Here is a 72,089-nt window from a genome sequence, read left to right as displayed (position 1 = left end):
TATTTATTTATTTAATTTATATATTATATATGTATTTAATATTTTGTATTTATTTAAAAATCTATGTATTAATTCTATTTTTTCAATTATATGTATTTATTGATAATATTTATTATATCGTCACTATCTTATAAATCTTTAAAATTATTAAATTTTACATTATTTCATGCAAATGCACTATTTACTTTATTTATACGTTAAATAAATTTTCACTGATTTTCAATTCACTTTTATCAGAGAGCAAATAACAACCTTACTCGACCAAATCTGAATACTGAATGCCATAATTTTCTTAACAATTATTTCTAATCACGCTTAAGACGCAAATCTATACCCTTAAGAGGTATGACTTCATTTCGTTCTGTTTAATATTTATAATTATATATACCGATAACATTTCAGAAAGCAGAAATTAGCAAAACAATCGTTTAGTAAATGAGAAAACTTGATTTGATTTGCTCATTTGTTTATAAAACAGAAATTATAGCAATTAATCTCAAGACATGAGTCAAGGTATGAAATAAAATAAAATTAAAACATATAATTAGAAAAATAATCAAATAATTTTTGCAGAAATAGAATAAAATTATGTGGCCAAACTAAAACACCTGGTGTAGGCAAAATAAATTGTAACGATTGTAACTGATGTTATATTGAGGAAATGTTGAAAAAATTAATTTTTTGGTGTTAATTAAATTCTCTAATTTTTCAAAACAATATATATAAAAATATAAAAAATTTAACATATCAACAATAATAATAAACAATAAACAGAGCAGTGGCGAGCATAGCTCACTTGGTACCGTGTTCGATTCACACGGCAGGGATCTTTGGATCGAATCCTGTCATTGACTTAGAATCTATGAAAAAAAATATGTGTAGTTACTTTGAAATTAAATGAAATTTGTATTTGTTAAGTAGAAATTAAATAAAATTAAGAAATATAGGAATTACAGAATTCGAAAAGCTGAATTGGATAAGGTGTTAGAAGAACAAATATCAGAATTTGCTGAGTTTAAAAAGAAGAATGAAGAAAAAAAAATGGAATGAAGATAGAAGTTGAATAGAATTACACTATCTTTTTTCTCGAAAATATTTATGGATTTAAGAGAAAATTAAGCAAAATATAAATTTTTACATCAGAGGGAATATAAATATTTTTATATTCACTGATTATTTATTTAACAACAGCCTCTGGACAAAATAAAAACAAAAACAACTAATGTATCAGATATAATAAATAAAATAATAATAAATTAATTGCAGTATGAAAAATGTACAACTATTTTATAAATTATAAACAATTTTATACATTATAAATAAGATAATAAACTGAAATTTTGAAAGTTTAAATGAATAAAATGAATTTTATCTAGATTTTTTTTTTAATTTAGTAGATTTATCTATTATTGGACATTACCCATAAACATTTGTATGTATCATGCTTTGCAGTGGGTAAACCAACCATATCATTTGCAGTTTTCATAAATTTGGATTTATTTTTACAAAATCCATACTGGAAAACAATGCAGAAATTTTTCGAATATTTATATAAAGTAAATTTCAGAGGACGAAGATTTATTGCTTTTTATTAGAGCACAACCCAAACAAATATATGAAGTAAAAATTACAATATTTATATAAAATAGATTTTATAGAAAATTTTGTAAATTTTATATATTTTACAGTAAAAATCTTGGTACGGAACCCAAAAAAAATTACACAAAATGTGTACACATTATTAAATTCTCTATAAAATATCTGATAATTCGGTGTACATAAATTCAATAAACATTTTTGACGGCCAAATGACATTTTTTTAACTCATTTTTATTGAGAGTCCATAACCGCTGGACCTGCCTTTCCAAAAATTTAATTAGTTCTTCATCTCGTCAATACAAGTAAAATGTTTTTTGAATTATTAAAATCAGACACTCCGTTCTCTTAAGAACTGAGTTACCGTTTTTGGCACTTTTTGGCCAATCTTCGAAACGGCTAGACCTGCCTTCGCCAAAAACTAATCAGCACGTCTCCTTATCAATACGAATCGAATGTTTTTTTTGAATTATTCAAAACGGTTGATCGGTGTTCCCGAAATCGTCGACAAAAATTTGTATCCGCACACACACACACATCCATTTTTTCTGAGGTATGCCAAAATGTTCAGAAACCTTCAAAACGTGAAGATATGCAAAAATGTTCATTTTCGATTTTTTGCGATTACTATAACTTACACTACGGGAAGTTAATAAGAATGACAACATTTATATACAATAGAATTTATAAAATATATTATAGAAAAGGGATTCATTGATTTTAACAAGAGCATACCTCAACCAAAGTATAAACAAATAAATAAAATTAAAATAACAACGATTTGGAAAATATTGAAAGAAAATAGTATGAAAACAAATAAAGAAAAAAAAAACGTTTTGGGAAAGAGCGAAGAAAAAATAGTATGAAAACGTACACAAAATTAAATTTACACTGTAAATATGATTTTTGTGATGTTTTTACCAAAATTAAATGAAATTTAGTTAATTTAATTACCAAGAATGTTTCAAATATATACTTTTCAAGAAATTGTTATTGCAAGATAGATATACGAAATTATAAGTGCCCCCATGTATAAAATTAGTGAATAAAAAAAATCTTTTCAAAAAAAACACAAATTCATCAATGTATGTTTTTTCATAAGTTTAAGCAAAAAATTAATATATAAATTTTGTATTAAATTCCTTGTATTCGCCTGTAACATCTAGAATTTTTATAAAAATCCACACCCAAAACACTTGTAACGAAATATTCGAGAAAAATTAAATGTTTTCAAAAAGGTTATTATAAATATTGTAACATTGTCTAAAAAAGTGAACAAAATAGTATAAAAACGTACACTAAATAAAATTCACTTTATAATGATTTTTCTGAAGTTTTTTCCAAAATTAAAAACAATGTTTTAAATGATTACTTCTTAAGGAATTGTATTGTTATTGTTACAAAATCATAAATGTCCACTCGTATAATATTAGTGAATAAGTTTTTCAAAAAAAAAAAAATCACAAATTCATCGCAATGTGTACATTAATAAAAGGTGAACTACTGGATTTTCCTTTTAAAATTCTATGTTATTTGTCAAATTAATTACTCAATGTCTTTCTATTTAGACAGATAGTAATTTATGAGAAAATAAAAAAATGTATTGTTATAGTTAAAAAATCATAAATGTCCACTTGTATAATATTAGTGAATAAATAATTCCTTCCAAAAAAAAAAAATTATAAATTACAGATTCATCAATGTGTACATTAATAAAAGGTGAACCACTGCGTTTTCCTTTTAATATTCTAATTCTATGTTATTTGTCAATTATTTAATTACTCAATGTTTTTCTATTGAGACAGATTGTAATTTATAAGAAAATTTCTTTCAAAACTTTAAAAAAAACAAAAAACTACTTAATATATATAAATTTTGTATTAAATTCCTGTATTCACCTGTTACATCTAGCAGAACTTTTTAAAAAAAAATCCACACCTAAAAACACTTGTACAGAACAACACTAAGAACTTCTATTCTCAAATTCTCTTCGTTCACAAATTATTTATTTAAACAAACACACTCAGGTTCAAAAAGTGTTAAAAAATACTCTGTTTTTCCAACACGTGTATTTTATATATTTTCTCTCATCGACATCCAGTCAGTGACTGACTGACTTGACTGACTGTGAAGTCACTGAATGTTATTTATGAAACATTAAAAAAAAACTCATACATAGATATATGTATATATATATATATATATACATATATATATATATGTATATATATATATATATATATATATATATATATATATTTATATTTATATATACATCGGTCAAAAGTAAAGTTGCGGAACACGAATGTGTTTCTGAACACTACGACGACTACAAACTACTTAAAGTCAAGGTGATAGAAATAGATAGTTATTGTGAAATTGATAAATAAAATATAAAAGTTGTTCTGTGACGTATGGTAAAAAGAGGATAGAATCGTATTTTTGGGTTTGCCGAGTAAGGTAATGATTTAATTGAAATAACTAATAAGTAAAGTGCTCTAAATCATATATATATAAAAATTGAGCTCTCGATAAAATGATTCGGTAAGCCCCAAAAACGGCTAAACCGATTTGGCCAGTCTTAGTCTTGAAAAATTCGTGCTAATCAGTAGGTCGTCGGAAAGGTGAGATATTATTCCAAAATCGCGTAGAAACTTTACATTTTTAATTTGAACATTTTTGTAGAAGCGTAATTTGAATGAAACAATGAACGATGGCTAATACGTCAAATGTCAAACGTTTTAGACAGATGAAGTTCAATTACGTTCAATAGGATGTTTTACGTGAATATTATTTAATTATGATTAAATTGTAGTAAGTAGTTTTGTTTGTAGTTTTATTTATATACAAAAACGTTTTGACGTAAACAAATTAACGGTTTAAAATATATTTTAAATATATAAAGCGTTGTTATACAGTTATGAAATTATAGTATGTTATTTCTTAATATCTGTACTGAATTACAAAAATATAAAATCAAATATGTTTCTAACAAAAGAAACTAAAAAATTGCAATGCACACTTGCATACTCTATTTTCATTAGTTGCAAATCGACGGTTGGATATGATATGAAAAGTACCTTTGAAAAATGTTTTAAAAATATACTATATTATACTAGAGCTATAAAATTTTAGTATGTTATTACCTAATATATGTACTCAATTATAAAAATATAAAATCACATATGTTTCTAACAAAAAAAGCTATAAATGTGCAATTTTGTAAACAAATGCACTCTTGCAATAGTTGCAAGTCCACGGTTTGATGAGTATTTTGAAAAATATTTAAAAATATAAAACGTTATACTAGAGTTACAAAATTTTAGTATGCTATTTTTTAATATGTGTACTAAATTATACAAATATAAAATCACACATGTTTCTTACAAAAACAGCTATAAATTTGCAATTCAGTAAAATCATGTAATAGAGCCGCAAGTGTTGTAACAAACTCAACAATATCAACTTTTTTGAAATGATAATATGAAAATGCACTTTTTGGCGTTGTAGCACTCTTTTTTTGCAAATCATTTTTCTCAAACACGGTGCTCTGAAAGATCTCATTTGTATAATTATATACTCATTGGGATTTATATAACATTTTCTAGGTTATATTATTTTTTATTTGTGTTATTTAAAGTCAGAACATAAATTTGGTATCGATCAAAGGGTCATTTTGTCGAATAACATTTTCCCAGTTATAATTTCCCAGAATTTGTCGGAAGGAAATTATTAGATTAAATCCACCAATAATAATTAATTTCCGTAACAATGTTGTAACATTTGGTCTATTCGTATCCAATTTTTTGTCAGTAATTTCGACAATGTTACAACAAGTTCGTTACGTGTTTTTTTCGTCACTTCTTCAAAGTTCATAAATCGGAACAGTATTTCCATTCCACCGGGTCAGTCAGGCGTAACTGTTTGAAGATTGTGATTTATGCCTTGGATAAAATAATATCTCATACACTATTTAGTAAATAGTCAGTCAGTTCGTTTAGTAATTAGTCAATCAGTTAACAAGTTGTTTGATATGCGTTCTAGTACTGTAAACGAATATCAAACTACTGTGCCAGAATGTTTACGGTCCATTAGTGATGTTGATCTAGATGCAAAAGTTGTATTGAAAATAGTTAGTGGGTTGCCTATGTTAAAATTTTATTGCACAAGTTTAGTACAAACATATTCGACAATAATAATTTATTTCCACTAGCCGTTCCGAAGAGACAGTTGAAATTTCCAATATTTCTATTGAGTTTTAATAAGTTACAATATTTTTTTTGCTGGTGATTTATGTTGATGAAAGTGAGCAAGAAAAAAAACACCCTTATTTAAAAAAAAATAACTTGAAACCTGTGTAAAATTACATGATAATTCTCACAAAGTCGAAAAGTATCATTTCTTTTGTTGATACTGTTTTTGTCCAATTGAATAAAATAAGATTCTGCAAATCGTCCTTGTGATGTGTTCGGCTCGTGATATAACACTGTAGTGACGCCGAAATTGAAGTTATGAGTTTTATTAAATATTGTGTCAATTTTTAGAAAAACATTTCTATTTTCTAGTGACTAACCAACTTAACTTTCCAGTAAGTTATGAGTACAGATTTCCACTTATCTGTGTATTTATCCTAAAGTAAATTGCAGAAATAATGATTCAGCTAAATATATCTAAGATTCAGCTAAATATACATGTTGAATACAGACATAAGTGAAATTTTTTGTCAATTTTTCAAATACTATTTACATTTCATTAGCAATTAATCTTGTAAAAACTTTGATAATTATTGGAATATTATGCTTATAAATTCTGACATTGTTCTGTCAATCTAGCCTAAAATTTCATCCACAAAAAATGATTTTCGTTAAGAGAATAGAACAAAAATTTATTCTGTTATCAAATTTTTTCTACTTTATATCATTGTTTGAAATTACATGGTAATTTTCACAAAGTCGAAAAGTATCATTTCTTTTGTTGATACTGTTTTTGTCTAATTGAATAAAATAAGATTCTGCAAATCGTCCTTGTGATGTGTTCGACTCGTGATCTAACACTGTAGTAACGCCGAAATTGAAGTTATGAGTTTTATTAAATTGTTTGTCAATTTTTAGAAAATATTTCTGTTTTCTAGAGACTAACTTAACGTTCCAGTAAGTTATAAGTATAGACTCTACATTTTTTGTGTACTTATCCTGAAGTATATTGTAGAAATAATCATTCGGCTAAATATAACTAAGATTCAGCTAAATGTACAAGTTGAATACAGATGTAAGTTAGGATTTATGTCAATTTTTCGAATACTATTTACATTTCATTAGCAACTAGTCTGGTGAAAACAGTGATAATTATTAGAATATTATGCTTATAAATTGTGACATTGTTCTGTCGATTTAGCCCAAAATTTAATCCACAAAAAATGATTTTAGTTAAGAGAATAGAACAAAAATTTTATTCTGTTATCAAATTTTTTCTACTTTATATCATTTTTTTTGTTGATACTGTTTTTGTCTAATTGAATAAAACAAGATTCTGATAAGTATAGATTCTACATTTTTTTGTGTATTTATCCTATAGTCATTGTAGAAAAAATAACTTAGCTAAATGTATAAATAATTATTTATACATTTTGATATTACATTTTAATAAGTATTTATCCTATAGTCATTGTAGAAAAAATGATTTAGCTAAATGTATAAATAATTATTTATACATTTAGCTAAATCATATTTTCTACTATGACTATAGGATAAATACACAAAAAATGTAGAATCTATACTCCTAACTTACTGGAAAGCTAAGTTAGTCCCTAGAAAACAGAAATATTTTTCTAAAAATTGACAAACCATTCAATAAAACTCATAACTTCATTTTCGACGTAGCTACAGCGTCATATCACAAGTCTAACACATCACAAGGACGACTTGCAGAATCTTATTTTATTCAATTAGACAAAGACAGTATCAACAAAAGAAATGATACTTTTCAACTTTGTGAGAATTATCATGTAATTTTACACAGGTTGCAAGTTATTTTTTTTTTATAATAGTACACAAGTTGAATACAAATTTCAGTGAAGATTTCATCACATTTTCAAAAATTTAGGAAAAATTGTGATGATTGTTAGAATGTAAGGTGTATAAATTGTCATCAATTCTGGTCAATCTAGGCCACATTTAATTGGCAAAAAATGTTTCTCTAAATAATATATATTGTAGCAATTTTCAGTTTCAAATATTAATCTGTTATTAATTTTTTTCTACTTTATTTCGTCATCTGCCACGTCTCGGAGCATTTTGTTCCCGGTCCATTACTCCAGTGAGTTATGTGTACTCAAAAGTTGTTTCTCTCGGTCGGTCTATTGACTATGTCTTGTGTATGCACGTAGTAATAATAAATGATAAATAGTTGTCTAATCATGACATAACTGTACCGCGTTCAAAACAACTTTATCCATTTGGAAGACGACGACATACCTTGACTGGGAAAGACTTATGAGTTGTTACTTGAATCGCTACTGAATAGATACAGTAAAATTCCTGAGCACTATTTAGTAGAGTAATATTAGTAAAGAGGAATCTTCATTATATCATTGTTATTAGAGGGCTAAACATAGGTTTTGCTACTTCTCTCCCGAATTAATTTTACATTTGTAATTTCATCCTGATGTACCTCGTGGCTCCATTAATCACGTGAGGTTTTTAGGTAAAAGGGTAGTTTGACAAAAAAAAAAGAAGGTGTATATTAGGATGTATTTTTTACCTAATTTAAAAAAAATCTAAATATTTTCCCATATACTTTTTTTTCGTAACTAAAAATATACGTAATTATAGGGGAGAGTGGTGGTGGTTTCGTAACTAAAAATATACGTTATTAGGGGAGAGTGGTAATTTTGAATTCCACCACGTATGACCAAGAGAGAGGGGGATTTCAAAAATCCTTAAAAAATCAATCACGTGATTAATAGACGCTTTCTTGCAAGTTTGATGTATTATTTTGTGATTTGATGAAATTAATCTCATTTTTCTTGCTCAGCTACCAGAATGTCTATGGTGTCTAAATATTTAATGTTACCGATGACCAAAATTTATGAAGAATTTTTGAATGCGTTCAGTAATTGTATAATAAACTCAAATGAAACGTCGATGTTGTCTTAGCCATGTATTATTAACAACTATTATATATTTTACATTATAAAATAAAATTAAAACACATAAATAAAATTAAAAGCTCAAAAAGCCCCTCTACCATATTTTGGTTATTTGTAAACGCACACCGTTAGATGGCGACAAAATTAATTATATTTTATCCAGTAATTGTCTAAGAGTGTTACGTAATTGTGATGAATTTATAAAAGTGCCTTAAAAATTTTCTTGACAATTCAGGCTCAACGTGGTAAAATAGATTTTAAGATGATCTTGTAAACAAGAACCTTCTGGAGAATAACTACTAATACAGGTGACAGCATTCTTTCCCATTACAATATATAGAAAATAAAAATATTTGACTTCAAATGTTATCAGCATCTATCTTTATGCAAAAAACAGGTCTGGATGCCACTGTAAGCATATTATGTCTAAATTAACTTGTTACTTTTGGTACTAGTAATAAGATTCAGAATTGTTTCGTAAATTAGGAACTCTTTGGACATTATTTACAAGAATAATTAACTGCATTTTGTAATGCACCAGTTTCATTTTTACATATTATTTAGACCTTTCACCCAGTACCCAATTAGTTTTCCTCATATTGAGCACAATTTTTTGTGTATTTTTTATTTTGGCGAAATATTTCCGATTTGCCATCTGGTTTTTCCAGATGCTAAACAACTGCACCATGTACACCCAGTTTTAGCAGAAATTGAAACATAAAATTAGAAGAAATAAAACAAATTTTTACGCCTGGATATACGACTTCTATACCAACAGTCTTTCAATACACTTATCTACGCTTTGGAACAAATTTAACCAAGAATCTTATTATATTATTCAATTCATGTCAAAACTCGAAATTTGTATAATACATACATATATACATACATACATATATATATATATATATATATATATATATTATAATATATATATATATATATAAATTATAATATATATATATATATATATATATATATATATATATATATATATATATAATTAGATTTAAAAATAATAACAAGAAAAGCATATTTTCTGTGCAAATAATTCGCTCTTTTTTAGGCTCAACATTATATTTTTATTCGTGATATATTTATTTCTCAGAAATTTCCTTTTTATAAATATTTAAATTATTTCAAATTGTTTAGACTGATGCTAATTTATTTATATCGTTTTCCTCATCAGCTTCTTAATATAAACACTTCAACTTTCAATAAAAGGATGTTTATATTGATCAAACATTGAAAAGAAAAACATATATATAAATCTTAAATGAGTATTTCGATTTAAATTATATATATATATATATATATATATATTCTACTAAGGAAATAAATTTTCTTCCCCTCCTGCACAAAATTAAAACTTTACACTTCTATGTCTTCTAAATTTGTTTTATTATTTTATTATTTTATTCAATTGCATTTATACAACTTGTATTATTCTCTCGGCTTTTTCTTAATCGATTTATACACCTTAAATGGCAATCGTGAATGCAATAACAATAGACTTTTGTTCTACGCTGACGTTTTGCATAGGAAACACTATGTAAGGAAATAAAATAAACAAAACGAAATTGGATAAAGGTAATTTAATGTTATAAAATATTTTTTTATATCATAGTCGAATTTTTTTCCGTCTTGCCGCCCACAAAAAAATGTGTATTTATAATAAATTCAATGCTTACAAATCCGTAAATCCATCGCATTGAACCATATCTACTTAATATGATGGTGGGCATGGTGCACCGTTAGATTTCTGAAGATATTATGAAAATTAAATAAACCCAACGTAGATAGAAGATATATATATATATATATATATATATATATATATATATATATTCCATAATACGTATATGAATAATAGATCGAGAGCCAGCGACGCAATGAGGTAGGATTAATTCCCAAATCTAGTACTTCAGTCAATGGAGCGTTTTGGATCTGAATTTTTTTACTGTGCTCCAATTTACATGAAATTTTGGAATTAGGTTTATCTTACCTTCAAGTTCAAAAGTGAAAACAATTCGGGTTCTGCCACCATCCCCCGAGGAGATGACATCCCTTCTCAATTGTGTAATTTCATTTTTCCAAAATAACGTCGGAAATCGATAGAAGAACTAATTATAAGAAATCAATGTCTTTTAATTTTTTTCAAAAAAACTAATACTTTTCAAGTTACTGGGCACTAAAAATTCATATATTTTTGACATTTTTCTTCGTTTTTTTTGCAAATATCTCCTAAGATATACATTTTAACGAAAATCATGTAATGAACAAAATCATGTCAATAAAAATCTTAATAAATCGGTGTTTTATAAAATGTTCTAGGAATAATAACCACAAAATTTTGTATTATTATATTGATCACAATAATACAAAATTATTATTATGATTATATATTAAAATTCAGAGGTTATACCCTTTTTTCTTCTCCGTTTACTGCACTAAAGGAATAACTGCATCCAATGACAAGAGTACATTAAAAACGTATTTTGGATTATTTTACTAAAAATAAATTGCATCATTACAAAATTTCCCAGTTTAGAGACTAACGAAGAAGTTTATCCACGAAGTTTAACAGATCAAAAAAAAAATATTAATTTATACTATACTATAATAATCTTCTAGGATGTTCCATCAATCTTAAGATAGATCATTGAGAAATTTGTTTTTAGTTCTTAAGATGTAGAGTACATTTGGATGATAAAATAAAATGACAAAGAATTATCCAAATTCTTGGAAAATTGAGCCCAAATTTTAATCCAGAACTCACATGTGGTCTTGACTATATATGCCAAAAATAAAGAAAACATCAAATAACCCTGTTCAAATATTAGGTTGTCAAATATCTCCCTTCCGCCTTTTTGTATGTAACCAAGAGCAAAAAAGCGGAAGGGAGATATTTGACAACCTAATATTTTAGGAATGAAACTCGGCCATAAATTGCATAAACCATAAACTAAAAATAAAGGGCATCATTGCAAAATTTTCCTGTTTAGAAAGTTTAGGATGACTCAATTATACTACACTTTTTATAGTAAAGCCATATACAATATTGGTAAATGTACATAGGAAGTGAAAAAATCTTGTATATTTCTATGGATTTATAAAAAAAATCAATATGGAGTACATAAGGAGTTCATGGCTAAGTCTAAGCAAGGGGTCCACGACACAAAATAGTTTGGGAACCTATGGTGTATACCAAGTAGGTGTCAGGCTTTAGAAAATTTTAAACACCATTAAATAAAGTCAATTTCTATCTATTATATTATGTGTCATCAAATATCCCTGTGCTCAGATATTTTAGGAATGAAACTTGGCCATTGGACTATTTTCTGTCGTTGGCAGTCTATTTAAAAAAAATACTAACCAGTGGTTCTAACGTCATTTTGAGTACAAAATCTATATACAATTAAAGCAAATGAATGTGAATTCTTGCAATATATCAAAAATTTCTTTGCTAAAAATAAAGAATTGAGCTGGACTTAGCTGACTAGACTATTATATTATGGTTGACTAGCCATCTATTAAGATATTCTTTAAATCTGACCATTTAAGTACAAAGATGGACAAGGATAAAATACAAAATTAAATATAGTCAAGAACCGAGTCAAGTTCGATGAAGTATCATTGGAGTATTCTGGATAAAAGCCAAATCTACTCCATGAGCCTCATGTGACAATAAATTCAAAAAATGCTAACTAAAGAGCAAAATTCAATAATTCCATGAAAAACTTCTATGGCCAGAAATGCAACTCGATTTTTGGAATATTGTCCAGTCGTTGGATTGCTATCTAAAAAGGTAGTTTAGTTAGTCTGTACATTTTATGGCAAAATCTCCTCCAGAATCTGTTAATAGATGTAAATAATGAGAGTCAAGGTTGTAAATTCCCTTGTTTCAGAAATATAAAAAAAACTAGCTGAGTTTTAGACATATATCTAATAAGATCTGATTTTCCGGTAAATTTGAGCACAAAATCTTCTCCAAAATAATCTGGAAATAAGCACCGGTAATACAAATGAAGGATGACAATAAATATCACTTCGGATTTTAAAATATGAACACTAATTTTACTCTGTACATTTGAGTAAAAAGAAATCTTCTTTAAAAAAATGATTAAAATAAAAAAACAAATGAGGATCAAGAATAAAACAGGCAAGAGCCACATAACATATTTGTTGATTTCGAAATACAATTCGACTTTCTAATTATTTTCTGTACATTAAAGTATTAAAGATTTACCTAAGGATTTGATTTTGGAATTCCAGTACAATTCCAAAATTGAAATGGCTAACAGATGGTTATCGTAGGCCCAAAAAAATTTAAGAATAGATTTATAAATAAGGACCTTGTCGAGTAGAAGGTCAACAATTTTGATTTGAAGACCCGACACAAGCAAGAAGATGAATGTCTAGAAAAAAATTCTGGATCATTAGATTTTTTTCTTAGAATAGGTGTAAATTAGGTCCTTGTAAGAGATCAACACTTTTGATTTATAAAAAAACATGAAATATAGCTAAATACAAAACAATAATGCAATTTTCGGAGTATTTTCGGTCGTTGGCTCCCAATCTACAAATAAATTCTATCCTCTCTCAGTATGTTTGAGTAGAAATGAGTCACATACGACCCGACAATAAATAAAAATGATGATATCGACTCGTTTTTGTGTGAATCACTACGTACATACAAATCGATTGCTTATTTTAATTTCAAAGCTTGCAAAATATAATTGAATACTACATGCTAATTGCTCATTAAATAAAATGCCTAAGAAAAAATAGTATAAAACAAATAAAAATAAAGGTTTCCTTAAATTTTATCAAGTTTTACCCTGCCAAACCCAAAGTTTAATATTTAAAATAATTATTTTAAATACTATCTCTTAACATTTCTCTTCCAAAACATACGTCAAAATTCTAGATAAAACACATGATTAATAACGTTATATGTACGTGCAAAAATTTCTAATCGCTCCGAATAAAATAACATTCGATGTTTATTATTATTTAAGCAAACGAACACACCGGCTAATTCTTATCAAGTTTTTTGCCACATTCCTTCTGATAGGAAAACACAGCCGGCGACAAATATTAAAGTCTATTCGCGTTTTTTTGCAATATGTGCAAAATATAAAAAAATATAAATAGTTAATAGAAATATGAAATAAATGTCGTTAAAATTATAAATAGCAAAAATATGCGTTGATGTAATTTTGTTTGAAAAATAAAACGTTTGAGGCGTACTAAAATTGCATGAGTCAATGTTTTGAGTATATTTTTAAAGTGCAAGTTGCGTGTGTTGTTTATTATTGAAATATAACTTTTAATCAGTTTGTAGAAAATTTAAAAATGACTTACAGCAACTCAAAATACTTAGAAATTGATGAAACATGATAAAATGGAATAAATGACTCTGTTGTGCATTTATTTACTATATGTCTTGTAACTTTTGAACCGTTTGACTGATGCTGATGCAATGTTTAGCAAATTTATTTAAAATTGAATAATATATACAACTGTCAAACCCAACCTTAAAATAATACAAATGTCACGCCTATTTGATTTATAAGTGCAACTGTGGAGCAGATCATATTTCACAATGCGTAATGGTATGCCCGAAAAGCTACCATCTACGACACTAAACACGTAACCGGTACAGCTAGTACAGCTATAACAATTTTAATACTATTTTAAGCCCATTTTATTCATAAGAGCAACCTTATTACCACAACATCAAGGTAACCCACAAGATAACATTTTGAACAAAATAAGTGTGTCCTTTACAAAATTAATTATTTTCGATTTGTGCATTTATTTACTGTATCTCTTGTTTGACTAGTGTAAATGCAATCTTCAGCAAATTTATTTTAAATTGTATAATCTACAATATTGTGAACTGTCAAATCCAACCTTAAAATAATACAAAATGTCACGCCTATTTGATTTATAAGAGCAACTGTGGAGCAGCTCAAATTTTACAATGCGTAATGTTATGCCCGAAAAGCTGCCACCTACGACACTAAACACGTAACCGGTACAGCTAGTACAGTTATAACAATTTCAGTTAGATTTCTTTTGCCATATGTGCAAAACTTGTTAAAAATAATAGTAAAAAAATCTTGTTAAAATTATAAATAGCAGTTGTTGTAATTTTGTATAAAAAATAAAACGTGTGAGACGTACTAAAATTGCATGAGTCAATGTTTTGAGTTTATTTTTAAAGTGCAAGGTGCGTTTGTTGTTTATTATTAATTCATAACTTTTAATCAGATTGTAGAAAATTTAATAATGACTTACAGCAACTCAGTGTACTTGGAAAATAATGAAACATGATACAATGAAATAAATGACTCATATGTGCATTTATTTACTTTTCTACTTGTAACTTTTGAACCGTTTGACTAATGCTAATGCAATGTTCAGCAAATTTGTTCAAAATTGCATAAACAACAATGTTGTCAACTGTCAAACCCAACCTTAAAATTATACAAACGTCACGCCTCTTTGATTTATAAGAGCAACTGTGGGACAGCACATATTTTACAGTGCGTATTGTTATGCCCGAAAAGCTGCCATCTACGACATTAAACGCGTAACCGGTACAGCTAGTACACTTATAATAATTTTAGTTCTATTTTTATTTATTCTAAAGAGCAACATTATCACCACAGTGTTGCCATATAAAAATAACGTAACCCAATATTTAATTACCAAGTGTGTCCTTTACATAAATATTTATTTTCCCACTGACCTCATAGTAACAGTTTGGTCGTTCAAAGGGTCTCCCATCGAAATGACTCTGACGAAATTATCTGGGAACATGCCAGTCCTTCCTGCAAGGGTTCCTTCCCACCATCCGCCTGGGGAACACTTTATCGAGTGCAAAATGTCGCCTTTTCTCAAATTCAACTCATCCGGTTCGACGGCGTTGTAATTGTATTCAACGACTGCAGTTACTAAAAAATAAAAAATAAATTATTAATATAAATCTAATTTATCAAATTAATTGTTTCGATTGTAATTCGATATGTATTGATACAAAATTACCAAAATTATAAAAAATATTGGAAGAATTTTGAATTATAACTAACGTTGAATGAAAGTTTGGGTAAAGTGAATTTTAGGTTATCATCAAAAATGTTTTGGCGCTACAGTTACATTTCTTTTCAAATGCTCTCTTTATTTTTACACTTAATATTTTATTTTTTATTAACTTCCCATAAGGTAGTTATAGTAATGGGCCGAAAATCAAAAATGAAAATTTTTGAATTTCTCGACGTTTTGAAGGTTTCTGAACATTTTGGCATACCTCAGAAAAAATGGATGTGTGTGTGTGTGTTTTGTATGTCCGCATTTTTCCATCCACGTTTTTGGGCGCACGGATCAACCGATTTAAATGATTCATTTACTATTCAATTCCTATTGATAGGGAGATGTGCTGATTAGTTTTTGACAAAGGCAGGTCCGGCCGTTACGGAGATACGTAACAAAGAGTGCAGAAAATACAAATCCAGTTTTTGAGAGAACGGAGCATCGGATTTAAATGATCTATAAACATGCAATTTGTAATGATTGGGAAAAGAACTCTACTGACAAACAAAATATTGCTTAAAACGTTTTGAGAGAAAAAGGGACTCCACTGACGAGCAAATTGAAATATTAGGACAAAAAGAACTCTACTGACGAGCAAATGAAAATTTGTAAGAAAAAAGGGACTCTACTGACGAGCAAATTGAAAATATTGTAAGAAAACGAAACTTTACTGACAAGCATAATGAAAATATTAAAAAAAAAGGACTCTACTGACGAGAAAATAAAAATATTGGGAAAAAAAGGGACTCTACTGACAAATAAAAATATTAGGAGAAAAGGATCCTACTGACGAGCAAATGAAAATATTAGGAAAAAGGGACTCTACTGACGAGCAAATTAAAATATTAGGACAAAATGGACTCTACTGACGAGCAACCTGAAGATTTGTAAAATGACAAATGAGTTTTAAAAAACTTTAAGAGAAAAGAAACTCTACTGACTAACGAATGAAATTTGGACCCGGAAAAAATTAGCAAAGACATATCCCGCCATTTCGAAGATACATAGCTAAATGTGCAAAAAATGTTTTTGAGTGAACTGAGCATCCGATTTGAATGATTCAAAAAACGTTCTGCTTGTATTGACAAAACAATTGCTTTTGAGGATAAAAAATTATTACATCTTTTTTTATTCTCCATAAAATATTTTTGTAATTTTGGATTAAAAATTCAAAAAATTCAAAAAATCACCCAGACTAAGCACAGTCCAAGCGCCACTCTGGTACAAATGTTCACCCAAGTGCGTTTATACGCACTTTTCCAATTTCGTGAAAAATGTGAAAATGCCGCCAAGCTAAGCACAGTATAAGTGAAAATGTCGCACAAAATTATTTGCAAATGAGTTTAGACTGTGACTATACGAGAGCACTTTTTCAATTTTGAGCAAATTGAAACTATTTTTATTTTTGAAATTGAATGCTAAATTAAATGACAATTGTTAATGTTCTGGAGATAAATTGATTTATTTATAATTTACATTTTATTTGCTCAGATATAACAAGATAGCAAAAATAATGAAAGTAACAGTAATAATATATTTGAGAACGTTTAAAATTTCTCGAATATTTCATTACGTAACGGGAAGTTACAGCAATTTGCCTTAAGGCACGATGCCATGCACCACTAGTTTTTCAAGAAGTTTCACTTAACTGTGATGTTTTATTATTCTGTTCTATTTTAACTTAAATTATTTTTGAATATGAGATAATGATTTTTGTAATTAGTAATACAATAAATCTATTATTTTCTTTCAAGATTTTCTCTCCTTTCATGTCATCAGTTCCAAAAATTTCACTCCCACAACGCGCACTTGTTTCGCGAAAATACTTATAATTATCTTAAGATTTAATTTTTTTAAACTTTTCTGCATCAACTAACCAACAACCAAGTGTGTAGAAGTATAGTAACAAACTATTTACTATTTATGAATAATTATTTCGATACAATGAAAACACGATTACGGTGCGTAAGTCGTGAGAAAAAATCGGAGGAGGAATTTCTTTCACGAACAAACTGACTCGGCAGCAAAACCGACACAAATCGGCGGCAAAAGTTGCATTTGCAATTGTTTTGCTTACAATAAACCGAGGGAAATAACAATAAATATCTTATATATAAAATTCTTCTGTAACGGGGTATAAAAGGTTAATCCTCCTAAACGATTATTCGGATTTTCATAAATCTTCCTGAAGTTTGTTAAGGAAATTTTCTAGGAATTTTTGGTTCATAGAAATATAGTTAGATTGTAGAAATGAATGGAAAAAATTGCAAAAAACCCGCTTATCATTGTTTGACTTTGAAAATATTTGAGGCATTGTTTGACATTAAACACAAACGAAGCCTATCATTTGCTAAACATTTCTATACACTTATAGGCTAAGACAATATTAAACTAGCTGTAAGTGGAATTCTATCTTAAGGCAATTAAGGCATCGTGCCTTAAGGCAAATTGCTGGAACTTCCCGTACCAAAAATTATTTTTTTAAAAACGATTAACATTTTTGAAAAAATTTTACTTCGAAAAAATTAGAGAGAAACTATAAATTTGACAAAAAATTACTTTTTTTGAAAAAAAATTTTTTTTTGAAAACAAAATTTTTTTGAAAAAAAAAATGTTTTTTTCATTTTGACATACTTTGGAAATTCTGAACTGTTTTTCAAAGCAATCGTACTGCTTTATCTGCATAGAGACAAAATGTCAAAGCGCGCAACTGCCGCGCCGCCGTCTAACGGATAAGCATTGGTACGGAACCCATACAAATGTAAAAAAAAATTATACTTATTGTTAAAATCTTTATAAAATATCTGATAATTTGATGTGCATATGTCTAATGATCATTTTTGACCGCCAAATGGCATTTTTTTTTACTTTTATCATTAGATCTCCGAAACCGCTAGACCTGCCTTCATGAAAATTTGATCAAATCTTCATCTTGTCAATACAAGTAAAATGTTTTTTGAATTATTCAAATCGGTTGATCCGTGTTCCCGAAATCGTCGACGAAAATTTGTATCCGCACATACATACACACACGCACATACATACATACACACACACATACACACACACACACACACACACACACACATACATCCATTTTTTCTAAGGTATGCCAAAATGTTCAGAAACCTCTGAAACGTAAAGATATATAAAAATTTTCATTTTCGATTTTTTTGCGATTACTATAACTTGCCCTACGGGAAGTTAAATATAATATATTTATGATTACAAATAAGAAAAATGTAATGCCTACATTATTATTGCCGAAAAGCAGCTGAGATGTGCCAAAAATTAAAATAATATAAGATTTACAGTCAACATGCGTCTGTCAGTGATCGCACATCAAACTTAGCCTATAATTCACTTCGACTGATTTTTATTTTTTAACTAATGCAGTCGTGTTTTGCCTTACTTTACTACAATACAAACAAAATCTACTTATTCAAAAAATTATTTAGAAGTTTCATTCTGTCAAAAATTCATATGTTTGGCATTGGATACGAAATATTCACTCAAGTCAATGGAGCGTTTTGTGTCTGATTTTTTTGACTGTGCTCCAATTTGTATGAATTTTTGGAATTAGGTTCATCTTACTCTCAAGTTTAAAAGTGAAAATAATTTAGGCTCCTTTGACATCAAATTACTGACTACTGAAAATTTGTTTCTTTTTGGCGCTTTTCATCGTTTTTTGCAAATATCTCCAAAAATATACATTTTAAGAAAAATCATGCCATGAACAAAATTATAACAATTAAAATCTTAATAAATCGGTGTTTTATAATGATAGATAAGAAAAAGCAAAGTCGATTTTTATTTCGTTCGAAATTTAATTGCAATAAAGACTGCAATTTCCAACATGTATATCTTATGCTATAAATCACAAAGACAAACGATGAATTTTTGTATGATAAATTAGAAAAATCGATGTATTAGTCGTGAATAAACAAAAAAATCATTCATTTATAGATCTACATCTACAGGTATGACTAAAAAATTGTATAACCCTTGGCATTAAAATAAATTGAGCTATTGAAAATAAATTTGTTCAATCATTTCATTTAAATCAGTTGTACATTTAAGATCACCTATGTAGGATGTATGTACATTTCGGTACAGGCTGTAGTGTAAAAAACATAATAAATTTTAACTAATTCATAAATATCAGTATAGGTTATTAAAAAAAAGGAACTTTTGAATTGTAGTCATGGGTACAGGACAAAATATGTCGGGTCATCTAGTATAGTTATAAATCTATTCAATTAATGAAATTTTAAACTGATATAAATAATATTGCAGTAGAAATATCTACTGTACTGTAATTCATAATTGACGCGAGTTGAGTTCAAGCAAAGTTATCTATATAAGTTCGAAGAATACAACTTGTAGGAATTGTTTATTTTGTAATTTGTACGAATTGTTTATTTGTAGGTTCATTTGATACCTATGATACGTTTCGGCTAACATGCTAGCCATCATTCAGCAAAAATAAATAGTTTAAAAACCAAAATTTTTCTGTAATGGGGTATGAAAGGTTAATCCTTCTAAACGATTATTCGGATTTTCATAAATCTTCCTGAAGTTTGTTAAGGAAATTTTTTAGGATTTTTTGATTCATAGAAATATAGTTAGATTGTAGCAATAAATGGAAAACTAAATAGTACGAAGACGTGCACTCGGGTAATATAAACATAAAATGTTTAATATAAAAGAAACTACACCTACAGAAATTAACTAGATCCAATTAATAGATACCGAAAAACCGGTACACCGGTACAATTTGCGCCGGTATAAAAACCGGTATTTACCTAAAAATACCGGTTTTTCGGTAATAAAACGCAAGCACTAGTTGATACATGTTACACTTGAATTTAAATTTCTCTAATTAAAACAGATGTCTCTTTAGGTCGTTCTTTTGTATAAACAAGTGGCAAAATATTATCTCGACTCTTCATAAATCTGAATATTTATTGCTTTCCAAGAACTTAATTAAGTTTGAGTTTTTAGTTCGGAACCATTTTAACTTTAAATCTCGTAATAGCTTAAAACAGATATCTCTTTAGTCGTTCTTTTGTATAAATAAGTGTAAAAATATTATTGTACTATAAATAGTGCAGTGGGATTTTTTTTTTTAATTACTATATTTGTTACAACTGCTAAATAATTAACGTTTAGTAACAGTAATGAACAATTATATAAATTTAATAAAAAGAGCACAAAATAAAGAATAGAATTTTGCATAAAATGATATACGTAAATTGTTGATTTAATATAAAATAAAAGCAAATAATAATAATAATAAAATTAATAAGTAGTGTAATTAATAAGTGGGATAATATGAGATATTTGTTAGACAAAAAATATTGTATTGTAAGTATTGGAGTGAAATGGATGAATCACTCTATCATTGGGTTTTTACTACTGATATCTACATTATATATAAAGATCAGAAATGCAGCAAAATTTGGAATTTATATATTGCATATGGAAAAAATAAAATATTACATTTATGAATTTAAATATAAATAATTGAAAAAAGTAGAAGATATAAAATAGGGTAATTTTTTATAAGAGAGACTCCAAAATTGGTCCAAAATTTATTTAATTTATTTTTGCTTATTAAAACTGTAGAATAAAAAAATATATACAGCAAAATATATATATAACAAAATTAAAGTGAGATAAATTAGTAAGGAAAAATCTTCAAAATTAATGATAATATAAATAGAACTAAATGTGCAATTATAATTGTAATTATTGCAAAGGCAGGTCCAGCCGTTACGGAGATACGGAGTAAAGAGTACAGAAAATACAAATCGAGTTTTTGAGAGAACGGAGTGTCGAATTTGAATTATCTAAAAAACATTCAATTAGTAGTGATTGGGAGAAGAGGTGATTAGTTTTTGGCAAAGGCAGGTTCCACCATTTCAAAGATACAGAGCTAAATGTGCAAAAAATGGCAGTTTTTGAGTGAACTAAGCGTCCGATTTGAATTATCTAAAAAAAACTTTCTGCTTGTATTGACAAAACAATTGTTTTTGAAGATAAAAAATTATTACATCTTTTTTTATTTTTTAAAAAATATATTTATAATTTTGGATTAAAAATTCAAAAACTCACCCAGGCTAATCACAGTCTGAGCGCCACTCTGATACAAATGTTTACCCAAGTGCGTTTAGACTGTTTATGTAGTCACTTTTCCAATTTTGTGAAAAACTATTGAAAAACGTGAAAATGCCGCCAAGATAAGCACAGTATAGGTGAAAATGTCGCACAGAATTATTTGCAAATGCGTTTAGACTGTGACTATACGGGAGCACTTTTTCAATTTTGTGTAAGTAAGGCAACTATTTTTTATGAAATTAACGATTGTTAATGTTCTGGAGTTAAATTGATTTATTTATGATTTACATTTGATTTGCTCAGATATAACAGGATAGCAAAAATATTGAAAGTTACAGTATTTGTAATAATATATTTGAAAACGTTTACAATTTGTCGAGTATTTCTTTACGGTACGGGAAGTTCAAGCAATTTGCCTTAAGGCACGATGCCATACACGACTAGTTTATATATTTGCTCGTAAGTATCAATAAATAAAATAACAACTGATATAAAAAAAGTAAAAGTATAACTAGAATTGTAATTAAAAAATTAATAAGAATTTAATCGTTATGAACAAATATTAATTTAAAATTAATTGTTCTATTAAAGAATTTTTATTTTGTGAGTTACAATACATTCAGATATATTTTTATCATTTAAGTTTAAATGAATTGAACAAATCTGCTAGATAAATTGAATTTTAAATTGATAATTCACATAACTAATGGTGATAAGCAAATATATCGAATTTATCTATTATTTTTATCTGTTCATTGAATATATTCATATTCATATTTATAAATATTTGTTCAAATGGCAAATTATTGCCAAAAATACTCAAGACGAGAAGAATGTGCAGAATAAATTTACTTATTTACAAAAACTGGATTCGAAGTAGATTTTAAAAAGTTGTACATGAAATATGGATGAAGTAGAAAATATTGATGGGTTTTAAGCGAAAGTAAAATTATTAATAAAACAGATGAATCTTGCATAAAATCAACTCATTAATAAATTCATTAATATATATATATATATATATATATATATATATATATATATAATAAGATTCATAATAATAGTCTAGATTGAACTTGGTTTGGACAAGGATTATGAGGATAAGACATTTATACTGTAAGTAAAAGTTATTGTATATCCTATAACTTTAAACCGTTTGTCTGATTTAAACAAAATATTTGGCAAATTTATAGTAAATTTAATAATTCATAATATTGTCTAACATTATAATGCCCTACAGCAACTCGGTATACCTTGAAATTCAACTAAATCGCCAAAAGCTCAATTATGAATAAATAAAATTACAGCTCAATCAACGGTGCATTGATATCTTGTAACTCTTGTAACTTTTAAACAATTTGTCTGATGTAAGTGAAATATTCGACAAATTTATGAAAAATTACATGAATAATAATATTGTCTAACATTATAATTTCCTACAACAACTCGGTATACTTTAAAATTCAATTAAACCGCCAAAAATTCAATTGCAATTATATAGAATTACAGCTCAATCTGCCGTGCATTGATTTGTTGCAACTCTTGTAACTTTTAAACTATTTGTCTGATTAAAACAAAATATTCGACAAATTTGTAGAAAATTAAATAATTTATAATATTGTCTAACATTATAATGCCCTTCAGCAACTCGATATACTTTAAAATTCAATAAGTTCAATTATAATTAAATAGAATTAGAGCTCAATCAATCATGCATTGATATTTTGTAACTCTTGTAACTTGTAAACAATTTGTCTGATTTAAATGAAATATTCGACAAATTTATAGGAAATTAAATAATTTATAATATTGTCTAACATTATAAAACCCTACAGCAGCTCGGTATACTTAAAAATTCAATTAAACCGCCAAAAGCTCAATTATAATTAAATAGTTTTACAGCTCAATCAATCGTGCATTGATTTGTTGTAACTCTTGTAACTTTTAAACGATTTGTCTGATTTAAATGAAATATTCGACAAATTTAAAGAAAATTGATTAATTTTAATATTGTCTAACATTATAATGACCTACAGCAACTCGGTATACTTTAAAATGCAATTAAACCGCCAAAAGCTCAATTATATTATATAAAATTACAGCTCAATCCTTAATGTTGTAACTCTTGTAACTTTTAAACAATTTGTCTGATTTGAATGAAATATTCGACAAATTTATAGTAAATTAAGTAATTTATAATATTGTCTAACATTATAAAGCCATACAACAACTCGGTATACTTTAAAATTCAATTGAACCGCCAAAAGCTCAATTGCAATTATATAGAATTACAGCTCAATCAATCGTCGACTAATTTGTTGTAACCCTTGTAACTTTTAAACGATATGTCTGGTGTAAATGAAAAATTCGACAAATTTATAGGAAATTAAATGATTTATAATATTGTCTAACATTATAAAGCCCTACAGCAACTCGGTATGCTTTAAAATGCAATTAAACCGCAAAAAGCTCAATTACAATTATATACATTTACAGCTCAATCAATCATGCATTGATATGTTGTAACTCTTGTAACTTTTAAACGATTTGTCTGATTTAAATGAAATATTCGACAACTTTGAAGAAAATTAAATAATTTATAATATTGTCTAACATTATAATGACCTACAGCAACTCCGTATACTTTAAAATTCAATTAAACCGCCAAAAGCTTAATTATAATTATATAGAATTACAGCTCAATCCTTAAAGTTGTAACTCTTATAACTTTTAAACAATTTGTCTGATGCAAATGAAATATTCGACAAATCTGTAGTAAATTAAGTAATTTATAATATTGTCTAACATTATAATGATCTACAGCAACTCTTTAAAATACAATTAAACCGCGAAGAGCACAATTATAATCAAATAGAGTTACAGCTCAATTAATCGTGCATTGATATGTTGTAACTCTTGTAACTTTTAAACAATTTGTCTGATGTAAATGAAATATTCGACAAATTCATAGTAAATTAAATGATTTATAATATTGTCTAACATTATAATGCCCTACAGCAACTCGGTATACTTTAAAATTCAATTAAACCGCGTGAAGCTCAATTACAATTATATAGAATTACAGCTCAATCCATCATGCATTGATTTGTTGTAACACTTGTAACTTTTAAACAATTTGTCTGATTTAAATGTAATATTCGACAAATTTGAAGAAAATTAAATAATTTATAATATTGTCTAACATTATAATGCTCTACAGTAACTCGGTATACTTTAAAATTCAAATTAAACCGCCAAAAACTTAATTATATAAATAAATAAACAATTATATACATTTACAGCTCAATCAATCGTGTATTGATATGTTGTAACTCTTGTAACTTTTAAACTATTTGTCTGATTTAAACAAAATATTCGACAAATTTATAGGAAATTAAATGGTTTATAATATTGTCTAACATTATAATGCCCTACAGCAACTCGGTATACTTTAAAATTCAATTGAACCGCCAAAAACACAATTCTAATTATATAAATTTACAGCTCAATCCTTCATGTCTTGATTTCTTGTAACTCTTGTAACTTTTAAACGATTTGTCTGATTAAAACAAAATATTCGACAAATTTATAGGAAATTAAATGATTTATAATATTGTCTAACATTATAATGCCCTACAGCAACTCGGTATACTTTAAAATCGCATTTGAAAATTACTAATTTGTAGGTGGTAATTTTTGTACTAGCTTTTATATGCAAATTTTGAGTAGTGTGAAGTTTTGCACAAATTTTTGACTTTTTAAATAAATAAATAATATATATATATATATATATATATATATATATATATCATCTGTACTTGTCAAAATATTATTTCACGAAAATTTTATCAATATTCAAACACTTTTTAATTATTAAATTAATGGTTAAAGTCGAGCACAAATAAAACAAATATCTGTCAAAATTTCAACTGAATTTTGACATTTTTACTAACAAAATTCGGAAGCAAAACTTTCCTTATGTCAAGTCTTTGTAATAACACACAATAATAAAATGCATATGCAAAATACCTATAAAATACTCATAATACATATAAACACACACAAAACCTATTATCATTTTACTATTACATTATAAATCCTTTACTTACTCATTTGTTTGTTATTATCCATATTCCAGTAAAACTGAACCCAAAACTGAAATAAACACTAAAACTAATCAAATACACTTATCACATTTCACTGCTGATTTTTTATGAGTTTCGTTTAATTTAAAAAGGCGTCGCCTTTACATTGTAATTTTGAAAATTGACGTAAAAACTTGTACAAAACATTTATTACGATGATGTTGAATTGGAACTGGCTGCCATATTGGCAGAACTACACGCACACACTGAAAGCTGTCGAATAGTGTTGCCAGAGGAAGGGATTGAGGGACAAGTGGAGAGGGAATACAGGGATTGGTGGTGGGGATCGGGTAACACTTTTTGTGCTGAATGTATTTTTGACAGGATGGCAAGATGGCGGATTTGAATATAAATGTGAAAGCGAAACGGTTGTTGTTTTTGAATTAAATTGTGGTTTTAAAGTGTTTTTGTGGATATTGAATTGCTGAAAGTATTGGTAAGTTGTATAAAGATTGTATTTAATAGTTTAGTTATGTTTATTTATCTCAAATCTAAAATTTAGATTGAGTTTTTGAACTAAAACTATTATTATTGCAATTGTTATGTAAAATCACAATATTTTTAACATATCTACAATTCAAAACTGTTTTTTTGTCTATTTCATTATACTACAATATATTTATTATAATTAAAATATCTATTCAACCTTCAATTTCCTTATAATATTTCTTTATTTTTCTTTTAAATTTGTCGTCATTATTGGTCGTCTTAATATCATTTGGCAATTCATTATATTATATTATATACTAGTTTATATCTTAATTTGTGTCTATTGTTGTACTTGTTTTAATTCTGTTATATTTCAAACTATGTTTTCAAAACATATTATTTAATAAAGAGAACTTGATTATGGATTATTTACCAACATTTTGTGAACTCCTTCTTACTATTTTTCAAATTTTGACAATATTTTTGTTGTTTAAATTTCTCATCCTTGAACCAACTTTAGTTGAATCCTTTTTTCCATTTTTATCCATTATTTAGTTTTACGATTGTAAAATAAACTAGTTTTGTATGGCATCGTGCCTTAAGGCAAATTGCTGGAACTTCCCGTACCGTAATGAAGTAAATATTCGAGAAATTTTAAACGTTTTCAAATATATTATTACAAATACTGTGCAACTTTCATTATTTTTGCAATAATTTCAATTCAATTTATCTCCAGAACATTAACAATCGTTATTTCATTTCGAATTCAATTTAAAAAAAAAAAATAATTGCCTTAATTTAATTTACACAAAATTGAAAAAGTGCTTCCGCATAGTCACAGTCTAAACGCATTTGCAAACAATTTTGTGCGACATTTTCACTTATACTGTGCTTAGCTTGGCGGCATTTTCACATTTTTCAATAGTTTTCACAAAATTGGAAAAGTGCTCCCGAACATAAACAGTCTAAACGCACTTGGGTAAACATTTGTACCAGTGTGGCGCTTAGACTGTGCTTAGCCTGGGCAATTTTTTGAATTTTTAATCCAAAATTACCAAAATATTTTTTGAAAAAAAAATTAGAAACAAAAATTTTTTTTCCAAAAGCAATTATTTTGTTGAAACACACAGAAAGTTCTTTGAATCATTTAAATCGGACGCTTAGTTCTTTCAAAAACTGCAATTTTTTGCACATTTAGCTCTGTATCTCCGAAACCGCTGGGCCTACCTTTGCCAAAAACTAATAACCACTTTTTCCCGTCATTACGAACTGAAAGTTTTTTGGATCATACAAATCGGATGATCCATTCTCTCAAAAACTCGAATTCTATTTTCTACACTTTGCTCCATATCTCCGTAACGGCTGGACCTGCCTTTGCCAAAAACTAATCAGCACATCTCCCTATTAATAGGAATCGAATGTTTTTTGAACCATTCAAATCGGTTGATCCGTGCGCCCGAAAACGTGAACGAAAAATTGTATCCCTATATGCACACACACATCCATTGTTTCTGAGGTATGCCAAAATGTTCAGAAACCATCAAAACGTCGAGAAATGCAAAAATTTTCATTTTCGATTTTCGGGCCATTACTATAACTACCCTATGGGAAGTTAAAAAGATAATTTAAAGGATAATTCAGGAATTAAAACTATTATATATTTTATACTGAATAATTATTGATACAATTATTATTGACATTATAAAATATGTAGTATATTGTAAACATATAAAGCAAGTAAAGAATTAAATATAAACAGCTATTAAAAATTATAACTATAGTAAATTGATGTAAATATTTATATTATTATATGTATTTATTTATCAAAAACAAATTGTACTTATATCTCAATGTATAAATTCATAATATAGAATTAAAAATTAATTTACTAAAACTAAATTACCTTAAATTACTCTTCCATTTATCATAATTATGAGTCTATAATATTTCGGTTTAGATTTCATTTATATTTTACCTTTATTATACACAAGGTTCGACATAATTTCCTGGAAACAGTCCAGTAATTCCATCCATAACACCCTCCCACCAGCCGTCATCATTTTTCTTCAAAACATAAACCACAGAACTCTCCTGGAAGCTCAATTCGTCCTCTTTATCGGCATAATAGTCATAAATTGCCACAACTGTAAAAATAATAGAATTTTGATAAATAAACTAGTTGTGCATTGCAGTGTGCTTTAGTTGACCCATATTGCTGGGTGAAATAACACTAAACAATAAATAAAAAATAATTGTTTTATATACTTTTATATAGAATATAGTATAAAAAACGTGTGTATGTTTATAAGAAATATAAACAAATATAAACAAAACCTAATCGAGTCTTATATTTGTAAGAATTATATAAAGTAAGAGCTGCAAAAATAATATAATTTTAATACGAAAAGAATGATTTATTATTACCTTTCTCAATGTAGTTCTTAGGAACCCATCCGGGTAAATCTTCCTCGTCTGGTACAATCGGCATCATACCAGAAGTCCTGGGTCTGCCAAAAGCAGCATGTTCATCCTCCGGAGGCGGAGGCGGTGGTAAAGGTGGCGATTGAGAACCCATCCTACTAAATATTTAAAAAAAAAAAATTAATAATAGAGTTTGCTTGTATTGTGTTATTTATTTATTTATTTTATAACTGTTTTATAAACTTGGATATTGAAATTTTTATTAAATCATAGTTGAAATGCAGACTTTAAGATTGCAAATTATGACTTTAATTATATAACTTACCTTCCGGTGGACATTCTGTTCAAAGTGTGAGATCCATGATCCAATTGATCAGTCACAAGCGGAGACGGTGGTGCTAGAAATTGATAAAAACTTATTAAACACTGATATTTCTTTTCAATCGATAAATTTATTTAACATACGTGGCATACTATTGTGATGATCAAGGTAACTTGATGGTGGCGGCGGTGGTAAATTATTTTGTTGCATACCGTGCTGAGACATGTGGACCATTCCTGGCTAATAAATAATAATTGGCAATTAAATATATGTATATATATATATATATAGATATATATATATATATATATATATTTATACTATTTTGACACTTGATGTGTGTCATCATTCAGTAATCTAAACAACATATTACATAAATACAAAGTTGATAATAAATATAAATATATAAAAAGGAGAAAATTATACATACCAAACCAGGAAAAACAGCAGAAAACAATAATTATGATGTAAAATTGATTCAACACAAAATTTGTGTAAAATAATAATATACTGTTATATTAACAAACAAGAAATTGAGACATATTTCCCTCCTATATTTAATGTTATTAATAGCGTTGCTTTATGGGCACTGATCAAGGTTACAAAGCTAGTGTATATATATATATATATATATATATGTATATATATATATATATATATTATATATATAGAATTTATTTTGAAATATAGTTTCTCCTATATTTAATGTTATTAATAGCGGTGCATTATGGACACTGATCAAGGTTACAAAGCTAGTGTGTGTATATATATATATATATATATATATATATATATATATATATATAGTTATTTTACCACTTGTGGCAATATCAGGTTGCTGTTATGTTGTCCAGCCATAGGCAAAGTGCTATAACCAGGTCCTCGTTCCCTTCTTGGGTGCCCCATTGGATAATTTGGAGCATAGTGACTCGGTACTTGAGGTGGTGCCACAATCGGTGGTGTACGGTACTCTCTGGAGCCTTTGCTCAAAGTACCACCTGGGGAAAAAGATTACGTAACAAATTGTAAAAGAATCTTATAAGGTTAATGGATAAAATAGCTCTGATATGTTACCAGTCCCTTATATTAAGTAGTTACTGCCAAATGGCATCTCTTACTGTTAAAATGTAACCTCCAAATGGCACAAACATCATAGAATTAGCTTTTTATTTATTTATTTATTTATTTTAAATATATAGCCCACAGATTTCTTCCAAGAGGACTCAAAAATACAATTATTTTACATAATGAATAACAATTAAAATATATACAAAATTACAATATATAGTTATTAACATAAAATGCTTAACATAAAATTACATATAATGCAGAATGTAACAATATTATTTATATACAGAATAAGATAAAATAATGAGATATTTGAAAAGAAAATAAAAAGGTTAACTTGTGCAGATGGAGATTATTTGATTAGGTGAAGTGTTGTGAATATCTATTTCATTATTAATTGAGTTAAAGTTAGAGGACATAAGTAGAATAGGCGAATTTAAGAGAGAATTAGATTTTAAAGAATAGTTGGTTAAGAGGACAGTCTATTGAATTATTGCAAAGTTTAAATAAGAACAATTGTACAGATAAATCGACGTGAGGCAAGGGAAGGAATACCAAATTCTTTTAGTAAAGTGTTGTGGTCAAATTTATATGTTTTATAATAAAGATATTTCAGAAATTTTCGCTGAACCTTCTCTATCGCATCAGAGTTGTTGATTTGATGAGGATACCAAATAATCGAACCATATTCTAATTTTGAACGTACATTAGAATAGTACATGCAAAGAAATGCATTGTTAGAACTGAATTGTTTACAATTTCTCAGTATCAAACCTAAAGATTTATGTGCTCTATTACAAACATCAGTTATATGATCCGTTAAAAACAAACCAGAATCGAATAAAACTCCTAAATCTGAAATTTTATTACATCTATCAATGCTGGTGTTAGGAATTTTATAAACAAAATGTATCGGAACGCGCTTATGTGAAAAACTAAGAATCTTGCACTTTGATATATTTAAATGTAATTTGTTATAGAAATTGTTTGAAATATAGTTTGAGATCATCTGCAAATAATAAATGTGGACAGCTAATAATATCAGAAATGTCATTAATAAAAATAATAAATAGTAGCGGACCAAGAATGGATCCCTGAGGAACACCTGAACTGATATTTTCAATGCTGCTCAAGAATCCATTAAGATAGACAAACTGTTTACGTTTATGAAGATAACTCTTAAAAAAAAAAAATAAGTGAAGAATTAAGACCAATCTTAGATAATTTAGTTAGAAGAATGTTATGATCAATTTTGTCAAAAGCTTAACTGAAGTCAATGTAAATAACATCAACTTGTCCATTAGTGTCAAGATTCTCAGCTATATATTGTTTAATACAGATTAAATTTGTTATTGTAGAACGAGCATTTTTGAAATTTTGAGAGACTAGTAACATACCATAGCTATTTTACCTTGGTCAATTATCCTTTTACCTTTGCCCAAGGTCCCAGTGGACACTCTGGCAGCCTGCGGAGGTGTTGGTGGTTTAGTAGTAGGCGCTGGTCCAACAGCATTTGCAGAAGTAGCTGCTGAAACAATGCTGGCGGCTCCTATAGATTGTATTGAGCCTTGGCTGGTGCCTCTTTGCTTGTGGCGAAGGTGATCAGTGCGTACCCCATGACCGACCTCATCCAAAACTATAAATAAAAAATCCTTGATTACCAGAAACTAAATATTAAATTAAATAATTTAATAATTAAATATATTTATATTCATATTTATATAAGGTTGTCAAATATCTCCCTTCCGCCTTTTTGTATTATAAACCAAGAGCAAAAAAGCGGAAGGGAGATATTTGACAACCTAATATTTTGCATTTACATTTATATTTTGCATTTATATATATATTTTGCATTTATATATATATTTTGCATTTATATATATATTTTGCATTTATATATATATTTTGCATTTATATATATATTTATATTTATATTTATATTTATATTTATATTTATATTTATATTTATATTTATATTTATATTTATATTTATCTATCTCTTTTCTAGCTTTCTCTTTATATTTCTCTATTTATATTTTATTTTCATTTATCTTTCTCTTTCTCTTTATCTTTCTATTTCTCTTCTCTATTCTATTTCTCTCTAGTCTCTTTCTCTTCTCTTTTCTCTTTCTCTTTCTCTTTCTCTTTCTAGTTCTCTTTCTCTTCTTTTCTCTTTCTCTTTCTCTTATCTCTCTTTCTCTTTCTCTTTCTCTTTCTCTTTCTCTTTCTCTTTCTCTTTCTCTTTCTCTTTATCTCTTTCTCTTTATCTTCTCTCTTATCTCCTTAGCTCTTTCTCTTTCTCTTTCCTTTCTCTTTCTCTTTCTCTTTCTCTTTCTCGATCTTTTCTCTTTCTCTTTCTCTTTCTCTTTTCTTTCTCTTTCTCTTTCTCTTTCTCATTTCTCTTTCTCTTTCCTTTTTATTTTTATTTATTTATATTTATATTTATATTTATATTTATATGTAACTTTAAATAATTGAATAATTAACTTTCTACTTACGGCTGTAATCAATGGGTTTCCTAACATACTTAATAGGCTTCTCCGGATTAGCAGGCGCAATAATCTTATACTGCCTATTACTAACTTTATTAGCAGTCAGCACCCCGATTTCCCTTCTTGCAACCTTTTCCTTATGTATCATAACAGTTTGCGAAATATGGTTCATCTGGCTTTCCATCTCGTCCAATTGGGACGTCTGCAGGTCCAGAAGTTGCAAAAAATTGTAAGCCAGAGTGTTGATCTGGTAAGCGACACTGGCCAGGGATTGTGTGGTGTAGTTTTTGGTCTCTTCGAGGGCCATACGTTTGTTCTCGGATTGGAAATAGTTGGCTTCACAGTATTCGGCGACTCTTTCGAGGTTTGTGTGGCTTGAGGTCAGGTTGTGACGCCCTTCGGGGATTTCGTTGGATATTAGGGCTGCTAACTCCGCCATTGTGGTAAAAGTTAAGTTGGGTCAATGAAGGTTAGTCTTGGGTTGGGTTGAATTTCTTATACTGCAAACACACTGGTGTTAAAATTAATACACAACGTGTTTGTATTACTATTTTAAATTCATTAAATAAACTGCTTAGCTTGATATATCCCAATTTATCATTTTATTCAACAATTTTTAACCCAGCTGTCATTTACCTAACCTGTCACTTTGACATTTACTCTGTGATATCTTCTCAAATTTAATACATGTGTTTGTTTTCCACCCAAATTAAATGATAAATTTATTAAATAAATATTTGTTATAATAATTGTAAATATTTAGCCTGTTTGTATAATAATTACGTTTAATTATCACAATTTACAACTAAGGTCGTACACTCCCATATTGACAAACCTCCATAGCGACATTTTGTGCGCAAAGACAAGATGGGAAGCTTGGTGATAAAACCAAATATCAAACTCAAAGTCGTTTTATTCAAAACTTTTATATCAGAGTGTAAACAACTGTTTTAATGAAAATGTTGTAAATTTTATCTAGCTTCACCCCATCTAATTGAAAAAGGGTGCTTTCATATAAACTTTGTGAGTTATTTGACAAAAACCAAAAAAATGTCCCGAATTTTCTATTTATTGCTACTAAAGAATGATATATCGTATTTAAAGTCGTTTTATTCAAAACATTTATATCGGAGTGTATAAACATATTTCCTAGAAAATGTTGTAAATTTTATCTAGTTTCACCCCATATAACTAAAAAAGGGTGCCTTCATATAAAATTTTTGAGTTATTTGACAAAAACCAAAAAATCCTCAAAATTTTGCTAAAGAATGAAATATCGAATTCAAAGTCATTTTATTCAAAACTTTTATATCTATAGATCAAAAACATTTTAGTTTGTCCTAGAATGTCCAAAAACGTTCTAGATTTTCTAGATTGCCAAAAAAAACGTACTAAATCGTTCGTAAAACGTTTTAAATTGTCTAAACACATCCTAAACAGTAAAAGGAAGTTCAAAATAGTTCAATTTTATCCAAAAACGTTCTGAGTTATTTCTATCTTGTACAAAAGCCTTCTTAATTCTTCTAAATTGGTCAAAAACGTTATAGATTGTTATAGAATGTCCAAAAACGTTCTAGATCGTCAAAAAAACTGTAAATTGTCCGAATATCGTTTTAAGTTATTCTAAATTGTCCACAAACGTTCTGAATCATTCTAAGTTGTCCAAAAACGTTCTAAATTATCCTAACAGTCAAAAAGATCGTTCTAAATTGTTGTAAACTGTGCAAAACGATCTAAATTGTTCAAAAACTATCTATATTGTTCGAAATTTTTTTAAATGCTTCTAAACTCTCCAAAAACGTTCTAAATTGTACCAGAACATTGTAAATCCTTCTAAATTCACCAAAAACATTCTAAACTGTGCAAAAATGGTTCTAAATTCACCAAAAACATTCTAAACTGTCCAAAAATGGTTCTAAATTATCCAAAACCGTTATAAATTGTATCAAAATATTCTAAATCCAAATTGAGTTATTTGACAAAAACCAAAAAAATGTCCCGAATTTTCTATTAATTGCTAAATAATGAAATATCAAAGTCATTTTATTCAAAACCCTCATATTAGAGTGTATAAAAGTGTTTTTTAGGAAATTTTGTAAATTTTATCTAGTTTCACCCTATCTAACTGAAAAAGTGTGCTTTTATGTAAAATTTGTGAGTTATTTGACAAAAACAAAAAAAAAAAATGTCCCAAACTTTCTATTTATTGCTAAATAATACCTTTGGATATTTTATATGAAAATAATCTTTATATATATATATATATATATATATATATATATATATATATATAAACTTGATTTCCTCCTGAAAATCCAACCAATACCTCACCATCAATTAAAAAACAACCATAATTTTTTTTTCAATCTTACACAAAATCCCTAATGACGTAACCACCGTCAATAAATCCGGCAGTTAAATCTTGCTCAATAGGTCAATCGTGCATAAATTTTATTCAACATTTACAATAATACACATTGATTGATCGATAATAAAAACCGAATTAAAAACAATACAAGAAGAGAAACTATCTTAAAAAAAAATAATAATAAATTGAGAGCAATTTACAATCACAAAGCCATAGGAAAGAAATTCATGTAAACTATTTCATTTATAATATATATTTATATATATCTACTTATAGTAAAAGACATTTTATTTATTAATTTATTTGATATACAGCATAATAAGAATTTGATTTGATTTGATTTGCTTTTTTTGTAATTTTTTTTATATACTAGTTTTTTATTATGGTTGCGAATGGTGGTGTGTGAGGTTGTGGTCAATGGTGATTTGGGGGGTGCTCCATGGTTTTATATGGCATCAATGTCAAAATCGTCAGCCGGGTCTTCTACTGGTTGCTGTTTTGGTGCAACAATCGGTTTTGTCATGTCTTTGAGGGCGGACACTTTTGCACGGTCGTTGTACTCGATCTGAAAGAAAAATTAAATCTCCATCATATATCTGGTAATTTGATGTGCGTAAGTCCAATAAACATTTTTGGGCTCCAAATGGCGTTTTTTAAAAACTTGTTTCTGTATCTCCAAAACTTCTGGATATGCCATCACAAAAATGTAATCAGTTCTTTATTATGTCACCTCAAGTTAAATGCTTTTTGAATAATTCTGATCGGATGCTCCGAATTGTCAAAGAAGGTTCAGAGTTTTCTTACCAAAAGCGTTCGACAATGAGTAAAAACGTTCTAAATCGAGTAAACACGTTCCAAATTTAGTGAAAACGTTCGAAATTTAGTAAAAACGTCCCAAATTGTCTAAAATAACTTTCCAAGATTTCAGACTTAAAAACAACGTTATACTTTAAAAAAAAATGTAAACTGTTTCACCAATGTGAGAAATTTCCAAAAATGCTCTTTATTGTGCAAAAACATTCTAAATTATCCATAAACGTTCCGAATTATCCAAAAACATTTTAAATTATCCAAAAATGTTCCGAATGATCCAAAAACGCTCTAAATTATCTATAAATTATCTAAAAACTGTCTAAATTTCCCAAAAATGTTCTATATCATCCAAAAACGTACTAAAATATCAAAAAAAATTCTAAATTATCCAAAAACATTTTAAATTGTTCAAAAATGTACCGAATTATCCAAAAAACCTTTTTGAATTGTCCAAAAATGTTCTGAATTGTCCAAAAATGTTCTAAATTGTCCAAAAATGTTCTAAATTGTCCAAAAATGTTCTAAATTGTCCAAAGATGTTCTAAATTGTCCAAAAATGTTCTAAATTAGCCAAAAACGTTCTAAACAGAGTAAAAAAACCTTCTAAATAGTTTTAAAAAAACATCTTAAACCGTCTCATGATATTCTAAATTGACCCAAAACGATCTATATAAAGTAAAAAAGTATTAAATTTACAAAAACTGTTATGAATTGTTTTCAACTGTCCAAAAACGATCCAAATTGTTCTAATTTTTTTTCACCATGTTCTAAATTGTTCAAAAACGTTCTAAATGTTCTAAATTATTCCACAATGTTCTGGACCGTATAAAATGATCATTACCATTATTGTTACTATTATAAATTGTTTTAAAAAAAAAAGTTCTAAATTTTCCCCGAAATTGTCTACACAATGCTTTACATTGTCTGAAAATATTCAAAACAAAAATTTAGTTTTATTCGTTCAATATTCGTTCCAAATTAGCCAAACCTTTCCAAAAAACGTTACAAATTATTCAAACTGCCCAAAACTTACTAAATTATCGCACAATGTTTTGAATTGGCCAAATTGCTTCAATTTATCCAAAAACGTTGTAAATTATCCAAAAACGTTCGAAATTGGCCAAAAATGTTCTACTCAGCATAAAAACGTTCTAAATTGGCCAAAAATGTTGTAAATTATCCAAAAAAGTTCTGAATTGTCCAAAAATTTTCTGAATAGTGTGAAAATGATCTGACTTGTCCAAAAATATTCTTTATAGTGCAAAAACGTTCTAAATAATCCAAAGACGTTTCGAATTGTCCAAAAATCGTAACCAATCCAAAAATGTAAGAATTGTCCAAAAATCTTCTGAATAATCCAAAAACGTTTTAAATTGACCAAAAAATTCTTTATATTGCAATAACGTTCTAAATTTTTCAAAAATGTTCTATATAGTGTAAAAAAAACTTTCTAAATTGTCCAAAACCCAGCATATTGTCTTAAAAAATGTATATTATTTTGATTGACAATAAAACCATGCAAATAAAAAAAATTGTCCAAAAATGTTCTGAATAATCCAAAAACATTGTGAGTAGGCCAAATATGTTCTACTTTATTCAAAAACGTAGAGAATTGATAAAAAATGTTCTATATTATCCAAAAACGTTCTAAATTAGCCGAATATGTTGTATATTATCAAAAAATGTTGTAAATTATCCAAAAACGTGGTGAATTGCCCAAAAATGTTTTATATTATCCAAAAATATTCTGATTTGTTCTATTTTGTCCAGAAATGTTCTAAATGCTTATATATTTTGTCCAAAAACGTCCTAAATTTTCTTAAATAGATCAAAAACATTCTAGTTTGTCCTAGAATGTCCAAAAACGTTCTAGATTTTCTAGATTGCCAAAAAAACGTACTAAATTGTTCGAAAAACGTTTTAAATTGTCTAAAAACTTCCTAAACAGTAGAAGAAAGTTCTAAATAGTTCAATTTTGTCCAAAAACTATCTTGTTGTTTCTATCTTGTTCAAAAGCCTTCTAAATTCTTCTAAATTGATCAAAAACTTTATAGATTGTCATAGAATGTCCAAAAACGTTCTAGATGTTCTAGATTGCCAAATAACGTTGTAATATGAATTAAATTATTCACAATGTTTGCATAACTTTTCATAAGAACAATACATATATATACAGGAGAATATAGAAACCCAATATTTCTCATCTTACTTTCTGCACTCTAATATAATAATTGAAAGATACATTGAATTGTGTATAATTAATAAAGCTATGAAAAAAAAAGTTTCAAAATAGTTGGTCAAGAACTGCTTAAAAAAAACCATATATGAGTTAACAAAAAATGAATTTTTTCCCCAACTATTATCAATTCCACATGAAGAAGTTTGACTTCTTAGCGAGTCTATATATTATTTATACATAAGTATTAATTTTTATCATTTACCTCGAGATCATCCTCATCGCTATCCTCGCTATCGCTGTCCTCCTCCTCGGCCTCCTGCAACCAGCGAATGAAAGGTTCAGCCTTGGTATGAATCTCCTGGCACAATTCCTTCGAGATGTACTTCTTGGACACCTTGCCGCCCCAATCGAGTAGCGCCTTCTCTTCCAAAATATCAGCATCGTAGAACAGCTTCAATATGCCCGGCACCTTGTTGAGCAAAGTATCCTGGAAATAGACACAGGAGGTAAAGGAAATTGATCGTTGATGGTGGAGATGATAATTGTTGTACTGTTCGGACGTATTTTCGGTATATTATATTGGCCATGAAGGTGACAAACTTTAGGGCATTAGACTTTACATGGAATGGTTGCTACTCTTGGTAGAGGGTAGCGGAGTCTTTTAATTGAACTGGTGGTTCACTTCTAAAAGTAAAGTCCTCTTAACAACATGTATAATAACCAATAAATATATCTTCTTTCACTATAACTTAGTAACAAATCAGTGATTGTAATTAGAACTGCAACAAATATATAATATACAAACAAATCAGTGTTTAATACAGTCCGCAGATACAAGGGTTAAACTATAACCCAACAACCTGAATTATCGAAAGAGAGTTTTAACACTATTCCTATCGACATTTCATGTTTACTATTCCTACCGCGACCGGTCAAATGACCGGTCATGCCAAATCTATATTTTTCAGTATTGAATGAAGAGTTAATGCTAGATTAAGAGTTTATAAATACAAATACAAAATATTACTTTTATTTTAGAATGCGAAATCTACATTTTGTTCTGTTTTATCCAATTTTTTACGATTTTTTTTCTTAGATTGTATTTTCTGCACACGCATTTTTCACGTTTTTGGCTGATTTTGTTCGCCCTATCATCTTTCTAAAACATTATCTGGAATATTTTCTTTTAGGAAATTTGTTTTGTATGTATTTGTACTTAGTTGATTTTTTTCTGAATTCTTGTTGGAACTATACGGGAAGTTAATTGGAATAGAAAGTTCCTGCCTTGTACAAAATATTGTAAATTTTTGATAAATTCTCTCTAAAATTCATATTTTACCGAATGATTTCTGACTACTTTATGAATGATATCTGCACCAAACACGACGCTAATACCAATTGAATTGACTCCCGTATTAGTTAAATTTTTTCAACGTTATGTGTATGTAAGTGAAAATTAGAATCTTCTTTCTTAGCTTCCAAAATTGTAAATATTATTTGAGTAAAGTCCTTGATTTTTAGATCTACCAGTATTTGTAGCTGTTATATTGCTTCAATTGTACCTACAATCAGTTTTTTTTTTTTATTAACAGTTTAGCTATAAGTAGGATGGTAAAAACGTTAAATTTATTACATCGTACTAGCGATTTTGATAATACGGTTTCATTGGTTATAAATCTTCAAAGAAACTCTCAGTTTTCTACATATACTGGATGGTTATGAAAATTTTACACCCCATTTGTGCGATTTGCTGGGCATAATTATATTTACATCGTATATTGAACAGTTACTAAAATTTTATACTACGTTTTCCTGAATATTATTGAACATGTGTTGAATAAATTTACACCTTACCTTTAGTGAAAATATATGTTTGTCGATAGTAATACGTGGTCTTTTACAACAATTTTGTTTGCTGTCAATGTAGTTGAACCAACCTTTGGATTCAATAAAAAACCTATCAATTTGTTGTTTGGATTCCTTCGTAAAAATCTGTCTACATGAGAAAACCCACTTTGTATACCGTAGAATACCAATATTTATACTCCTTCCCTCATATGCGCAGCGTGTATACAGATTTGGCAAAATGCATGTAAATTTGCAGAAAGCAGCTTTTACCACTCTAAATTCTTCTGAATTTACTTTTTCTTGTAAGTTCGATCATATTCTTAACAATTATTACAAAAAATGCCCGAACATCGTCTTTCGTACTACCGGTCAAATGACCGGTCGCGGTTGGCAAGACAGTATATAATTTTTTTTCCAAAAATAAAAATTTAATAAACCAATTTACATTGAAAAATGTATTATACTCACATATTAGGAAAAGTCATGAAGTTTGATGACGATTCAATTACGTTTGATGTGAAAAATACTAATCGAAAAATCAAAAACGGTCATTTGACCGGTCCCGGTAGGAATAGTGTTAATAAATTCTGTAACTTCGTAACGAAAGTACAGTACCTTGTGCAAAGCTACAATCTGCTCCAGTCCATTCAAGAGATAACGTTGCGCCTTGGAGTCGTCGTGTGTGAAACGCAACAGCAGGGTGCGGTATTTTCGGACTTCTGATATTATATTTGAAGTGAACAGCAACTCTGCCAGGATGAGTGTGGCTTTGGATTTGATCTCCAACCTGGAAAGAAAGCAAAGTTGTTCATCCCGTCTCATGTAAGTCCTGTGTCTATTATCCTCTTACCTTTCCGCCTCGCCAGCAAGCTCCTTGTGCGTCTGCTGTATCTCGAGCAGGCCCTGCGCTTTTCTTTGCTTCACGAATTCGTAAAAGATGTCCATGCGCTCCTTCTCCGGCTTGTCGAGGTCATCGGAGATGGTCATGCCCTTCGCGCCGTCCGTCAAGTCTAACATGCGCGCCCGGACGGCCTCCTCGGAGACATCTACTGCCCATTCTTCGTCGTCCTCTTCTTCCTAGAAGAAAAAAGAATAAAATATAGAAAGGTGTATTTTGGATAGATAGAAGTAGGGAATGCAATGCCGGTATACCGGTATACCGAATTACCGGTAAACCGCCCGATTTTTCGGCGGTATTTTCACCAAAAATACCGGTATTTTCGGTATTTTTACATAAGCGCAATTTGATACATAATACACTAAAGTTTAAATTTTTCGGAACAAATTTATCTTTAAATTCCATAATCGCATAAACAGCTATATCTTCAAGTGATTCTATAAGATAAACAAATGTCAAATATTATCTCAACTCGTCATTAAACTGAATATTTATTGCTTTCCAAAGGGCTTCATATCGTGTTACAATAAATAGAATCGGACTGATAGATAATAATGAAGTTTGTTTCATCTTATGTAAAAATGTAACGGTTTTTTTCAGTAATATTTGCGTTAAAATAATTTATATCATACAAATTAGCTCTGCGTAATCTTTATTTTTTCTAACTTTATACATAATAATTATGATAAATACTAATTATTTTTGCTTCTTATTACAATTATAAAACATTATTTTTTAAAAACGTTTCGAAGTTTGAAAATACTATAGAAGCATCACATTGTTTTGAATAACAATACTCAACGATTATAGTAACTTATTATTTATCTCGACAAAGTATCCGACTTAAAATTAGTGTAGAAAAAATTTTTTTTTTAAATATTGGAGATTATGCTAATTTAACACATTGGATACATACAATACAGTTATCTATAATAATGTAATATGATCTTTTATGAGTTTTTGGTCTTTCTTACTCATAAGTTTGTTTTTGGTGAAAAGTACTCAATATACTCGATAGTGATAATAAATTAATTAAATTGGATATACTTTTGTTAAATTATTATTTAAAAACATAAACTTATTGTTTTATTTTGTTGTTTAGTTGAATATAGTTGTAGTTGTATATACATTTTTTTTATATCTGAACTAGTAACTTTCAATTTTGTTAACGTTTGTTTAAGATAATAAAAATACCGGTAATTCACCGGTATTCCGGTTTTAAAATAAAAAATTACCGAAATACCGGTATTGAAATTTTCCATCGGTATTGCATTCTCTAGATAGAAGGGTTGATTTGTGGTTTGTGGTTATTTACCCCATTGTTGGCGACAACATCGGGTGCTTCGACATTAAGTTCGCCGGCATGATCGCCGCCGTCTTTGCTGGGCGTGTCGGCGGTGCCGTTGGTCTCGCCTGATTTCTTGCTGCGCTTGCTACGCTTTTTGCCCTCGGTCAAACTCGAACCCTGAAAAATAATAAAACAACAATTTACTAAACAATTACGACCACTAACATGAATTTCAATGATAATGTGATGACAAGAAGAAGACAAAACTAGTTATAAAATATAATACAATAGGAGGAAATAATCAAACAAAAAATCTCCCTTCCAATTAATTTTATAACAGTGCTGGCAGATACAACATTATATCGTGCTCTTTATACTTACATCAAATCTAATAATATAAAATTATAAAAGAAATATATTAGGTTGTCAAATATCTCCCTTCCGCCTTTTTGTATTATAAACCAAGAGCAAAAAAGCGGAAGGGAGATATTTGACAACCTAATACATAAAACAATGATATATACGTAAGACTAGACTTTAAGAGATAGTGTAGATATTATGTAATTTAGTATATGTCTAATGTACTAGTTTATAAAGCCAATAAATCATATATAAAAAATATATAATACAATCTTATCAAGCTACTACTTTAGAACATGATTTTATAAATGACAAATTAACCATCAGAAAATATTATTATTAAAATATAAAGCTAGTAATATTTGTTGAATTATTTGGGATATCCTCAGTAGTGGTAAAAGTCTAATACAACTGCAAGGTATAACTTCTAATCAGTATAATTGATGAAACCCTTAAAGTTATCTGGTGTTATGAATTTAGATACTTCAGTATTATTAGTAAGATAATTTAAATCAATCTTACCTGTACTGCTGGATCCAAATTGGGTGGATTTTTCAAAATAAAAGTGTTCAATTTGTGATTGAATTCCAATGGTCCATGGAAACCGCAGGCTTTGCAACCCTAAAAATTATAGAATTATAGAACATACAGATTATTCAATAGAGATATGGGAATAAATCAACAAGAAAATAAATCAATAAATAAGCCAAGTAGTAAAGTGACTAATTAATTAGTTAGCTGACTGGCTAATTAATTAACTAGACGATTTACTGACTAATTAGTTAGCTAAAGGACTGACTGACTGATTAATTAGTTAGCTAGTTTACTGACTCAGTCAGTAGATAGACAACTAATTTACTAAATCATTAGCTAGATAACCGACTAGCTAAATAATTACCTAGCTGATCTACAGACTGAAGATTTAGCTAGATGATCTACTGACTGAGTAAAGAAATACCTAGTTGAGCTACTATCTGACTAAAGAATTAGCTAGCTGATTGACTTAATAATTAATTAATTAGCTAGATGAGCTACTACTAGCTGAGCACTCGATGAACCGACTAATTAATCGACTTAATGACGAATTAATTAGTTAGCTGATCTTAATGATTAATTAATTAGCTAACTGATCGACTTAATGACTAACTAATTAGCCAAACAACTCACTGCCTATCTTGCTAAACTGTCTATCTGCCTTAGTTAGCTAAACGACTTATTATTTGACTAAATAATTAATTATCTGGCCAACTGACTATTTAATTAGTTAGCTAGATGACTGACTAATTAATTAGCTAGCTAATCGACTTAATGACTAATTAATTAGCAAGCTGATCGACGTAATAACTAATTAATTAGCCATCAACTCAATTACTAATTAATTAGCCAGTTGATAGAGTTAATGATTAATTAATTAGCTAGCTGTTCGCGTTACTAATTAATTAACTGAACAACCTACTGTCTAACAACATAATTAATTACCCGGTCAACTGACTAGTAAATTAATTAGATGACTGACTGACTAGCTTAATAATGAGCTACCTGATCGACTTACTGACTAATTAATTAGCCATCTGATCGACTTTCCGATTAATTATTTAGCTAGCTGATTGAGGCTAATTAATTTCCTAGCTGTTCACCTTAGTAATTAATTAACTAATAACTCACTGGCTAACTAATAACTCACTGGCTAAGAATATAATTAACAGGCCAATTAACTAATTGACTAATGAATTAACTAGATGACTGACTGACAAGATTATTAATTAGCTAACTAGGTAACTGATTTATTAATTAGTTAGCCAATTGACTCATTAATTACCTGACGGACAAATTAATTAGCTAAACAACTCACTGCCTGACTAATTAGTTAGTTCAATAACTCACTTCCATGAGTAAATAATTAATTAGTTGCCCAACTAATTTACTAATTAATTAACCAGATGACTGGCTCGCTTATTAATTAGCTAGCTAATCGACAGACATACTAATTAGTTAGCTACATTACTGATTGTCAGATTAATCAATTAACTTGTAGATACATTACTCCACATGCAAACGAAAATATTAGAAAAATAAATCCATAAAAAGAATATTGTTTTAATAAAAATAAAGAATAATATCTTGCTACCTTTTAAAAACAATAGCTACTCAACTTGTAAATAATCGAATATATTTGTTTTAAATATAAAATTTGACAAAAAAAAATCACGTGGGGAAGGGCAGGGCCTAGTAATATGGCACGTGTAAACATTTTCAAAAAAAAAAAATATATATTACGATTTTTTCGTAAATTCGAAAAATTTTACGTAACTATAGGGTCCGCCAATTTTTTTTTTTTTTTGAAAATACTATAAAAAACTACTGGATATTTTTAAATTTCTTTTTTTATTCGAAAGTACAATTCTTCAAGTTAATGATGGACCAACTTTTTTTGAAAACGCTCAAATGGCTGTCTAACTCTTAAATGGCTGCGAAAGCGAAAAAAAAATGACTAAAAAATCAAGTTATTTAGAATTATTTTGAGGAAGATAAGAGAACTAACTCACTGACTGAATAAATCAACTGAGCTGACCAAAATGAACGACCAAATGAATAAATTAGCAAACTGACTGGCTGATCAAACAAATAATTGATCTAACTGACTGAATAAATTAATTAACTGTTCATCTGAATAAAAGAAATTAATTGAGTAACCTAACTAACAAACTGCCTGAATAACAGTCTAACAAATAATTCTTTTTTCAAATTCCTTTACCTGGCTGATGGTGCCCTTCTTGGCGCTGACTAGCAAATCCGTCTCCGGGTTATCGCACTCCGGACAAAGTACAAACTTTCTTATAAAGACATCGAGCAAATCCTGCAACTTGCTCGCATCGTGCGATCCGTTCACAATGAAGCGCTCGTTCTTGAAATCGAACTGCGTCTGGGCGCCCAGCTCGCATCCAAAGTACTTGGTAGGATCTAAAATAGAAAAAGACTAGGTTTTTAAAAACCGTTTTTTTGGCGAAAATTATGGAATTCGAAAACCGGTTTTTTAGTGAGAAAAGTCGGTTTTCACTGTATAAATGGAAAATGATAAATATAGCCAAATATAAAGGATAGATGAAAGCGTTTTGATTCTTGAAATCATATCGGTTCAATAGCATTTGATATCTTATCAGTCTGCAATGGTTCCCAGAAAGGTTTTGTATATATTAATTTAGATTTTTATACCAGTGTATATATGAATTTAAATCAGTGTGACTTCTTCTTCAAGAAGTAACTTCCTCTACACAAACTTAAAAAAAAGAGTTTTAAACCCCAAAAGCTACAAATTAAAGAACAAAAAACTTAGAATTATTATATCAGGCTTTAAAAACAATTAAGCATAATTTGCTAGCAAGTATGGGAGTATTTTCTAGTATACTTGTTAATATCAATTTTACTTTTAAAAACAATTAAGCTAAACTCAGGTATTGTCTATTCCGAGCAATTTTTATTAATTAATTTTAAACATTCTAATTGTTTTTTTGTTTAATAAAATATGATTTCAAAATACTGAGATCGCCTATCGAATTGCTACTTAGACATGTCCTTTGTTTACTTACAAAATTTCCTGAAATAGAAAATACTCTCATACTTGCGACCGAATTATGCTCAATTGTTTTTAAAGCATGATATAATAATTCTAAGTTTTTTGTTATTTAATTTGTGGCTTCTATGGTTTAAAACCGTTTTTTTTTTAAGTTTGAGCAAAGGAAGTTGATACATATATGTATCAACATGCACCTAATTTTTTTTTTAATTTAATGAATTTTTTTATTTAAAAATGTATTTTAATTTATTCGAAAACTTTCCTTTCACTATCATAAAAATATTTTCATTCTTATATGTGAAAATGATGCATGAATAACGATTAATCATTTTCAAAGTTATTTAATCAAGATAAACTATTATTTTTCAGTTCTACTAATTAAAATCAAAATAATTTTGTTTGCTATCTATAAAATTGAACAATAAATAAATTCGGTCAAACACTGCTCTAAATTACATTAAATTTGCGGATAAATTACAGAATATTCGAGCAAAAATTTATTTTCTATATAAAACTCGAAAACCGGTTAAAACCGGTTTTTTGTAAAATTAAAATTCGAAAACCGGTTTTCTGAAATGTAGGTTTTTGTGTAAACCCTACAACCACCATTAAGGGGCACAACTAGTGTAACTGCCTTAAAAAAGCTGATTTTTGGGAGTTTATATTAAAAACACTACTTTATCAATCATTTCAAAATTTTAGGAATATATTTATACATGTTTTAAGAATACATAGTGAAATTTTTGAAGAAAAAAATGAAATATTTTTTAAGTTATCGTCGATCTCCAACGGCGCGACATAAAGTCCCTTCACTGCTGCAGTGATTGGAAGAAAAATTAAAAAAAAAAAAATCTCGTTAAACTAGATAATATTGTATGTAAAATGAACTACGAAAAAATCAAAAATTGACAAAATGACGGCGTTTTTTTTAAAAAACAGTCGAATTTTACCCAAAATTTTGGTCGTTTTTGGACAGCCAAAATTCGATTTTTGATCCGATCAAAAAATCGATAGGTCATTTTACGCAGAACTATATATAGAACATGTAAAAAAAATTGGTAGTGATCGGATCATTTGTTTTTGAGTAATCGCTGCAGCAAATTCGAATAAATGCTGTTTCGAGAAAAACGCGTTTAAAGATAAAACGATCGTTATACTATATACTAGATATATACTCTTTAAATGGCTGTGACTCAAAAACTATTTAAGATGTCGATTTAAAATTTTGATATGTTATTTTTAAAGGTATAGCCTATCGAAATATGGAAAAATTGAAAATTCGATTTTTTGAAAATTTCACGCTAGTTGTGTCCCTTAAATTAAAAGAAAATTAAAAAAAAATTAGATACATGTTGATACATACTTGTTAATATCAATTCTAGTTTTAAAATTAATTAAGCTAGGTTGTCAAATATCTCCCTTCCGCCTTTTTGTATTATAAACCAATAGCAAAAAAGCGGAAGAGAGATATTTGACAACCTAATACTATATATACTCTTTAAATGGCTGTGACTCAAAAACTATTTAAAATATCGATTTAAAATTTTGGTATGTTATTTTTAAAGGTATAACCTATCGGAATATGGAAAAATTGAAAATTCGATTTTTTGAAAATTTCACACTAGTTGTGCCCCTTAACCATACATAAACTATCGATAGGTCAATTCATGAGTCTATTACTATTATCCCTTACATGTGGCTGGTCTGCCCAGTGCCTTGGCCACGTCCACCATGTTGACGATGACCGTCTTGATGCCGTTGCCCTTGCCCTCTACTTTAGCGCAGAGTCTGGGCATTTTGTAGCGGTAGAAGGCGTCGCTGACGCTGCGGTTCACGTTAAGACTGCCCATTCTGTCTGGTAGTGTTTTAGGGAATCGATGAAGGAATAAATTTGATTTGATTTGGGTTTGGTTTTAAATTTGCAATAATATTGTTGTATTGGTCTGGAGTGGTGTTTGTTTTGGTTAAAAGTTGGTTTCAGCTGGTGGTCTGGACGCCACTCGCTGGGCGATGGTCAGATCTAAAAGAAAAAAAATAGATAAGACTTGAAAAAAATTCTAACTTCAATATATAATATATTATTTACTTTATTATCAACTATAATCAATATATGTTTATTAGCATAAATAATTTTATAACTTTAGTATTAATAATAATTTTATTATTACTTGTTTGGGGTCCGCTTGGCGGTCAGGCTGGTCTTTGGCGGCCGAATTTTGAAAGCTATTTTATGTAACCTGAAATGATAATATTTTTATTAAAGTTGGATAAAAAGGGATACTACTGACAAGCTAAATTATCCAAAATATTAATAAAATGTCAAATACAGAGAAAGATTGTGTGGATCAGAAATCACGACAAAATACTGATGAAAACCAAAATCATTGATTGGTGTAAAAAATTGAAATTGGAGCAAAATTCTACTTTTTTTTAATTACTATATTTGTTACAACTGCTAAAAAATTAACATCTAGTAACAGCAAAGAACGATTATATGAATTAAATAAAAAGAACACAAAATAAAGGATAGAATTTTCAATAAAATGATTACCGTCGTATGTTGATTTAATATAAAATAAAAGCAAATAATAATAATAAAATTAATAAGTAAAATAAATAAAATTTCCGAATAATAAAAATAATACTATAGAAAAACAAATAAAATAAAAACAATAAGTGAATGATAATAATAAATATAACAAAAAATTCTACATGGATCAGAAATATGAGCAGCAACGACAAAAGAGGACTCTACTGATAAACAAAATTAGTTCTTCATTTGTAAAAAATAAATTTGGACCAAGATCTTGAAGGATCAGACATATGGACAAAGATATAAAATGAATATAATGTCTATTGGTAAATAATATTGGTAAATTGCTAAAATCGGAAAAGGGTTCTCTGTTAATGAAAAGCAAAATCTTGGATTTGTGGAAGAATTGAAATTGGAGCAAAATTCTATATGGATAGAAAATATGAGCAAGAAGATAGATAAAAGAGAACTCTACTGACAATTGATTCTTCATTTCTGTAAAATAAATTTGAACCAAGATCTTAAAGGATCAGACATTTAGATAAAGATATAAAAATAATGTCTAACAGGCAAGTAGAAAATTTGGATTGGAAGATAATATATTTGTAGCAAAGTTTTCGAAGGATCAGAGACATGGACAATGATGTGAAGAAAAATGATCCTGCTGAACTTAGGAAGGCATAAATAAATTTGGAAGCATAGTCAAAGAGCACACTATTGACAAGCAACGTGATAGTTGAATTAAAAAGAATGGGATAAAATTTGGATGAAGGCTCTACATTGATCAGGGACAAAGAAAACTAATTTTTAGGAAGGCTTTCTATGGATCAGAGACGAGAAATTACCAAAAAGCAAGTTGATTCTTAAGTTGTCTAAGATGATATATTTCGAACAAGGCTATTTATAAAAATATCAAAAAAGTCAAATATCTCCCTTCCGCCTTTTTGTATTATAAACCAAGAGCAAAAAAGCGGAAGGGAGATATTTGACAACCTAATATGTTTCAGAGACTTGGACAAAGATTTAAAGGAACTCTAGTGACAAAGAAAACTGATTTTTGATAAGAAAGAAGTTGGTAAAATATGAATCAAGACTTTATATTGATCAGAGGCATCAATAAAGATGTCAACAATGTTAACAAGCAAAATGATTCTTAATTTGCTAAAAAATTGATATAATCTGAAGCTTAATTTTGATCATAAGCATGGACAAGAAGAACGCTTATGGTCAGTAAAATGATTCTTAATTTGCTAAAGAAATTGACAAAATTTAGAGCAAAACCTTATATTGATCAAATGCATGGTCAAAGATGACAACTGATTCTTGATTTGCCAAAAAAAAACTGATAAAGTTAAAAGAAAATTTCCATATTGGAGGCATGAACAAAGATAAATTAAAGGTCTTCATCAGCAAATAATGGAACAAAACTCTCCATAGATCAGAGCCAAGGACCAACAAAAATAAAAATGGAATGGTTTATATGACACATTTGGAGCCAAAACATGCTTATGGATCCCAACAAGAAGCAAAACATGCCAAAAAGACATAATAATGAAAAAGAACTAAGGCAAAAGTAGGTGAAGCATGCCATGGACCTGCCTAGCGTTGAAGAAAAATGATGGAAAACAATATTTAACGAGATTCAGATATGTGGACAAACATTGATGCATTTCAACATGGATAAATTTATTGGATGGACAAAATGCAGGAAATTGAAAGCCAATATAGGACAAAGTTAATATGGTTAAATGTGGAGTAGCAGAAGATAGAATGGATCAACAAGAAGATTCAAAGATTTGTTCCATTTGAAGAAAACTTGTTTGGAAACATTAGGAATGCCAAAAGCATCAAAAAGGATGACATAGTGCAGTAAACTGAATTCAAAATTCTAGAATCCATCAAGATGTCTATAATGAAGTGAATTCTAGATGGAATGTGAATTACTTTAATTCTGGTGGAAATGGCGCTCATTAAACCATATGATTTAAAAGAAAAAAACATCGTATATGCTTCTTATTTGCATGATAGCTCACTCATTTTACACGCAAAAAACTTGTAACAGCACTCATTTTAAAGCTTATGTTGAGCACTATAAAACCCAGTTTCACCGAAATGCACAAAATGAAAAACCTCGCCAGTAGATGGCTTTAAATACAGCAATTAAATCTTGAACGAAATCAAAAATGACTTTGCTCCTTCAAATCTGGTTTAATATTATTCCTAGAACACTTTATAAAACACCGATTTATTAAGATTTTTATTGACAGTATTTTGTTCATTACATGATTTCCGTAAAATGTATATTTTAGGAGATATTTGCAAAAAAAACGAAGAAAAACGCCAAAAATATATGAATCTTTAGTGGACAGTAACTTGAAAAGTATTAGTTTTTTGGAAAAATATAAAAGACAATTTTTTCTTATAATTAGTTCTTCTATCGATTTCCGTAGTTATTTAAAAAAATGTAATTACACAATTGAGAAGAACCCGAATTGTTTTCACTTTTGAACTTGAGGTTAAGATGAACCTAATTCCAAAATTTCATGCAATTCGGAGCACAGTAAAAAAAATCAGAGGTTATACCCTTTTTTCCTCTCCGTTTACTGCACTAATTTGGTCGACGACTTGGGAGGATATCGGATGCAAAGTATAAATCGTAGATAAAATGTATTAAATAGAAGACTTAAAAAAATGCTAATTAAGGGTTGAAAATGATTTTATTGCAAGGTAAATGTATTAGAAAATACTTTTTAATTGTATCCTTTAATATTAAAAACGTTTTCTAGCGATAAAACAGCTCAATAGTCACTTATTCATTAAGGGGTCGCAACCCAAATTGTTTTCACATTTGAACTTGAGGGTAAGATGAACCTAATTCTAAAATTTCATGCAAATTCGGAGCACAGTAAAAAAAATTCAGAGGTTATACTCTTTTTTCCTCTCCGTTTACTGCACTAATTTGGTCGACGACTTGCTAGGATATTGGATGCAAAGTATAAAAAATCGTAGATAAAATGTATTAAATGGAAGACTAACTAGCTGTAAGTGGAATTCTGTCTTAAGGCAATTAGGGCATCGTGCCTTAAGGCAAATTGCTGGAACTTCCCGTACCAAAAATTATTATTATTTTTTAAAACGATTAACATTTTTGAAAAAAAATTACTTTGAAAAAATAAGATTTTTGAGAAACTATAAATTGGACAAAAAATTAGTTTTTTTTGAAAAAAAAAAAAAAATTTAAAAAAAATTTTTTTTTAAAAAAAATTTTTTTTTTTGAAAAAATTTTTTTTTTCTTTATTTTGACATATTGTGGAAGATCTGAACTTTTTTTTCAAAGCAATCGTACTGCTTTAACTACATAGGGACAAAATATAAAGCGCGTAAGCGCCGCGTCGCTGTCTAACGCATAAGCATTGGTACGGAACCGATAGGAATGTTAACAAAATGTATACTCATTGTTAAAATCTCTATAAAATGTCTTATAATTTGATGTGCATATGTCTAATGATCATTTTTGACCGCCAAATGGCTCATTTTTTTACTTTTTCCTCTATATCTCCGAAACCGCTGGACCTACCTTCATGAAAGTTGTATCGATTCTTCATCTTGTCAATACAAATAAAATGTTTTTTGAATTATTAAAATCGGACGCTCCGTTCTCTTAAAAACTGAGTTACCGTTTTCGGAACTTTTTGCCCCGTATCTTCGGAACGGCTTGACCTGCCTTTGCCAAAAACTAATCAGCACGTCTCCTTATCAATACGGATCGAATGTTTTTTGAATTATTCAAATCGGTTGATCCGTGTTCCCGAAATCGTCGACGAAAATTTGTATCCGCACATACATACACACACATACATACATACACACACACACACACACACACACATACATCCATTTTTTCTAAGGTATGCCAAAATGTTCAGAAACCTCTGAAACGTAAAGATATATAAAAATTTTCATTTTCGATTTTTTTGCGATTACTATAACTTGCCCTACGGGAAGTTAAAAAGATTTCTAACAAAGATTTTGATTATTATAGGGTCCGCAATATAACTTTTTTTATTGGTAGCAATTTAGAATTTATGCAATTATTTTTGATTATTAACCAGAAGGATTGCACTTTCAAATAGAAAAGATTTAGATTGAGAAAATATTCAGTAGTTTATATTAGGTTGTCAAATATCTCCCTTCCGCTTTTTTGCTCTTGGTTTATAATACAAAAAGGCGGAAGGGAGATATTTGACAACCAATTTCGAACATTTTCCGACATTTATATATAGCATTTTCAAAAAAAAAGTTATCTGACGGACCCTATATTATTATTACCACTTACCTGTATCTATTAAAATGTGTGTCTATTTCCAAAAGTTAGCGGTGCGTGTAAGTGTCTAAAGTTTGCGACTGACGTTGTCTATGATTGAGGTTGTGCATGAGGAGTGATGATATTGCAGATGATTTGCTGGTCGTATTTGCTGCTCCTTGGCTACTGCAATTGCAGTTGCTGCTTCTCTACTCTCGTCGTCCTCGTCGTCGTCGTCGTGGTGCGGCGGCGGCGACCCCCTTCACGTTTCCCTAAAGGGCTGCAACTTTCGATGTCTATTACTCGAAAATTTTGATTGCCTGGGGGATAAAAGATACAGGAAATCAATTGGTTATTTCATACGAAAGTGTGCAAGTGTGTCTTTTTACCTATAGCAGTGGCGGCGCCTAGTTGGAGTCATACACTTCGCACTGTGTGAACTTGGCGCGCAAGCTGACCGATCGACGCCTCGGAGTACTGATGTCTCTGCAAGAGAAAAAACAAATATTAGTTAAATTATTAAATATTTGCTGGCACATATTGCTAGTCAAATTGCAGAAAAAATAAAACACAAATGCACAAAATTCGTTCTTAAAATGCCTTAGCTTTATAATGGATCTTGATGTACATCATTGTAGTGGTAATAAAATGCTCATGTTTTCTTTATTATCGTAACTGTTTTTTTACGTTTTTATTTTTTTGACCAATTTTTTTTATTCAGTATTTTACTATTTTAGAATTCTGATCAAATGCGCCAATTTTTGATATAATTTGCCTAGACACTTTATTACATTTTTTGCAGGAGGACCTTTAAAAATCGATCAATTTTGATAATTTTAAATTCATGTTTGACAAATAGTGTTCTAATTGTATAGACAACTTGGGGCAATTGTATCATTATTTTTGATTGTGGTTCCAGAAATGTTATTAACGATTAGGGATCTAAAGTTTAAATGAACAAAATTAGTAAAAGTGTACCATAATAATCAAAAAATGGCCATAATTTCTCTAAGGAAGAAGCTCTAAGGTTGCACTTAAAAGCTCATAATTTCCAAACAATTTGGAATAAAGACATTTTAAACCATATTCGCATTTTAAATCATTTTCAGACATTTTCCGACATTTTACACCATTTTCCGACATTTTAAACCAATTTCGGACGATTTATACCATTTTTAGATATTTTAAACCAATTTCGGACATCTTAAACCATTTTCGGACATTTTAAACCAATTTCAGACATTTTAAACCAATTTCAGACATTTTAAATCATTTTTAGACATTTTAATCCATTTGAAAATATTTTCAAACCATTTTCAGGCATCTTAAATTATTTTCGAACATTTTCAAACATTGTAAACCATTTTTGGTCATTTTCAGACATTTTTTATTATTTAAAAAAATTTCGGACATTTTACAACATTTTAAACTAATTTCAGACATTTTAGAAGATTTTTAAATATTGAGATATTTCAAAACATTGGAATCATTTTAAACCATTTTCGGACTTTTTCAGAGATTTTAAACAAATTTCAGATATTTTCAAACATTCTAAATACATTTCAGATAGTTTCAGACATTTTAAACAATTTTCGGGCATTTTTATACATTTTACGGGCCATTTTATACAATTTTAAAACATTTTCAGACATTTTGAACCATTTCCAGAAATTTTAAATCATTTTCAGACATTTTAAATCATTTTCAGGCATTGTAATCCATTTTAAAATATTTTAAAACTATTTCCAGAAGTTTTAAACATTTCTCAAACATTTTCAACAATTTCCGACCATTTTTAGACATTTTACACCATTTTCAAACATTTTCGATCATTTTAAACCATTTTCAGACATTCTAAACTAATTTCAGACATTTTGAACTATTTTCGGTAATTTTCAGACATTTTGAACCAATTTCGGACATTTAAAACCATTTTCAGACATTCAGATCATATTCAGAATTTTAAACCATTTTCGGTCATTTTTAGCCATTTTTGGTCATTTTTAGGCATTTTGAGGACATTTAAACCATAAAACAGTATGAAACACTTCAAACCATTTTCGGATATTCTCAGATATTTATTTAAACCATTTTTGAACAATTTAAACCATTTTCGGACATTGTTAAACATTTTAAACAATTTTCGGATATTTTCAGACATTTTAAACAACTTTTAGTTACCTTCAGACATTTAAAACAATTTTCGAACATTATCAGACATTTTAAACTATTTTCGAATATTTTCAGACATTTTAAAACCTTTCCAGCCAATAGTTTTATACTCATTGCACTCATAACACAGAACCTTACTGATTTACTAATACGCATATTAAAATTTACATATATAAACATATTTATAAAAAATATACCCTTTGGTGCAATAAGAATAATTGAATTGTATTGAAAAATCAAAAAAACTTATTTCTATCAAAACAACATCTATTCCCACATTTTACCCAAAACTCGAAATTCCACTTAACCTCTATCTACTCACATCTGTTCCGTCCAATTGCGTCACCTTTTGCGAACACGTGGTGGCGACTATGCTAAGGAAATAACCACAAAAAACCTGTGTTTGTACACTACAAACTCAAAATCATCATCAATGCAAAACGAATGGTTGTTCTTGTCAACTAAAACAGCACATCGGCCTCAAAATTAGATCAAAAGTCAGATTTAACCCCAGCAAGGCCGTCGTCGTGTCACCTATTATCATGTTCGGGGGGATCGTAGACATATGCCCGTTGATGGTACTTTGGATAAACAATAGTGTTTTTTATATTAAAATTATTTTGCACTAAACTAGGTTTGTGTGTTGCGCAATTTTTGTGTAATTTTTTTTCAACGAAGCACCGTTTTCTAACACGGAGACACTAATGAGAATAATTATAACCGACGATATCGTGCGAGCCGACTTGCTGCGTGGCGTTTATATCGGGAACAAAAACCAGGGATACAAAACCTTTAAAAAAAAAATATAAATTGAAATTGAAATAAGGTTTAACATAAATGTCGAATTGCATATATATATTATATATAGAAATAAGAGTGCGCGTAAGGTTCACACGCGATTGAAGTAAAACTTATTTGCTACTGTACAAGATGGCATTTAAGTAAAAATAAATACATCATATAACAATTTTGATTAATGTTCATCAGTAATATGGTAGTAACACTCGTGATGCACACATTTATTAGTGTCGGCCATTATACACATTTATACAGTGATGAATTATAAAGTATATATTTATAATAGCATTAAAATATGTATAATATATAAAAACAATAATTGTAATTAGCATTTTGAAATGAACCTTCATTAGTGAAATGAAGTAATTGCATAGTGGATTATGTTAAACAACGCCTAAACAAATATTGTTTTCGCAACTTCACTCATCATGTAATAATTGTGTTTGAAGAACTTCATGTAATTAAAATTAACATACATTCATTGACTGCTTGTATTTTTTTTACTTTTTCGCTGGCGATAGAGTCTCTTTCTTTGATCAGCTGTAATATCTGTCTTGCCTAAACATATTTTCCATTTTAATAATTTCAAAGATTTACAGAAACTATGAATAATATAGAAATAATTTCTAATCAATAAACTTACGTTTAGTACACGGCACAAATGTTTAATTTGTTTTATTATTTTCAAGGAACGGCATAAAATATTCTTCTGATTCAGGCATTTTTCATTAAATCCAGATTTGTACTACCATGTAACCTTAAAATGTTTATTTTTATTTATCTATGCAGATTTCCTTGTCGATACAACGACAGATCTCTATTCACATACACGACGACTAATCACAATCGACCCGTATTCAAATGATTTCATCAAGAACGAATGACGTACACTTCGGGCGTAATGTAATTTCAGTTGCATTTGTTCGGATTTACACCCTAGTCGCGCCTAAAAAAGTTTTTCTTCAAAATGTTTGAAAATGGTTTAAAATGTCTGAAAATTACTGAAAATGGTTTTAAAATGTTTTAAAATATTTTAAAATGATTTAAAATGTCTGAAAATGATTTAAAATGTCTGTAAATGTTTTGTAGATATTTTAAAATGGATTAAAATGTGTGAAAATGATTTAAAATTGCTGGAAATGGTTCAAAATGTCTGGAAATGGTTTGTAAATATTTTAAAATGGATTAAAATGTCTGAAAATGATTTAAAATGTCTGGAAATTGTTTTAAAATTTCTGAAAATGGTCTAGAATGTCTGAAAATGATTTAAAATGTCTGAAAATGATTTAAAATGTCTGAAAATGGTCTATAATGTCTGAAAATGATTTAAAATGTCTGAAAACGATTTAAAATGTCTGAAAATGATTCAAAATGTCAGAAAATGGTTTGAAAATATTTTAAAATGGATTTAAATGTCTAAAAATTATTTAAACTGGTTTGAAAATGTAAAATTTCTACACTCTATAAATGTTTGCAACACAACTACGTCAGATAGCACTAGTACATATATTTATTTAGGTCGTTTAAATAATTTCTATTCAGTGTTCTTAATGTGTTCAAATCCTTTCCTTTTCATAAAATTTCTAGTTCAACAAACAGATAACCTTACTTTTTCATATATTGCATTACCATAGTCCTTTCTGAATAAATTTGATTTTTTATTTTTCGGAATGGATACTGTAGTAAATACAATAGAGAACTCCGAAAAGGGCTATCATCCTCAACGTTTCTTTTTTTTAATCGCGTTTCGTCAATATGCCATGATATCATATCAATCATTCAATATGTATCATATCGCCAGCGAAAAAATAAAAAAAAATACAAGCAGTCAATGAATGTATGCTAATTTTAATTACATGAAGTTCTTCAAACACAATTATTACACGATGAGTGAAGTTGCGAAAACAATATTTGTTTAGGCGTTGTTTAACACAATGTTCACTGTTTGAACTATTATTATAGAATTTATTAATCAGCAATTACTTCATTTCTCTTCTAAATGCTAATTACAATGACAAACCGATCATGTCAAATTTCAAGTATGATTTCAATTACATTATTGTTTTTAAATATTATACATATTTTTAATGCTATTATAAATATATAATTCATAATTCATTATATAAAAGTGTACACTGGTCGACACTAATAAATGTGTGCATCACGAGTATTAGCATCATATTATTAATAAACATTATTCAAAATTGTTATATGGTGTATTTACTTTTACTCAAATTCTATCTTGTACAGTAGCAAATAAGTTTTACTTCAATCGTTTTCTACAACTAAGTTTACTATCCCTGTGTAATATGTACTGTAGTGTGTTACCATATCTAATCAAATTTCGAATTGTTGAACAAAACGCTTCGCGTAAACAACAAGGCAAAATTGTCGAGATAAGGAAAGAATCAAATTCCACCACAAAATCGCATATTGCTACCATATTGCCAAACAAAAATGCGATAATTGACTTTTGATTAGTACTAACAATTAACTACATACCACCATCATTGCATGTTGATGAATTCCTAAACGAAAAATATAAACATCCCGAAGGGAAGTTTATCTTATCGGCAGAAAATACGAGTTGCTTAATTGGGAATTATGCTGATTAGTTTTTGGTATAAATCGACCAGGTAATTGTTGATAAGAATAAAATAGTTAAAAATAATAGAATAGAAAAGTAGTAGAACCGAAAAATAGAGGATATAAAAAAATAATAATTGGGAAAATTACTAAAAAAAACAATAACTTCTATTTCTCAGTACATTTTTTCTTGCTATTTCGTTCTTGTTTTTACTCTGTACCTTTGTTTCTTACTATTCTATGTCTTTTTATTATTTGTTTACTCCTATTATTTCTGTTTTTACTATTATTTGAGAAAATAATAGTAAATGAAAACAAATAGTGAAAACAAAAATAATAGGAGAAAACAAAAATAATAAAAAGAAATAGAATAGAACGAAATTATAATATAGTAAAAACAAGAACGAAATAGTAAGAAAAAAATGTTCTGTGAATGTGAAATAGAAAAACTAAAGAGTAAATTAGAGCAAAGTAAAAAAATATAGTTAGAATAGAAAATAGACCAGTAAAAAAAATTAGAAAAAAATATTGAAATTGAAGAAAATAGTACAAAATAAAAAAAATAGAATAAAAGTGAAGAAAATATTAAGAAATAGTAGAACAGAAAGGAGTAGAAAAAATAGTAGAACAGTAAAATAAAATAAAATAGGAAGATAGTACAAAATAAAATAAATATAGTAAAATAGTAAAATAGAATAAATAGTAGAAAATAGTATAAGAAAAATTTGAATAGTAAAAAATAAAAAAAAAACAAAGAATAAGAACGAAATAGTAAGAAATGAGAATAAAATGAGAACAAAAAAGTAAAAAAAGGTTATAGAATTGAAAATGGAACGGTAAAAATCAGAAAAATGAGTGTATTTGAAGAAAATAGTAGGAAATAGTCAAACAGAAAAGAGAACAAAAAATAGTAGAAGATTAAAATAGAATGAAATAGGAAGATTGTACAAAATATTAAAATAAAATAGTAGAAAATAGAATTAGAAGAATTAGAAGAATAGTATAAAATAGAAAAAAGAAAAAATAGTAGAATAGTAAAATAGAAAGAAATAGAATAGTAGCAAATTCAATAAGAAAAAATATAAAATTTTGCAATATAGAAAAAAACAAATGGGAGGAAATAGAAGAAGGAAATAAATATTAAAAAATTAAAGAATAAAATAGTAAAATAGTAGAAAACAATAGAATGATAGAAAATAGAAAAAAAAAACTAAAAAATCTATAAAATAAGAGAATACTGGTATCTATTCTCTTATTTTATATATGTTTCAAGTTTTTTCCTATTTTCTATCATTCTATTGTTTTCTACTATTTTACTATTCTATTCTTAATAAAAATAAAAATAATACAAAAGGAAAAAGATAGTAAAATAGAAGCAATTATTGAGAAAAGTAACTAGCATTAGTAAATATAGGAAATAATAAAATAGAAAAATACTAAAAAATAGTAAATCAGTAAGAAATAGTAAGAATACTAGATTATAGTAAAATAAAGATAAAATAATAGGAAAGGTTAAAACAAAAACTAATTGAAAAATATTAGGAAATAGTAAAATGGAATAAATAGCAGAAAATAGAAAAAAATAGTAGAATAGAAAAAAAAAGAAAAAATAGTATAATAGATGAAAATAGAAAAAATAGTAGAATAGTCGAAAATCAGAAAAACAGAAATATTAGAATAAAAAAATAGAAAAAATAGAATAGCAGAAAATAAAATAGAAAACAAAATAGAATAGTGAGAAATATTAAAACAGAAAAAAAATAAAAAACCATTAGGAAATAGCAAAATAGATATTAAGAAATACTAGAAAATCGTAAAATAGTAACAAATAGAATAGCAAAAATAGAAAAAATAAAAAATAAAATAGTAAAATAGAAGAAAATAGAAAAAATAGTAGAATAGTCATTGGAACTAATAGTAACACTAATACTAACATTGGAAATAATAGAGTAAAAAATAATACAATAGAATAGTGAAATAGTAGAGTAATAAATAAAATGATAAAAAATAGAAAAAATAAAGAAAAATCCATGGAATAGTAGCAAATATAGCCGTATAGCTTAATAGTAGCAAATGTAACAAATTACTAGAAAATATTAGCAATTATAACAAAATAGTAATAAATAGTAAAATAGAAGAAGAATAGAATAGAAAAATAATAAATTAGAGAATCGATGAAAATAGCAGAATAACAGAGTAAGATTATATAAAAATTAGAAAAATAATAGAAAAAATAGTATATCATGAAAAAATAGATAAAAAAGCATAGAAAAAATAAAATAAATAGAAGAAAGTAGGCACACGTAAGTAGAACGAATAAATTAGAAAAAATAAAAAAAATAGAAATTGAAAAAAATTAAATTAAGAATAAAAAAATAGGTAGTAAAAATATTAGCATAGAAAAAAATATAAAAAAATGGAAAAAAGTAGGAAAGTAGAATTGAAAGTAACAGAACGAATAAAATAGAATATATAAAGCAGAATGAAAAAAAAATAGTATAAAAATAGTAGTATAGAAAAAGTAGGGTACTAGAATAGAAATAGTAGACTTGTAAAATCGAAAAACATTATAAAAATTTAAAAAAAATGTATAAAAATGTAAAAATGTTCTATAAAAATTATAGAATCGAAGAGAGTGGATTTTAATTAAACATCCAAAAATACTAAATGTGAATTCATAAAAAAAAATCATGAAAATTCAATGAAGTTCGGAATAATGAGCCGCGCTTTTAATTATAATTTTGTTTGAAAGCTTTGGCTTACACCTAGTTCCTAAGTTTCCTTCATCTTAAACATTTTTATCTTTATAAAACTATTGCATAAAGCTAACATTACCACATTAGGTAATTGGATTTCGCAATGACGTAAAATCGCGATTGATTATTTTATTTTTCGCGATTTACGTCAAACCTGCATAATATTCGACGTCGACACTGATAACTAAATAAATGCGAAATGGTAAAACAACCTTTTTAATAGATAGAAAAAAAAACACCAAAGACTGTATCCTTAAACTTATCCTTACCATCCTTTTATTTAGTATTTGGTTACTTACATTTCTTGGGTCATGTGGACTTTTTTTTGGTTAGTATCCAGTTTTTTTTTTCAACAAATTTATAATATTGGACGCATCTAAGCCCCAAAGTTTAGACGCTTTCGAAGGCGTCCTTTTTTATCCCATCAGAAAAAATGGCCAGATTCAATTTTTGAAGGTTTTTCCAGCAGAAAAGAAGCGTTGTGCATTCTTCTCGTCGTAGTCTTGTCATCGGAGTTAAATTAACAATTTTTGAATTGATAATTTACAAAATTATCAATTTTTTAATTTGTTTATAGAATTATCGTAGCGATATCGTCGTACGATACTTTTGGCATCATCTTCTGGTCTGTTTTTCATAATTTTCAAACGTTCTCGGATCGGTGACATAAAAAGTGCTTACTTAAAAATTTCGAAAACAAAAAATAATTTTGAGTGACAAAATTGGCAGAGGTTATGTGATGGAAGATAGATTTTTGTTTTGGGAATTTTTACGGCGGAAATGTAATAGATACACAGTCTAAATTTCAATTAAATTTTCAATCAAAATTAGCAATCGAGTTATAAACAGAGGAAGTGGAAATGCCAAATATTTTTATCAATTTCGGAAACGATTATTAAATATTCTCACACCGATATTTCTGATATAATTGTGGTTCACCACGATGATTTTGATTATCGGTGAACCATTATTGTTATCAATAGAAGTCAAAACACAAGTTTCGTTAAATTGCTTTTAAATATTTGATATCGGTTCAGTCGTTTTTAAGAAAACCTCGACAAAAGATAAAAATTCGGCTGAAAAACACACAAACTTTTTCCAGGCAAGAAGAAGGACGAATGGCACTAATTAGTAGAAAAGTTAAGAGAGAATCATAGAATTCTAGATCCTCCTCCCATAAAGTAATGCCTTACGGCGATTTCCATGAGATCAAGTGGCAATGTCACATTATGAGCCTAGATAGTATTAGAATATAAAGATACAAGAAAAATGTAATGTCTACATTATTATTGCCAAAAAGCAGCTGAGATGTGCCAGAAATTAAAATAATATTATTTTGTATGTAATTTATGTAATTTAAAGTCAACAGTATATATGTTTGGCAGACGAAATTACATATTTCAGTTTAATAAATAACGCAACAAGTCCATTATGTAAAATGTATATAATTAATTATAAGCATGAGTTTTTTAAACTCATGCATGTCGTGTTTTGGTTTATTTTAACAAATTATTTAACAATTCAAAGAAATATTTCTACTTATTTAAAAAAAATATTTAAAAACTAAATTATATAATTTCATCTGTCAAACATATACTGTATCTTATATTATTTTAATTTCTTATATTATTGGTTACAGTAGTATTTCTTGTATTTTATTTCTATAAATACAACTCCATAAAATTGTGTAATAATATGTTTATACAAAAGACTTATATTATTTTTATTCTATTCTATTATTTTTACCTCAGTGCACGAGTTCGACTCGCATTACACTAGGTACTATTTCTACATGGTTTTATTTATTTTAAGGTTTTCTCTTCCGTGTATCTTGAAACGATTTTTTTTATTACAACTGGGAAGCTCCGAAGGTCGGCTTGTGTTTTTATTTTATTCGTTGAAAATCGTGTTTCGATTTAAATTATGTATCGAATTAATTTGTTGTCTTGTGAATTAATTTTGGACGGATCGAAATCACGATATAAATTTGTATGCAATTTATTCTGGTGCATTCTGATTTGAATCAGGATTGCAAATTGTCTCTCTGACTACTTGTACCGCCACAGTACTCCCCCTTCGGTAATGGAATCACATAAAACTTCTGGTTTCTTATTAGGAATTGATATTGTATAATATTATAATTGACCCAAATAAAACGTCGGTGTTGCCTATAGCCTTATATATTAAACTTGTTACATAAAAAGAACGATTCTGGCCATAATAATTTGTTTATTTATTGTAAAACCACATCAATAGATGGCGACAGTTTAATTCATATTCCAAACATATTCCCGCCCGATGCGATGTGCATCCCTTAGTATTTTATTACTAAGTTCTAGCAATATTCGGCATTAAGGCACGATGCCATGTACCACAAGTTTAAGGTGATTTGTACATAGCCTATTATTGTTGACAAAATCAGTCTTTGTAAACAAAATGATTATGTGCGTTGATTTTTTAATAACTTAATAATAATGTTTACGTCTCATCATCATCATCTTACGACAATGACCTTGTTGTACGATTTGTGCAACTTCTTATCTAATATATATATATATATATATATATATATATATATATATATACTAGATGACCCGACAGACGTTGTCCTGTACCTACGTTTACAATTCAAAAGTTCCAAATTTTTTAATATCCTATCTTAGTCTATGATTTTCAAAATCTCGTATGATATATTAGTTGTTTTTTGGCAATCATAATTTCTGAAGTACATTTTTCTGACTAATAATAAATAAAGAGTAAATTAAGTTAAACAAAGCAATTTTACAAGAGATAAATTAAAACAAAATTGTTATACTAGATCAAGGTTATATACAGTGTTATCTCTGTAGAAAATGTACACCTAAAATTTATATTTTGCATTAGTCGAATAATGTAGTTATTATTATTAGTAGATTATTAGTCGTAAAATTCCTTTAAAATTAATTTAACCTATTATTTCGTGAAAAAAATATACTTAGTTTGGTTTTTACGATATAAATGCGCATAAAGTCAAATTGGACCTTTGTGCCCCGCCTTACCCTATAATAAAAAACTTAAGTTCTGGCTCGTTTCTCCTATGTAAATTAAATTGCAGTCCAAACAATTTATTTGATAGACGAGATTTCTAAGTCGTTCGATGTTAAAAGGGGTTTTGGTAAAAATAGTGCTAGTTGTTGTACTAAAATTGTTTACAAGTCTTTTATTGATGTTATGACTGATTATTAGACTTTATTAATATATATAATAGTATGATTTATTTATAGATATGATTAATTGATCTAATTGCGATTTTTTTAATATCGGAGAAACTAGCCAAAACCTGAGTAATAAACGCCTTCATCAACAAAAAAATAACTCAAAAAATCCCAAACAATTCAAAACAATGCTAACCGAACATATTAATAATTTAAACCAGAATATAGATTTTTTGAACCCAAAAATTTTACATTTTGGAGAGAACGTAATTAAAAGAAGATTCGCTGAAGGGCTGTTTTTGCAATTGCATAACGACAGGGTCATAAGTTACTGTTTATGATTAAATCTTAAGTCAATTAATTTGTAGAATCTAGTTCATACTATTCAATTCTATTCAATCTAAGATCAACTTGCTAAATATTCCATATCCAATGCTAAAAAAAAATAATTTTCGACACAAAACAAAATTCTAACCTGAGTAATAGACATCTTCATGAACATAAAAATAACTCAAAAAATCCGAAACAATTCAAAACGATGCTAACCGAACATATTAACAATTTAAACCATAATATAAATTTTTTCTACTCAAAAATTTTACATTTTGAAGAGAACGTAATTAAAAGAAGATTCGCTGAGGGGTTGATTTTGCAATTGCATAAAAATTTTCGACACATAAAACATTTAGAATTTAACAATACAAAAAAATACTTCTACTTATTAAAAAAATGATTTAGAATTTTGTTTTATGTGTCGAAAATTAATTTGTTTGGCATTGGATATGGAATATTTAGCAAGTGATCACCTAATTTTAAACATTAATTCACCTAAGTTTTGAACTTAAGAAATGATGTTTATTAAATTATTAGTAAGAAGAATGTACTTTAGAAATTATAATTACCAAAAAGCAACTAATATACCATACGACTTAGTTTGTTCATATATTAATTTCTACAAGAATTTATTGCGATTAATAAATAAACTGTTTTTTACTTTTGGCTGCTGATATTTTTAATTAGCATTCTGAATTCTTTGATAAGCTCTCCGATAAAAATTCTTGGTTTTCGAATCGAAGACTAAACAAACTTTATATTATTGCAAATAAGAATTTTTAAACATTTATAATTCTCGATGACATTACCATTAAACAATATACGATAACGAAAACAGATTAAATAATAATCATGTCGAAATGTTATTGAAATTACGTAATGAGGGGAAACAGAAATTATATATACATGCCTGTATATATATATATATATATATATATATATATATTATATATATGTATATATATATAAACAAATGTATTGCAATATATTTGTTATTGTGTATTTTCAGCATGTCATCACCAAAAGCAAATGTTACAAAATACGAACAAATACAAATAATTCAGGTATTCAAAAATTTCGCAATCGACAGTACAAACATGCACATACAGTTTTATGAATACAAAACTAATGAATTATATTGGTTATTAATTGAACTAAAAAATTATAATAAATAGGAGAACTATGCAGCAATACCACTGAAGGATTATTTTCACCTAAAATTATATTTAGTTCAAGTAAAAACTGAAACCATATAGAAACATAAATAAATTTCGTTTCGCCAAATATTTGGCTGCAAAAATAAATACCTTCACTTTCGGGAAGTAAATCGAATATACAAAAACTTGTCGAAGTAGTCTTGTTGTATTATATTACCATTGCCATTATTATTATTATTATTATATGATCGAAAACTTTCACCAGATGCACGATTTTCGATTACGTAACCGTCGTGGGGTCAACACTATTATTGAATGCGTTCTTGTAAAGAAATTTATAAGTTAAAATGATTTTTTTATTAATATATAATTGTTAAAAAAAAATGCAAATATTTGGAAGAAATATTTGGCTTTTGTAGTAACACGATATTTATAAGAATTGTTTCAATAAAAAAAAATCGTGGTTTCAATACAATTTGTGCAAGGTTAGAAGCATAGAAGATTTCTCCTCGAGTAATGTGAATAAATTAATATTACTAAATAAAAATAATTATGAAAATTCTAATGAATATTAAAAATCAAACATAAACAAATTGTTGGTTCTATATTAAAAAGAATGTATACAAACTTTAGACAAAGTTATGTATCAGTATTATTATTACTAAATTGGCTAAATAAAATTTTCTCAAAATGAATCAATGAATGAAAAATTCTCTCTGAATTCAATTAGGTTTCTCACTAGGCACATGAGTAATAATATATTAATAGACTTTTCTAGTATATAGTGTAATTTTAGCTCAGTACTAGAATGTATAATAAACATTTTATAAATAAGAAATAAGGACGCCAAAAAACATGATTATATATAGAATAAATGAGAAAAATTACATTGTAGTCTTTTTTAGAACTTATAAGGACTTCCTAAAGTCCTAGAGATATTCATGATACTTTTATGAATTACTCAACATGAAAACTTTATTTTAAAATTTGTAACAATAAAATAAAACTGATTGAAAAAATTATGTTACAAAAGCCAAATAATAATTCAAAAGAAATCAATTATAAGCAGAAGGCATATTAAATATGAATAATAAAAATAGGGATGAAAATGAAGTAAAAGCATTTAATTTAGTAATTTAAGTTAGTAAATAATTATGACTACCAATCCTATTTAATTCATAATAATTTATTATTAACTCTTCTCAATATCTAACGCCTGAGGAATCCTGCTATGAAATTAATTGTTCAGATTGTGATTTAATGTGTATTGGTGAAATCAGCCAAATCTTAAAAAAAAAAAACATTTTGAACACAAAAAGTACTAAATAACTGAAAACAAAATAAAGACTTCTTTGCCATAAATGAAACTCATTTTAATATTTAACGCCTCAGGAATCCTACCTAAAAAATTAATTGTTCAGATTGTGATTTAATGTATATTGGTGAAATCAGCCAAAACTTAAAAAAAACGTCTTGAACACAAAAAAACTTTCAAAAAGTGCTAAATAACTTAAAATATCATAAAGACTTCTTTACAATAAATGAAAATCCTCTAAATATTTAACGCCTTAGGAATCTTGCCTATGAAATGAATTGTTCAGATTGTGATTTAATGTATATTGGTGAAATCAGTCAAGAATTAAAAAAAAATGTCTTAAATACAAAAAAAAAATTAAAGAAGTACTAATCAAATTTAAACTAGACAAAGCACATTAACACATTAAAACAGAATAAAAACTTTTTTAACCCAACTATACTTTATTTGTAAGTAAATTAATTTGAAAGACGTTTTGCTGAAGGTTGTTTCATCAAGCTTTATAATGAAAAAGCAATAAATAAATGACTTTCATTCTGGAAAAACCAAATATTAATTTTAAACCTTGAAATTACTGAAAAAAATGAGAATATCCAAGCATTAAATATCCTAAAAGTTTTCCTACTAATAAACAACATTTTAAATTTTGAGGCAAACAATTTTTAGGTATTGTTTTCTCAAAATAAATTTATCTAAATTTGCTTGTAATATTCCCAAAAATCAGCAAACAATATATAAAATGTTTTATTTAAAGATAAAAATTAAAATTAATCCTTAGTTTCTTTAATTTTCTCATTTTTTTCCAAATCTTCATAATTCGAGAAGTAGATATACAATTTTAAGATTAAAAATATATTTCTTCTGAAGATAGAAACACTCGTCAGTAGATTAACTAATGTTTAAATTAATCTTTAAAATGATTACTAATAAAATTTATTCAATTATAAAAGAAAGGACCTATTAATAACATTTATTCATCTTTGAATATCGATAAATCGAATATAATCTTTCAAGATTGATAAACCGATTAAATTTTGGAAGAAAGAACCCTACAAATTGTTACCAAAATAACATAAATTCATCATCTTGAATATATTTGGCACATGTAGACGGATAACCGATTAAATTAGCCAAGTAAAGTAAGACGCTACCTTATAAATAGTTATTAATAACATTCATTCATCATCTATGTATTTGGGACAAGTAGACTGATAAATCAATTAAATTATCAAAGAACGAACCTTGCGAATAAATTGTATTCATCATCTTGCACAAATTTGAAAATTTTGGCACTAGAAAAATGAAGTCGATTAAATTACTAATAAAAGAACCTTACAAATGGTTATTATTGACATTTGTTTAACGTCTTCCATATATTTGAAACGTATAGACTAATAAATCAACTAAATTGAGAACAAGGGAGCCTTGTAAATTGTTACTAAAACCATTAGTACTTATAAATAAAATGTATTCACAGTTTTGTAAATCTTTGCAAGTAGTACTTGCATAATGATAATTTAATTGGATTATATAAGAAAGAAGCATTTTAAATAGAATTTATCCATCATTGTGCATATCGTTGGAAATTTTGGTGCCCGCAGATTGATGAATCAAATTATATCTCATAAATAATTATTAATAAAACCGATGAAAGATCCTGGACATGTTAATTTTATCGTTGCAATGGATATCGTTGAAAATTTTGAAACAGAGATAAGTAAATTGACAAGTTATAACTTAATCAAGTTGTTTAAAGAATTTATGAATTGTCGTGCACATTTGTGCAAAGTTTGGTACATGTAGTTTAACGAATCAATTGAATTGTTAAAGCAACATATAAATAAACAGAATTTATTTATAATCTTGCATATCATTGAAAATTTTGACACAGATATAAAAGGATTGATCAAATTATAATTTATAGTTGTAATTTATAGATCTCATGAACTGTCTTGCACATGTATAGACATTTTGGTACATGTAGTTTAACGAATCAACTGAATTGTTAAATAAATAACCTTATGAATGAAATTTATTCATCATATTGCATATCGTTGAAAATTTTGATATAAAGATAATTAAATCGATCAAATTATAACTTATAGTTGTAATTTATAGATCTCATGAACTGTCTTGCACATGTATAGACATTTTGGTAGCTGGGGATTAACAAATCAATTGTATTATTAAAGAAACATAAATAAATAGGATTTATTCATAATCTTGCCTATTGTTGAAAATTTTGACACAAGGAGATAGATAAGTCAAGAAATTATAACTGAATCAATATGTTTAAAGAACTTATGTATTGTCCTGCACATTTGTGAAAATTTTGGTACCTGTAGTTTAACGAATCAATTGAATTGTTAAAGAAACAACCTCATGAATGAAATTTATTCATAATCTTGCAAATTGTTGAAAATTTTGAAACAAAGTGATAAATAAATCGATCAAATTATAACTTATAGTTATAATTGAAGAATCTCAAACTGTCTTGCACATGTATGGACATTTTGGTACCTAGGGATTAAAGAATCAACAGAACTGTTAAAGAAACAACCACATGAATGAAACTTATTCATAATCTTGCCTATCGTTGGAAATTTTGACACATGGACATAGATGAATCGATCAAATTACAACTTAATCAAGTTATTTATAGAACTTGTGAACTGTCTTGCACATATTCAGAAGTTTTGGTACCAGGAGATTGATATCAATAAAATTATCAACCTTGTGACTAAAATTTATTCATCGTCTTGGCCTATTGTAGAAAATTTTGACACATGGAGATAAATGAATCGATCAATGGTTAAATTTTGAGTTATCTATAGATCTGACTTCTAAATGTATGGACATTTTGGTACCTACAGAGTAACAAAACGAAAAAAAAATGTTAACCTAACCTAACTTACACCACCAACCAATTAATTGACTACATTATCAAATAAAAAACCATTTTCTCATCAACTTGTCTATCGTAGAGAATTTTGACAAATGGAGATAAGTAAATTATATCCGATGGTTATAATTTAAGTTATTTATAGACCTGTCTTGCACATGTATGGACATTTTAGTAGTTGTAGTTTAACGAATCAACTGAATCGTTAAACAAGCAACCTCATGAATAAAATTTGTTCATGATCTTGCCTATCGTTGGAAATTTTGACACATGGACATAGACCAATCGATCAAATTATAACTTAATCATGTTATTTATAGAACTTGTGCACAGTCTTGCACATATTCAGAAATGTTGGTACATGGAGAGACTAAAATTTGGTCTATTGTAGAAAATTTTGACACATGGTGATAAATGAATCATTCAAATTATAACTAATGGTTGTAATTGGAGTTATCTATAGTTTTATCTTGCACATGTATGGACATTTTGTTACCTAGAGTGTAGAAAAAAAAAAGTTAACCTAACCTAACTTACACCACCATATTGCACCCCCAACACAATTTGACAAATATGAAACAAATTTTATAACAACTCACCTCTGTATCTTTCTAAAGTCATATAAGATATTAACGCCCCTCTAGGCGATAGCAATCTTCTTGATAATTGTAAAAACCGTCCTCAATACTCAATCAATTACGTTTTCCTCAAAAAAACGTGTGCATACAAAAATCACAGTCTGAAATCTTCGCACTCTGAACACTCTGGTGTAGTTGTATTTAGATTAAAAAACGTTTTCCTGGGGCCTAGATGTTACTAGTGCCTCGATGGACTTTTGAATAATTTACTTGAATAAAATATCTAGAATAATCGATTTAAAAGCTGTTGTTTCGCACGCGAATAATGCCTTCTTGTCACTCTCGAATGGAACTCTCAGCAAACTGCGCAGGCAGATGGCCAGCGAATTGCGATCGATGACAAATGAACGCGGTTCGGCGCGAAGTTGGCAACGAACTGGGGGCGGGAGATTCGAAAATTGAAATTCAAATTATGAAAAAATAAAGATACAGATTTCATATTATTAACTTCCCGTAGTGTAGTAGACCTAAAAAACATTCAATTAGTAATGATTGGGAAAAGTGTTTATTAGTTTTCGGCAAAGGCATGCCCAGCCATTTCGAAGATACGGAGCTAAATGTGCAAAAATACTCTAATTTCCACTCCTGATTAAACTGTTCTAATTGGTTGTAAAGTAGATACAAGTAGCATGGAAAATTGCATTTATTAATCGATTTTAATAATTAACTAGTTGAAAGTGGCATTTTGCCTTAAAGCAAGTTGCATCAACTTGCATGTAATATAATCAACCAAAATTTATGAGATTTAGAAATTTAGATAAAATTAGTCAACTTAAGGACTTTAGATAAAGCTAGTGGTGTATGGCATCGTGCCTTAAGGCAAATTGCTGGAACTTCCAGTTCTGCAATGCAATTAATATTTGAAGAATATTACATGTTTTCAGTTATATTATTATAAATACTGTAACTTTCATTACTCGTATTTTATAGACAAAATATAAGAGCTTGTAGATTAGATGATGAAGTTTATTTAAGTTTACATAAAAAGTGAATAATCAAACGGTGTTAAAATGAAGGATCTGATCTCATATTTCTAAAAGAAGTGCAAAGTTAAAATTAATTATCTCAAGTATATAAATGAGCTTTAAAATTTTAGCTAGAATTAAAATTAAAATTCAAATTATTTTCGACCAAAAATTATTTTTTTTTGGAAATTAAAAAGAATTTTTTTGCTTTTCCCGAAAATAATTGTTCCATCAATGCAAACGAATAGTTCTTTGAATCATTCAAATC

The 72,089-nt window shown here is 28.0% G+C and overlaps 3 protein-coding genes across 5 annotated transcripts in view; all 3 read right to left on the bottom strand.

Moving 5' to 3' along the window:
* Window positions 1-26,283, bottom strand: part of LOC113389187 (SH3 domain-containing kinase-binding protein 1) — a 49,579-nt gene extending 23,296 nt beyond the window's left edge. Inside the window, exons 1-2 of the mRNA XM_026626244.1 lie at window positions 26,074-26,283; window positions 15,504-15,708 (exon numbers count right to left, since the gene is read on the bottom strand). Coding sequence (XP_026482029.1) covers window positions 15,504-15,708; window positions 26,074-26,095 — 227 coding nt within the window. The 5' untranslated portion in view covers window positions 26,096-26,283. The remainder of the gene's footprint in view (window positions 1-15,503; window positions 15,709-26,073) is intronic.
* A 2,124-nt stretch (window positions 26,284-28,407) lies between these two features.
* Window positions 28,408-33,679, bottom strand: LOC113389064 (abl interactor 2). 2 transcript variants are annotated; one of them, XM_026626112.1, is made up of 7 exons: window positions 32,848-33,679; window positions 31,761-31,985; window positions 30,098-30,279; window positions 29,425-29,521; window positions 29,285-29,357; window positions 28,963-29,117; window positions 28,408-28,682 (listed from the first exon to the last, which is right to left on the bottom strand). In XM_026626112.1, the coding sequence occupies exons 1-7, from the start codon at window positions 33,278-33,280 to the stop codon at window positions 28,519-28,521; spliced, it is 1,329 nt and encodes a 442-aa protein (XP_026481897.1). In that variant the 5' UTR covers window positions 33,281-33,679; the 3' UTR covers window positions 28,408-28,518. The 2 variants fall into 2 exon arrangements, with proteins under 2 accessions (XP_026481897.1, XP_026481898.1); XM_026626113.1 differs by having other exon boundaries at window positions 28,412-28,682; window positions 31,782-31,985.
* Window positions 33,680-35,530: 1,851 nt separating this feature from the next.
* LOC113389145 (eukaryotic translation initiation factor 5) lies at window positions 35,531-71,163 on the bottom strand. Of its 2 annotated transcripts, none has more exons than XM_026626198.1 (12): window positions 70,818-71,163; window positions 53,395-53,491; window positions 53,039-53,325; window positions 48,338-48,406; window positions 47,863-48,189; window positions 45,351-45,556; window positions 43,118-43,216; window positions 42,263-42,412; window positions 40,900-41,126; window positions 40,665-40,836; window positions 38,464-38,688; window positions 35,531-35,774 (listed from the first exon to the last, which is right to left on the bottom strand). In XM_026626198.1, the coding sequence occupies exons 5-12, from the start codon at window positions 48,017-48,019 to the stop codon at window positions 35,655-35,657; spliced, it is 1,356 nt and encodes a 451-aa protein (XP_026481983.1). In that variant the 5' UTR covers window positions 48,020-48,189; window positions 48,338-48,406; window positions 53,039-53,325; window positions 53,395-53,491; window positions 70,818-71,163; the 3' UTR covers window positions 35,531-35,654. The 2 variants fall into 2 exon arrangements, with proteins under 2 accessions (XP_026481983.1, XP_026481984.1); XM_026626199.1 differs by lacking the exon at window positions 70,818-71,163 and adding an exon at window positions 55,500-55,743.
* Window positions 71,164-72,089: the final 926 nt, after the last annotated feature.

The sequence above is a fragment of the Ctenocephalides felis genome, unplaced genomic scaffold (genome assembly GCF_003426905.1).
Source record: "Ctenocephalides felis isolate EL2017-DRISC unplaced genomic scaffold, ASM342690v1 CF-g0.4_SCAFFOLD_03573, whole genome shotgun sequence".
NCBI lineage: Eukaryota > Metazoa > Arthropoda > Insecta > Siphonaptera > Pulicidae > Ctenocephalides > Ctenocephalides felis.
The sequence above is the reverse complement of the archived record's forward strand: the minus strand, read 5'-3'. Positions and strand labels throughout refer to the sequence as shown.

Bases quoted from the DNA above. Each gene is read 5' to 3' on its own strand.
- LOC113389064 (XM_026626112.1), bottom strand. From the start codon at position 33,280: ATGGCGGAGTTAGCAGCCCTAATATCCAACGAAATCCCCGAAGGGCGT. The intron at 31,986-32,847 runs GTAAGTAGAAAG...TTTTATTTATAG, and splicing joins GAAACCCATTGATTACAGCC to TTTTGGATGAGGTCGGTCAT. The intron at 29,358-29,424 runs GTATGTTAAATA...ATCAATTTCTAG, and splicing joins TCATCACAATAGTATGCCAC to CACCACCGTCTCCGCTTGTG.
- LOC113389145 (XM_026626198.1), bottom strand. From the start codon at position 48,019: ATGGGCAGTCTTAACGTGAACCGCAGCGTCAGCGACGCCTTCTACCGC. The intron at 40,837-40,899 runs GTAAGAGGATAA...CTTTCTTTCCAG, and splicing joins CTTGCTGGCGAGGCGGAAAG to GTTGGAGATCAAATCCAAAG. The intron at 35,775-38,463 runs GTAAATGATAAA...TTTTTCTTTCAG, and splicing joins GCGATGAGGATGATCTCGAG to ATCGAGTACAACGACCGTGC.